Below are 72,089 nucleotides of genomic sequence, written 5' to 3'. Positions count from 1 at the left end.
CAAAAACTGAAAAAATGGGCGTGCAAAATTATGAAAGACAAAGGCCATAGCTGTAATAAAATAACAAATTAACTGGCAAAGCAGCAGAGCGAGGCCCGTATCCAGCAACGTCACGAGTCACGTTTTTGCAGCTGTTTCAGTACAACACTACAGGGAGAGAGAGGGAAAAAAATCCGGTGGACTAGTTTTAATGTATGGAATCACTTAGGAGTTTCTGGATTTTGGGTAAACTTCTCCTTTAAAGCATCAGACACCATAGTAATTCATCATTAGATGCTACAGTCCTCCTTTAATTGGGATAGGGGGCAGCATTTTCACTTTTGGATGAAAAGCGTGCCCAGAGTAAACTGCCTCCTAATCAGTCCCAGGTGCTAATTTGTGCATATTATTAGTAGTACTGGATAGAAAACACTCTAAAGTTGCTAAAACTGTTTGAATGATGTCCGTGAGTATAACAGAACTCATATGGCAGGCAAAAACCTGAGAAAAAATCCAAACTGGAAGTGGGATATCTGAGGTTTGTAGTTTTTCAACTCAGCCCCTATTGAAGATACAGTGGGATATTGGTTATGTTGCACTTCCTAATGCTTCCACTAGATGTCAACAGTCTTTAGAACGTTGTTTGACGCTTCTACTGTGAGGGGGGGCTGAATGAGAGGGGAATGAGTCAGAGGTCTGGCAAAGTGCCTTGGTCTCGTGAATATTTATAATGCTATTTCTGACTAATGTTGACTGCGCAACATGGTGGATATTTCTTTGACTGGTTTAGGCTCTGAGCTCCGTACTCAGATTATTGCATGGTATGCTTTTTCCGCAAAGTTTTTTTGAAATCTGACACAGCGGTTGCATTAAGGAGAAGTTTATCTAAAGTTCCATGCATAACACTTGTATTTTCATCAACATTTATAATGAGTATTTCTGTAAATTGATGTGGCTCTCTGCAAAATCACTGCATGTTTTGGAACTACTGAACATAACACGCCAATGTAAAATGCGATTTTTGGATATTAATATGCACTTTATCGAACAAAACACACATGTATTGTGTAACATGAAGTCCTGTGAGTGTCATCTGATGAAGATCATCAAAGGTTAGTGATACATTTTTATCTCTTTGTGGTTATTGTGACTCCTCTTTGGCTGGAAAATTGGCTGGGTTTTTCTGTGACTTGGTGGTGACCTAACATAATCATTTGTGGAGCTTTCGCTGCGAAGCATTTTTGAAATCAGACACTGTGGCTGGATTAACGAAACTTTATCTTTAAAATGGTGCTTAATGCTTGAATGTTTGAGAAATTTGATTTATGAGATTTCTGTTGATTTGTATTTGGCACCCTGCAATTTTATTGGCTGTTGGCGGCAGAACCCCGTTCCCATACAGGTTAAGACTCCATAATGTTTCATCATTGGATGCTACAGTCCTCCTTTAAGACTCCATAATGTTTCATCAATAGATGCTACAGTCCTCCTTTAAGACTCCATAATGTTTCATCAATAGATGCTACTGTCCTCCTTTAAGACTCCATAATGTTTCATCATCAGATGTTACAGTCCTCCTTTAAGACTCCATGTTTAGAATGTGTCTGGAAGCGCTACTCTATTCTACTCTCATCCTTTCAGTTTTAATAATATTTAATAATAATGTTATAACAGGTAATAACTAACTTTAATAACTAGGGTCAATACCTGCCTGGCGCCCCAACAAAATATTTCTTTACCCCCCTCTAACAATACCGCTACAGAATTAGCATAGTAGGCCATGTAATTTAAGGTAATCTGAAATATTTAGGACTAACTTATTCCTTGCCACCCATTCTGAAACTCACTGCAGCTCTTTGTTAAGTGTTGCTGTGATTTCAGTTTCCGTGGTAGCTGACGTGTACAGTGTTGAGTCATCCGCATACAGACACACTGGCTTTACTCAAAAGTCGTTGGGATGTCGTTGGTAAAGATTGAAAAAAGTCAGGTCATCATTTTTAAGGAAATGTTTTTGTAAAACAAGCAGCTTACATTGGATCATCTTGAAACTCTCTCTCTAAAGCTAACTTTATCAAGGTTTTATATGGTCTATTGGTTCCTCTCTAAAGCTAACTTTATCAAGGTTTTATATGGTCTATTGGTTTCTCTCTAAAGCCAACTTTATCAAGGTTTTATATGGTCTATTGGTTCCTCTCTAAAGCCAACTTTATCAAGGTTTTATATGGTCTATTGGTTCCTCTCTGAAGCCAACTTTATCAAGGTTTTATATGGTCTATTGGTTCCTCTCTAAAGCTAACTTTTATCAAGGTTTTATATGGTCTATTGGTTCCTCTCTTTTCATTGGTAGAATCCTTTTCAGTGTTATGATATTCATAACATCCATATCCACCAGTCTATCTTCTTGTCAACTAACAGAACTATGCTGGTTGTCCTGGTAACAGATACCAGTGGGCAGATTGTATTTTATTTGGTCAAACTGAACTACAGCACTTACTTTGATGTGTCAAATCTGATCCTTTCTTCTCTTGTCGTCCTCTCACAGTTCCACTCAGCCCCGTTGTTTTCCTGCAGTCCACCAGCAGCACAGACAACCTCTTCATACCCAGCAGTAAGGCGCTACTGGGAGAGGTACAACACGGGGACTCCGGGAGGGAGGAAGGGCTAGCGTTGTCCTGGTAACCATAAAGAGGGGACACAGACACATATCATTATGGATGCTGATGCCACTGTTGTCATGAAGTGCTTTACAGAAATCCAGCCTAGACCCCGATAGAGCAAGCTGTATGCTAGACCAGACCAAGCTGTACCATCTGGTGTTCTGATCTGGAGAGACTCTTCTCTGCCTCGTCAGCAGGATCAGGATGTTGTTGATGCTCCCCAGAGGATCCACGATAGTCACGTCTCTCTCCTGTGTGAACGAGAACAGCAAACAGACGGTAAACTTATGACCATCTATTGCAATCAAGAGGCATGAATATGTCTAAAATGGCCACTTCCATCATGATTTTGTCAAATATTGTTTGTGTTGCAAATGTAAAGGGTCATTTCCACAAAATGGGTGCCTTTACATCCCTTTGATATTTTAAGTAGATTTTAAAAGCCTGTTATATTAGATGAGGTGAACTTTAATGTAGACCACATGGAGAATGAGAATTCAATACATCGAAGTCCCAAAAACATATGTACCAATGGCAGATTATCCCTTAAACAATTCACACAGTACTGAACGACATATTCAAGTGTTGAACTGAAGTAGAATGCCCCTGTAAAACAATACATTATTTCAAGAACTACATAGTGTCCCTGTTTTTAAGACAGTACTCACTGGTGGTAGTCTGATCTTCAGCCTCCTCCGCTTTCACTCCCAAAACGTCTTCCTCCTTTTTGATTGAGATAGCCTCCTCTTCCTCTTTTACTCTAAAAGGTTCTTCCTCTTCCTCTTTTACTCTAAAAGGTTCTTTTTTACCCATCTAGTAGATGGGTAAACATAATTATATTCAAAACACTAAGAGTAATATACACACGATTGGTCTAAAGAGCTTCAAAGACTCAACTTTATGTTCGCTAGCAAAGCAACACGTTCGTTGAATCAGAAGCCTTTTGTCGCTGTTGAAGAAGCCTCCAGTTCCGTCCACTAGATTATACGTCACGCAAGCAGCATCACCTGAAAGACTCATATCGCCATCTGCTGACTGGAGTGGGTAACGCAGACTGGAAAAATATTAATAACAATGTTTATTCTGGCAAGCAATGTCATGCGAAGAAATTTAAAAAGAACCAGATGTTATGTTTTCTCTTACTTATTACAGCCAATACTTTACTCCAGGGCTGACCTGCCCGTTAGACAGGATTAGGTGACAGATTAAAGAGTTTTCCACTTTTGTCATCGTTATTCTGAACCGACTGCCTGCAAGTCATCGTTAAATTTGCCTAAGTGATATGTATTTTCCTTCAAGTTTCTGAAGAGGAAACAGTCAGGAAATGCCCCTGTCTGAGTGCATTTGTCTACCACTATGTGTAGCTGTTAGCGATGATGCTAATGACAACCATCTTCTGGTTGATGGAAAAGCTTTCCCAAAAAACCTTGTCAATTAAATGTTAACTACAAAGTAGTCTATGCCTCCCTGGCAGAATGATATCATGACTATTTGCATCAATCCAGTTGTGATTTGTTCAGCAGACTCTGCAATCACATGTGTGCTACAGAGACACCACTAACCAAGCAAGGCTCTTGTGTGCTACAGAGACACCACTAACCAAGCAAGGCTCTTGTGTGCTACAGAGACCCCACTAACCAAGCAAGGCTCTTGCTGGTGTCACTTCAATTAAAGGGTATCTACACACAAAAATGAACATGTCTTAGATTTTTCTCAGACTTCAAAAGTGGTCTCCTGATGTGGTTTAAGTGTTGTCGTGGACTTAGAACATCCAATGTTGTTGTTTTCTATTAACAGTGTGATTTAGAGAGAAAAACAGACAAACAGGGACAAATCAGAAACCTGGAAAAATGAAATGGAGAAAATGGAATTAGGTTCAATAAAACGGATTAGATAGAGATGTTATAGAGCCATAAATATTCTATACATTTTCTCCCATTACTGTATTATCTAGGGATAGTGTAGAGTAACAGCTGTTTCCTGAAGTGACCTTTAACCTCCCTGCTCCTCAATACTTCTTCCACTGGATCAAAGCTTCAGCCAAGTAGGAAACATGATAGTGGCAACACATGGAGTTGGGTTGGATATGGTCATGGTAGGATACATGATAGTGGCAACACATGGAGTTGGGTTGGATATAGTCATGGTAGGATACATGATAGTGACAACACATGGAGTTGGGTTGATATAGTCATGGTAGGATAGATGACAGTGGAAACACATGGAGGATATATTTGTTGGATATAGTCATGGTAGTAGGATACATGATAGTGGCAACACATGGAGTAGGGTTGGATATAGTCATGGTAGGATACATGATAGTGACAACACATGGAGTAGGGTTGATATAGTCATGGTAGGATACATTGAGTGGCAAGATGGATAGGACACCTCACTGCACTCTATACTCTGTAAACTGGTTATCTCTGTATACCAGTCGCAAGACCCACTGGTTTAATGCTTATTTATAAAACCCTCTTAGGCCTCACTCACCCCTATCTAAGATATCTTCTGCAGCCCTCATCCTCCACATACAACACCCGTTCTTGACAGTCATATTCTGTTAAAGGTCCCCAAAGCACACACATCCCTGGGTCGCTCCTCTTTTCAGTTCGCTGCAGATAGCGATGGGAACTGTCTGTCTATATAAGGTCCCACAGTTTACAGCGCAAGTCAGAGCAAAAACCAAGCCATGAAGTCGAAGGAATTGTCCGTAGAGTGCCGGCACAGATATGGGGAAGGGAGACAACAACAAAAAATGTGCCGCATTGAAGTTCCCAAAGAACACAGTGGCTACGATCGTTCTTAAAAGGAAAAGTTTGGAACCACCAAGGCTCTTCCTAGAGCTGGCCGCCTGGCCAAACTGCGCAATCAGGGGAGAAGAGCCTTGGTCTGGGAGGTTACCAAGAACCTGATGGTCACTCTGACAGAGATCTAGAGTTCCTCTGTGGAGATGGGAGACACCAACACTTGCCTAAATAGCCCATATGCCACCATAGGAAGTGTTATGTGTTTTTCGCGATGAGCCTTGGTCAATTTAGCTCAGTGTATGCCACCCTATCTGTCACCTTTTTTTAATTGATTTTATTCACCTTTATTTAACCAGGTAGGCTAGTTGAGAACAAGTTCTCATTTACAACTGCGACCTGGCCAAGATAAAGCATGTCTGTTCACACTGCTAACACAGAGTTACACATGGAGTAAACAATTAACAAGTCAATAACACAGTAGAAAAAAAAGAGAGTCTATATACATACCTAATCTGGGACCGAGAGACTGAAAAACAGCTTCTATCTCAAGGCCATCAGACTGTTAAACAGCCACCACTAACATTGAGTGGCTGCTGCCAACACACTGTCAATGACACTGACTCAACTCCAGCCACTTTAATAATGGGAATTGATGGGAAATGATGTAAATATATCACTAGCCACTTTAAACAATGCTACCTTATATAATGTTACTTACCCTACATTATTCATCTCATATGCATACGTATATACTGTACTCTATATCATCGACTGCATCCTTATGTAATACATGTATCACTAGCCACTTTAACTATGCCACTTTGTTTACATACACATCTCATATGTTATACTGTACTCGATATCATCTACTGTATCTTGCCTATGCTGCTCTGTACCATCACTCATTCATATATCCTTATGTAAATATTCTTTATCCCCTTACACTGTGTATAAGACAGTAGTTTTTTGGAATTGTTAGTTAGATTACTTGTTCGTTATTACTGCATTGTCGGAACTAGAAGCACAAGCATTTCGCTACACTCGCATTAACATCTGCTAACCATGTGTATGTGACAAATAAAATTTGATTTGATTTGATTTAATCCTGCCTAATAGGCAGGCCAATCCTGGAGGAAAGTATTGGCTGTAAGAAGTAAGAACATAACATCTGGTTATTTTTAAATGACTTCTTATGACATTGCTTGCCAGACTGAACATTGTAATTCATATTTTCCAATTTGCGTGACCCAAACCAGTCAGCAGATGGCGATATGAATTTTTCAGGTGATGCTTCTTACGTGACGTATAATCTAGTGGACGGGACAGGAAGCTTCTTCAACAGCGACAAAAAGCTTCTGATTTAACCACGCTATGCTTTGCTAGCAAACCTAAAACCGAAACATTGGAGCTCTTTAGACCAATCTTGTGTATATTACTCTTAGTGATTTCAACATAATTCTGTTTACATATCTACTGGTTCATTTAAACGTAATTTGCTTGTTAAATTAGCAAATGTGTTACATTGATACTGCGCTAGGCTAATCTCCCGGAGCATAAACTCACTAATCTAGACGGAGAAAGAAACTGGTGAAAGGAGGCAAAGAAGCTTGAAGAATGAATAAGGAGGCGATCACATTGAAACAAGAGGATGATATTACAGTGAAAGAGGAACATGGGAACGAGGTTGTCAAAGTGGAAAAAGAGGTAGAAGCTTTCAGAATCAAAAAGGAGGAAGATGCCGTAAAATTGAAAGAGGAGGAAGACCCTTTTGGAGTAAAAGAGGAGGATATCTCAATAAAAGAGGAAGACGTTTTGGGAGTGAAAAATGAGACTGAAGATCCGATTACCACCAGTGAGTACTGTCTTAAAAACGGGCACAAACTATGCAGTTGTTTTTAAAGGGGCATTATACTGAAGTTCTACACTTGAATATGTTGTTCAGTACTGTAGGAATTGTTTATTAAGTGGCAATCTGCCATTGGTACATATATTTTTGGAACTTCAAAGATGGATTTATTGAATTCTCTATGTGGTCTATATTAAAGTGCACTTATTCTAGTATAGCCGGGTTTTAAAATATAATATACAGTGCATTTCTACTTAAAATATCAAGTGGACGCAAAATGCACCCATTTTGTGGAACGGCCCTTTTACATTTGCATCACAGTGGTGGGAAAAGTACCCAGTAAAAGTGAGTCACCCAGTAAAATACTACTTGAGTAAAAGTTCAAATATACTGAAGTATCAAAAGTATATAAATAATTTCAAATACCTTATATTAAGCAAACCAGATGGTGCCATATTCTTGTTTGTTTTTATTTCATTGACGGATAGCCAGGGACACACTCCAACTCTCTGACAATCTACAATTGAAACGTGTGTTTAGTGAGTCCGCTAGATCAGAGCCAGTAATGATTACCAGGGATGTTCTCTTGATTAGTGAGTGAATTGGACCATTTTCCTGTCCTGCTAAGCCTTTGAAATGTAATGAGTACTTTTGGGTGTCAGGGAAATGTATGGAGTAAAAAGTACATTTTCTTTATGTATGTAGTGAAGTAAAAGTACAATTAGTCAAAAATAGTAAAGTACAGATTCCCCGGAAAGCTACTTAAATAGTACTTTTAAGTATTTTTTACTTAAGTACTTTACTGTAAGACTCTGTGATTGCAATAGAAGTTGATAAGTTTACCATATTTTTGATGTTCTCATTCACACAGGAGACAGACATGACTATCGTGGATCCTCTGGGGAGCCTCAACAACATCCTGATGCTGATGAAGTAGAGAAGAGTCTCTCCAGATCAGAACACCAGATGGTACAGCTTGGTTTGGTCTAGCATACAGCTTGCTCTCAGGGTCTGGTCTGGGCTTCTGTAAAGCACTTTTTCAACAGTGACATCAGCATCCATAATGATATGCGTCTGTGTCCCCTCTTTATGGTTACCAGGACAACGCTAGCCCCTCCTCCCTCCCGGAGTCCCCGTTTCGTACCTCTTCCGGTAGCACCTTACTGCTGGGTAGGAAGAGGTTGTCTGTGCTGCTGGTGGACTGCAGGAAAACAACGGGGCTGAGTGGAACTGTGAGAGGAGGAGAAGAGAAGAAAGGATCAGATTTGACTCATCAAAGTAAGTGCTGTAGTTTAGTTTGAACAAATATAATAGATCTTCCCACTGGTATCTGTTACCAGGACAACCAGCAGAGTTCTGTTAGTTGACATGAAGATGGACTAGTATCTTTTACCAGTGGGGCTGTCCCCGACTAATACAAATCTTGTTTGACTTAGACACCTGTTCTTTTCACCAATCAATTGGTGCAAATGTTAAACATGTATTTCTATATATACACTACTGTTGAAAAGTTTGGGGTCACTTAGAAATGTCCTTGTTTTTGAAAGAAAATCATTTTTTTGGTCCATTAAAATAACATTGACAATCAAAGCCACAAATGCTGATGCTCCAGATACTCAACTAGTCTACAGGAGGCCAGTTTTATTGCTTCTTTCATCAGAACAACAGTTTTCAGCTGTGCTAACATAATTGCAAAAGCGTTTTCTAATGTTCGATTCGCATTTTAAAATGATAAACTTGGATTAGCTGATAATGGGCCTCTGTAGATAATAATGGGCCTCTATGTAGATAATCTGCCATTTTCCGCCTCAACATTAGCAATGTCTACACTGTATTTATGATAAATGTAATGTTATTTTAACTGACAAAAGGACATGTATATCCTAACACGATCCGTGTTGTAAACAGCATTCTGCATGAATTACGACTCTTTCAACTTGCAACAAAACAATTTTATGAAATCAAATTTTAGCAATCAAACATAGCTTAACACGGTCAAGTTCGGTTTCTGTGCAATCCTCAGACACTCTAGAAGGCAACCAAACATGTTTCATAATTCTACATTACGTATTGGCTATACAAGACCTGAATTAGCCCATGAAGGTTCTTGGACCAATGACCACCGATCGTTTTGAAACCTAGCTAGATAGCCAATGAGCTGGGATTTCCAGCAGTATGTGAACGCCGTTTGTAGGACAAACAGCCATCATGCTAGAGCTGTGCACAACAGAGTTCATTCTCTGGTGAAAGGAAACCAGATGCACGGTAGTTTACGTTTCACAGCAGTTCGTTCTCTTCTACAGACTTCTCAAGTCTGAAAAAGTTAAACATGGTTACTAAGAGTGGAAAAGCTAAATCTCAGTCCAAGTATAATCATTTTGATGATATTATTGCAGAAATTGACCAGGAGAGTGACACAGAAGGAATGGATGAGGACTCTGTGAGCGACCAGAGTTTTGATTCCAGCGCGGAAGAAATGTTTTTGGAAGGAGAAGATCCACTTTTTGATCAGTAAGTAAAACAAGTTTTTACTTCTCATGCTAATGCAGTTGTTTAAATGGTTGCATATTTATATATATACACACACACACACACACACACACACACACACACACACACACACACACACACACAGTCAGAGTTTACATACACTTAGTTTGGAGTCCTTAAAACTCGTTTTTCAACCACTCCACAAATGTCTTGTTAACCTCTCTGGTACAAGTGCGTCCCACCTCGACAACAGCCAGTGAAATTGCAGGGCGCCAGATTAAAAACAACAGAAATCCCAGAATTAAAATTCCTCAAACATACAAGTATTATACACCATTTTAAAGATAAACTTGTTGTAAATCCATCCATATTGTCCTGTTTCAAATAGGCTTTACGGCGAAAGCACACCAAACAATTGTTAGGTCAGCCCCTAGCCACAGAACCATACAGTCATTTTCCAACCAAGGAGAGGTGTCACAAAAGTCAGAAATAGCGATTAAAATTAATCACTTACCTCTGATCATCTGGTGGCACTCCCAGGTCTCCATGTTAATCAATAAATGTTTGTTTTGTTCGATAATGTCCCTCTTTATGACCAAAAACCCCCTTTTTGTTCGCACGTTTAGTCCAGTAATCCGAAGGTGCGGGCACAAAGTCCAGACAAAGTTTTTAAAAAGTACAATAAAAGTTTGTAGAAACATGTCAAACTGTAGTATGATCTAAAATAAGGACGCGCAACAATGAGGTTCTAGCTCCAGCCTGTTTATTAACCTAACCCTTGCATGTCCTACATAGGTACGGATAACCCCAAGGGACATTTTCAATCCTCAGGTTGTTTTTGTCATAAATAATAAAATAATATTTCAACCGGAGAAAAGCTTCGTCAATAGAAAAGGAGAAACAAGTAAGACGCGCTTGGCTCATGTCTGGAAATGTCCACTGTCCTCTCATTGAAAGTGCTGTATCACCCTCATTTTTCAGAGTAAAAGCCTGAAACAATGCCTAAACACTGGTCACATGTAGAGGAAGCCATAGAGCTCGTGAACTGGGTCTTAAGTCTTTGTTTGGTGGAAAGGCTTTCAATGGAAAAACAGCCTTTCAAAATAATAGTACTTCCTGGTTGTATTTTCCTCGTTTTCACCTGCCATATCCGTTCTGTTATACTCGCAGACATTATTTTAACAGTTTTGGAAACTTTAGTTTTCTACCCAAATCTACTAATTATATGCATACCCTAGCTTATGGACCTGAGTAGCAGACAGTTTAAAAACCTGTCTAGGACAGGCGTTCCTCTAGGGAAACGTTTCAACAAAAATTGCCCGAAATGTCATTATTATAAATTATATAAATTAAATCAGAAGTGCAATACACCAAATGAAAGCTAAACCTCTGGTTAATCTAGCCACCATGTCAGAATTCAAAAAGCTTTACTGCAAATGCGATTATCGATCAGAAATTTGCAATAAAATTCATCAATTACCTTTTTGAAGATCTTCTTTTGGCAACACTAAAGGTCACGACAAAACAATAGTGTCGTTTTGTTCAATATAATCCATTTTTATAGCCTAACAGGAAACATTTTGTAAACGGCTTGGCGTAAATTCCGTGTCCTTCAACTTTGGACGTAACGTTCAATGTAATTACTCAATCTAAACGGACGTTTATCGAGTCATGTTTGGTTTCATTGCAATCCTCTGTTTGTTAGTAAAACAACCACACTTCATGGTTCTTTTCTGGGACATATTGACCGAAAGGAACTGATTTGAACACGGCAAACAATGACTGTATTTCGGACCAATGACCACTGATCGTCTTGAAATCTAGCTGGGTAGATAGCCAATGAGCTCAGGTAAACGACAACATGTGATGGTTCTATCCAGGAAGACTATCGTTTGTGGGAAACTCAAGCGTATAGACAACCATTCGCCATTGAAAACTCTACGAGGCAGCCACGCTGGTTACGTGCAGCATTTCTGTTTTGAGAGCATTTTCAGAGAATAATTATGGCAAGTAAATCTTTAAAATCGAAGGCAAAGACAAAGTATACAGATCTACACGATATCATTGACGATATTGATAGAGATAGTGAGAGTGAATTACTACAAGATGAGTCAGACCAGACAGTGACTATTCTTTTGACTCTAAATGGAGAAGATTCTGTTGGATTGGTGAGTAACGTTGTTTGAAATGAATAATATCAAATATTATTCATTTGAGTTGTTTGAGATATATATATATATTTTTTGCCATATGTAAAAATATGACGAGGACATGAAATATAAAGTACACATGTGTATAAAGTAAACATTGCTCTACATTGTGGGTGTATCTGTGTGTCTGTATATATTACATATATTTTTACATGTCCATTCCATGTTTAGATAAAATACAGCACCTCACCTTAGTGGATGTTTACTTACTCTATATATAATCTGTGTCTGTTTTGTCTTTATTTCACAGTCCCAGCGATTCTGATTGGGAGCCCATACTGCCAAGGTGCAAATCCCCCACTGAAGCTGGTCCATCCAGCCGGACCCCTGCTGTCTCCGGCACCACACCTACCCCCGCCCGGCCATCAAGAGGTGTGAAGCCGGTGACAAAGAAGCGGAGGAAGGGAAGTGTGGAACCTGCTGGCAGTGCGGAGGAGGGTCGTTGGCACTCTGTACTGGAGGAGGATGTGGCCCCACCACCTCCAATTTTCAGACCAAAGAGGCCACCAGGTCCTCAGCTGGACATGAACTCCAAGTACAGCCCCATGCAACTTTTTCAGTTGTTTTTCACCTCGGCAGTTGTTGATTCCCTGGTGTTGAACACTAATAAGTACGGAGCTAAGAAGCAGGAAGGCAAGAAAGAGACATGGAAGCCCATTTCCAGGTCAGACCTTTTCTGCTACATTTCACTGGTAATTTACATGGGGCTGGTGAAGTTAAAAACCCTAAAGGATTACTGGAAAACAGCCACACTCTATCAGCTGCCTTTCCCCCCCACTGTCATGTCCTCTACAAGGTTTTTAAATATCTCACGGGCGCTTCACATCAGTGACCCAGATGTTGATGAGGAGAATGACAGGAGGAAAGGCACAGCAAGGTTTGACAGGCTCTGCCAAGTCAAACCTCTCTACCCCAGCATGGTTGAAGCCTGCAAGGCACATTTTCAGCCCGCCCAGAACTTGTCCATAGATGAGAGGATGGTAGCCTCAAAGGCCAGAATTGGCCTAAAACAATACATGCGTAACAAACCAACTAAATGGGGTTACAAGCTGTTTGTTTTGGCTGATTCTGTGTGTGCATACACATGCAATTTTTTTGTCTATGAGGGGAAGAACACGTGTGCGACTGGTAATGGACTGAGTTATGACTCTGTAATGGAGTTATTGGATTTTCAACTGCTGGGGAAGGGCTACAAACTCTTTGTGGACAACTTCTACACAAGCCCTACCCTGTTTGCAGACCTGAGGAAGCTGGGGGTGTGGGCTTGTGGCACCATTCGGACCAACAGAGTGGACTTTCCAAAGACCAAGGTAAATGACATGGCTGAGCGGAGGACCATGCAATGGATCCGTGAAGATGGCCTGCTGTTTGTGAAGTGGATGGACACCAGAGAGGTGGTGATGTGCTCCACTATCCACAAGTCCTTCAGTGGCGATCACGTCATCAAGCGTGTGAAGGACGCTACTGGGGCATGGGCCACCAAAAATGTCCCCATTCCTGCAGCCATCAAGGACTACAACCAGAGCATGGGGGGTGTAGACTTGTCAGACGCGCTTATAGGGTACTGCAATGTTCTACATAAGACAAAGAAATGGTACAAGACATTGTTTTACCATTTCATTGACATTGCTGTGGTGAATGCCTTCATCCTCCAGAAGGAAATGGCCAAGAGCTGTGGACAGCCCCCCATCTCACAGCTAGTCTTCAGGGAGCAGCTCATCCAGGAGCTTGCTGGCTACAGCAAGTCCACTGCATCACATTCTGCCACCTCTGCCGCCTCTACCTCTGCCGCCTCTACTCCTGCCTCTAGTGGTGTTCATATACCACAGTTCATTACTGCAGGCGTGACTGTACCTCAGAGCCAAAGGAGCGGAGCATGGAGGCGTCGTTGTGTTCTTTGTGACATGAAGTCCCCCATCATCTGCACCAGTTGTTCAGTTTGCCTCTGCTTTATAGCAGAAAGAGACTGCTATGGGACATGGCACAGGCAGAAAAATATTATGTTCTAATATTTAAAAGAATATGTATAATTTTTTTTGTGTGTTAGAATAGATTTTGGATAAGTTGTATATAGTTATTTGCACTGTTGTATATAGTTATAGGTCATTTCACCAATTCGGCCACTTGGGTACATTTGGGCAACTTGTGTGGGACACCTGGGTGACTTCATGCTAAATGTCATGTAGCTCACCCATTCCTGAAGTTTTCAGTCTGAAACTTTGCACACCCACAGTTGCCCTCTTGTGTTCTCCATCTAAATGATCTCCAGCATCCTATCTGACTGTGTGGCTATTCCAGTACATATGAAAGATGATGATGATACAACAATAAAAACAGAAAACGTATGCTCTTTCTTTCTCTTTTCTTCCACCAGATCTACTGTGTTATATTCTCCTACATTCAATTAACATTTCCACAAACTTCAGAATGTTTCCATTCAAATGATACCAAGAATATGCATATCCTTGCCTCTGGGGCTGAGCTACAGGCAGTTAGATTAGGTTATGTCTTCAGGCGGAAATTGAGAACAAAGGGATGCAGCCATAAGCGGTGACCAAAAGCACAATTCTATTTTTGTAAACATGAGACAAGTGTAAGAGCATATGCGTGTTCTCTCATGAACTTTAAGTAGCCTTTATTTGATGTGATATAATCCTTTCGAGACATTGTGTCACTGATCTGGGGAAGTGCACCAAAGCATTTCTGCAGCATTGAAGGTCCTAAAGAACACAGTGGCCGCCATCTTTCTTAAATGGAAAGTTTGGAACCACCAAGACCACTGCCCGGCCAAACTGCACAATTTGGGGAGAAGGGCCTTGGTCAGGGAGGTTACCGAGAACCTGATGGTCACTCTGACAGAGCTCAAGAGTTCCTCTGTGGAGATGGGAGAACCTTCCAGAATGACAACCATCTCTGCCACTTCTCAGTAAAAGGCACATGAAAGCCTGCTTGGAGTTTGCCAAAAGGCACCTAAAGGACTCTCAGACCATGAGAAACAAGATTCTCTGATCTGATGAAACCAAGATTGACTCTTTGGCCTGAATGCCAAGCATCAGGTCTGGAGGAAACCTGGCAACATCCCTACAGTGAAGTGTGGTGGTGGCAGCATCATGGCGTGGGGATATTTTTCAGCGGCAGGGACTGGGAGACTAGTAAGGATCGAGGGAAAGATGAACAGAGCAAATTACAGAGAGAAAATTGATGAAAACCTGCTCAAGGGCACTCAGGACCTCAGACTGGGGCAAAGGTTCACCTTCCAATAGGACAACGATCCTAAGTACACAGCCAAGACAACGCAGAAGTGGCTTTGGGAGATTTGGGAGCCCGGATTTGAACCCGATCTAACATCTCTGGAGAGACCTGAAAATAGCTTTGTAGCGACGCTCCCCATCCAACCTGACAGAGCTATAGAGGATCTGCAGAGAAGAATGGGAAAAACATGAGGCTCCTGCTGCCCTCAAGGGCACATTGACAGATTTTTCACCTAGTCCTCTCTGGGATTCAAACCAGGGATCTTTCAGTTACTGGCCCAACACCATTAACCGCTAGGCTACCTGCAGCAGGAGTCCCATGTTGACAGGAGAGCCCACCTTTATTTCTCCCTCATTATGAACATTCATATTGGTCAACAGTCCTACTGTGTGTATTGAACATTCATATTGGTCAACAGTCAACCTATAGTGTGTATTGAACATTGATATTGGACTGTAGCATCTAGCTAACTGGCTACTGATCAACCTGTTGTGTGTATTGAACATTCATATTGGTCAACAGTCAACCTATAGTGTGTATTGAACATTGATATTGGACTGTAGCAGCTAGCTAACTGGCTACTGATCAACCTATTGTGTGTATTGAACATTGATATTGGACTGTAGCAGCTAGCTAACTGGCTACTGAACAACCTATTGTGTGTATTGAACATTCATATTGGACTGTAGCAGCTAGCTAACTGGCTACTGAACAACCTATTGTGTGTATTGAACATTCCTATTGAACAGCCTTACCTATAGAGTAGCACCACCACCCATCAGCCTGTTCTCTTCTTGATGTCAAAGCTGCAGTGTATTGTTGCTATAGGAGTTTATGATTAATAATAATTCAAATTGTGAAAATAGAAGTGTACAATTTATATATATATTTTTAATCAACTTTAAAATACTGTTTGAGTCTATGCAGATGTATAATCTGAATAGGAAAATACATTATCAATAAATAGTTTACATCAACATACCGAGCCACAATCTGTCAAATGAGACCATGCTATTTATTTCAAGCCCCCCTGTCAGATATAAATCATCAGAGTGGGAAACCAACTGACATGGAAACAATGGAGCAAATGTATCATTATCAGAGGGGAGTATTATGCCATCAGATAGAACTACTCAGACATTCCAAATCAGGCTTCATCCATATCATGAAGGTGGATATTGATCCAACCATTTCCAAAGTAATGACCGGGCTGATGGAAACAGGATATGCTTTTACAATTTTATAAATGAAGACAGACAATTTGTTGGTTTGTTTTACATGGTGGGGTCTTTTTGTGTCAGTAAAAATGAATAAGTGATAAATGGCAGTGGAAACTCCTTTATGCGCAAGTATTTATATAATAACCATCATATCAAAGTTAAACGTGGAGTCATGTGATGATATGTTGATTGGTCCTCCCACTATGACTTGGGAACCCATGCAGTTTATTAGGCTACAGATGAAATAAGTTATGAACTTCACAGGGTGGTGAAAGTGCACGTGATGAGCTTGATGCTCCTTTCCAATACATTTTGATGGTCTTATTCTGGTGACATGATGATCGATGTCATCATTACTTTGCACAAAAAGGGCTTCACAGGCAAGGATATTGCAACTAAATCAACAGTTGTGTGTTTGGCTATGCCGGATTAAGTGACATGCTATTCTATAACATCATTTCTCTGTAATAGCATTACCTGATTGAGCTAATCATGTAATTAACTAGAGAGTCGGGGAACCACAAAATAATATTTATAGAGCAGGTAGCTTTCGAATAAACTCTTAAAGACCTAGTAACATTTTACATCAATAGCAGTCAATATTAACCGTCACCTTATTTCAGTCTCATCTGAAAGTTGTAAATTCTTGGTTATCTTCACGAACCCTGGTGAACAAGTTGAATCAACAATACAAAATTGGGTTTATTTATTTATTTACTAAATACCTAACTAATCACACAGAATTACATATACACATAATTAATCATACCTTGATTACAAATTATGTCATAAAGGAAAACGTCCCTAGCGGACAAAGCAGATATGACAGCTGGTTACACAAAAGAAAATGGGTGAAAATGAATGGAAGAGCGGGAAGTCTGAGGAACAAAGGGAGAAGCTGTGCTATTGTAAATACAATATCTTATGCATTCTAAATTATCACCCATTCAGAAAAAAGGAAAATGCAATAAATATTTACTCTGAGCTGCGCTTCAGTAGGTTGCTGGTAGATGGAAAGCCGTGTTGCCCAACAGAGTCCTTTGAAGAGTGTCTCTGGTGGTGAACAGGAAACGTTGTAGTAACGTCGTTGTGTGGTAGACGGGATACTCTGTCTGTTCTTTCCTAGCCCACATTTGCAGCTGCTGTTGCTAACTCAACGGCTAGGAGGTATCACTTCTGTAGTGAATGAGAGTTCAAAGTTCATACCATTCGCAACCAAAGCTCACGCTGAGGTTGGCTTTGTTCTGTAGTTATTATCTGAACCATTCTGACATCGGATCGTCATCCTAATGTCTCCGGAACAGGAGGTTACATTTTCGTCAAGGCTTTATATAGTAGAGGGAGAAGGGTGTGTTTGCATAGTTTTATAACCCATGTCTCTTCATAGGGGCGGGCCACTGATTGAGCAGATCCCTAACCTTATGAAAACCCAAATCTCTCATTTGGAAGCTAAAATTACATTTAATCTTTTCACCAATAATTTTATATTCAAACATTTAAGTTGAACAACAATTCCATGTGAATCCGATAACTACAATGTGCAGACTTTCCACTGTAGAGTTTATGTCATCCTATCATTGATGAGAATGTCTCAGATAACAACCGAACTGACATCATATTCATTAAGTACCACCGCATATGTTCAACTGGTCGGATTACCAAAATATGGTTCATTTCGCCCCACCTTCTGATGTTCCCAGAATCTCTATGTTAACCAAGGGATTTTCAAATGTCACATCAGTAGGGTAGAGAGAGGAAAAGGGGGGAGGTTATTTATGACTGTCATAAACCTACCCCCAGGCCAGCGTCGTGACACAACCATTTATCGGATCATCAAGAACTTCAAGGAGAGTTCAATTGTTGTGAAGAAGGCTTCAGGGCACCCAAGAAAGTCCAGCAAGCGCCAGGACCGTCTCCTAAAGTTGATTCAGCTGCGGGATCGGGGCACCACCAGTACAGACCTTGCTCAGGAATGGCAGCAGGCAGGTGTGAGTGCATCTGCACGTACAGTGAAAAACAGTAAACAGTAAAAAACAGAAATACCTTATTTAAATAACAGTAATTATTCAGACCCCTTGCTATGAGACTGTCAGAGCAAAAACCAAGCCATGAGGTAGAAGGAATTGTCCGTAGAGCTTCAAGACAGGATTACGTTGAGGCACAAATCTTGGGAAGGGTACCAAAACACTTCTGCAGCATTAAAGGACCCCAAGAACACACTGTGGTGAAGAAGGTGCAACAGAGCCTCTTCAACATCAGGAGGCACCTAAAACCCTCACACAGTTTTACAGATGCACAATGAAATGACCCCAAGAACACACTGTGGTGAAGAAGGTGCAACAGAGCCTCTTCAACATCAGGCTTGTCACCTAAAACCCTCACACAGTTTTACAGATGCACAATGAAAGCCATAGGAAGTTGGTTGCAATTTCAGTTTAATCCACCAGAAAAGACAGAACATTCTGGTTACTAATTGATAAAAATAATAATAATAATAAAACCCCCATTATTTCTATTTATACTTTGCACATTATTCCACTGCAAATCTACCATTCCAATGGTTTACTTGCTATATTGTATTTACTTCGCCACCATGGCCTTTTTTTTGCCTTTACCTCCCTTATCTCACCTCATTTGCTCACATTGTATATAGACTTATTCTTCTCCTGTATTATTGACTGTATGTTTGTTTTACTCCATGTGTAACTCTGTGTTGTTGTATGTGTGGAACTGCTTTGCTTTATCTTGGACAGGTCGCAATTGTAAATGAGAACTTGTTCTCAACTTCCATACCTTGGTAAATAAAGGTGAAAAAAATGAATAATAATTAAAGACCAAAATTGGTTAAAGAAAATTATGAACCTCTGCAGATTTAGCTACAAAGAGACAGAATCATTTGATCATTTTAGATAATTTGTTTTGGTACTGTCCATATGTAGCTTGTTTTTGGTCGCAGGTGAAGGAATGGCAACATTTACCTGGAGCTAACTCTGCAGACAGCACTACTGGGGGATTTGAAAAGTCATAGTCAATTGATCAATAATATAATAATACTTTTAGCAAACATGTTTATTTTTTAATTTACTATCTGCAGCAACTATGAGAATATAAAGGTCAAGAACTTTTGTGAAACAGCACAGTTAAAAATATATGGCAAATAGAAATCAAACGGGGTGGTCTTCAGAGATAGATGGGAGAGGTTTAGGGTAACTGAAGGATAGGACTGGATGGTCTTCAGAGATAGATGGGAGAGGTTTAGGGTAACTGAAGGATAGGACTGGATGGTCTTCAGAGATAGATGGGAGAGGTTTAGGGTAACTGAAGGATAGGACTGGATGGTCTTCAGAGATAGATGGGAGAGGTTTAGGGTAACTGAAGGATAGGACTGGATGGTCTTCAGAGATAGATGGGAGAGGTTTAGGGTAACTGAAGGATAGGACTGGATGGTCTTCAGAGATAGATGGGAGAGGTTTAGGGTAACTGAAGGATAGGACTGGATGGTCTTCAGAGCTAGATGGGAGAGGTTTAGGGTAACTGAAGGATAGGACTGGATGGTCTTCAGAGATAGATGGGAGAGGTTTAGGGTAACTGAAGGATAGGACTGGATGGTCTTCAGAGCTAGATGGGAGAGGTTTAGGGTAACTGAAGGATAGGACTGGATGGTCTTCAGAGATAGATGGGAGAGGTTTAGGGTAACTGAAGGATAGGACTGGATGGTCTTCAGAGATAGATGGGAGAGGTTTAGGGTAACTGAAGGATAGGACTGGATGGTCTTCAGAGATAGATGGGAGAGGTTTAGGGTAACTGAAGGATAGGACTGGATGGTCTTCAGAGATAGATGGGAGAGGTTTAGGGTAACTGAAGGATAGGACTGGATGGTCTTCAGAGATAGATGGGAGAGGTTTAGGGTAACTGAAGGATAGGACTGGATGGTCTTCAGAGAGAGACGGGAGAGGTTTAGGGTAACTGAAGGATAGGACTGGATGGTCTTCAGAGATAGACGGGAGAGGTTTAGGGTAACTGAAGGATAGGACTGGATGGTCTTCAGAGATAGACGGGAGAGGTTTAGGGTAACTGAAGGATAGGACAGGGTGGTCTTCAGAGATAGACGGGAGAGGTTTAGGGTAACTGAAGGATAGGACAGGGTGGTCTTCAGAGATAGATGGGAGAGGTTTAGGGTAACTGAAGGATAGGACTGGATGGTCTTCAGAGATAGATGGGAGAGGTTTAGGGTAACTGAAGGATAGGACTGGATGGTCTTCAGAGATAGATGGGAGAGGTTTAGGGTAACTGAAGGATAGGACTGGATGGTCTTCAGAGATAGATGGGAGAGGTTTAGGGTAACTGAAGGATAGGACTGGATGGTCTTCAGAGCTAGATGGGAGAGGTTTAGGGTAACTGAAGGATAGGACTGGATGGTCTTCAGAGATAGATGGGAGAGGTTTAGGGTAACTGAAGGATAGGACTGGATGGTCTTCAGAGCTAGATGGGAGAGGTTTAGGGTAACTGAAGGATAGGACTGGATGGTCTTCAGAGCTAGATGGGAGAGGTTTAGGGTAACTGAAGGATAGGACTGGATGGTCTTCAGAGCTAGATGGGAGAGGTTTAGGGTAACTGAAGGATAGGACTGGATGGTCTTCAGAGATAGATGGGAGAGGTTTAGGGTAACTGAAGGATAGGACTGGATGGTCTTCAGAGATAGATGGGAGAGGTTTAGGGTAACTGAAGGATAGGACTGGATGGTCTTCAGAGATAGATGGGAGAGGTTTAGGGTAACTGAAGGATAGGACTGGATGGTCTTCAGAGATAGATGGGAGAGGTTTAGGGTAACTGAAGGATAGGACTGGATGGTCTTCAGAGATAGATGGGAGAGGTTTAGGGTAACTGAAGGATAGGACTGGATGGTCTTCAGAGATAGATGGGAGAGGTTTAGGTTAACTGAAGGATAGGACTGGATGGTCTTCAGAGATAGATGGGAGAGGTTTAGGGTAACTGAAGGATAGGACTGGATGGTCTTCAGAGCTAGATGGGAGAGGTTTAGGGTAACTGAAGGATAGGACTGGATGGTCTTCAGAGCTAGATGGGAGAGGTTTAGGGTAACTGAAGGATAGGACTGGATGGTCTTCAGAGATAGATGGGAGAGGTTTAGGGTAACTGAAGGATAGGACTGGATGGTCTTCAGAGCTAGATGGGAGAGGTTTAGGGTAACTGAAGGATAGGACTGGCTGGTCTTCAGAGAGAGATGGGAGAGGTTTAGGGTAACTGAAGGATAGGACTGGCTGGTCTTCAGAGAGAGATGGGAGAGGTTTAGGGTAACTGAAGGATAGGACTGGATGGTCTTCAGAGCTAGATGGGAGAGGTTTAGGGTAACTGAAGGATAGGACTGGATGGTCTTCAGAGAGAGATGGGAGAGGTTTAGGGTAACTGAAGGATAGGACTGGATGGTCTTCAGAGATAGATGGGAGAGGTTTAGGGTAACTGAAGGATAGGACTGGATGGTCTTCAGAGATAGACGGGAGAGGTTTAGGGTAACTGAAGGATAGGACTGGATGGTCTTCAGAGATAGATGGGAGAGGTTTAGGGTAACTGAAGGATAGGACTGGAAGGTCTTCAGAGATAGATGGGAGAGGTTTAGGGTAACTGAAGAATAGGACTGGATGGTCTTCAGAGATAGATGGGAGAGGTTTAGTGTAACTGAAGAATAGGACTGGATGGTCTTCAGAGATAGATGGGAGAGGTTTAGGGTAACTGAAGGATAGGACTGGATGGTCTTCAGAGATAGATGGGAGAGGTTTAGGGTAACTGAAGGATAGGACTGGATGGTCTTCAGAGATAGATGGGAGAGGTTTAGGGTAACTGAAGGATAGGACTGGATGGTCTTCAGAGATAGACGGGAGAGGTTTAGGGTAACTGAAGGATAGGACTGGATGGTCTTCAGAGATAGACGGGAGAGGTTTAGGGTAACTGAAGGATAGGACTGGATGGTCTTCAGAGATAGATGGGAGAGGTTTAGGGTAACTGAAGGATAGGACTGGATGGTCTTCAGAGATAGATGGGAGAGGTTTAGGGTAACTGAAGGATAGGACTGGATGGTCTTCAGAGATAGATGGGAGAGGTTTAGGGTAACTGAAGGATAGGACTGGATGGTCTTCAGAGATAGATGGGAGAGGTTTAGGGTAACTGAAGGATAGGACTGGATGGTCTTCAGAGATAGATGGGAGAGGTTTAGGGTAACTGAAGGATAGGACTGGATGGTCTTCAGAGATAGATGGGAGAGGTTTAGGGTAACTGAAGGATAGGACTGGATGGTCTTCAGAGATAGATGGGAGAGGTTTAGGGTAACTGAAGGATAGGACTGGATGGTCTTCAGAGATAGATGGGAGAGGTTTAGGGTAACTGAATGATAGGACTGGATGGTCTTCAGAGATAGACGGGAGAGGTTTAGGGTAACTGAAGGATAGGACTGGATGGTCTTCAGAGATAGATGGGAGAGGTTTAGGGTAACTGAAGGATAGGACTGGATGGTCTTCAGAGATAGATGGGAGAGGTTTAGGGTAACTGAAGGATAGGACTGGATGGTCTTCAGAGATAGATGGGAGAGGTTTAGGGTAACTGAAGGATAGGACTGGATGGTCTTCAGAGATAGATGGGAGAGGTTTAGGGTAACTGAAGGATAGGACTGGATGGTCTTCAGAGATAGATGGGAGAGGTTTAAGTAAAACAAGTTTTTACTTCTCATGCTAATGCAGTTGTTTAAATGGTTGCATATTTGTTTATATATATATATATACATACACACACACACACACACACACACACACACACACACACACACACACACACACACACAGTCAGAGTTTACATACACTTAGTTTGGAGTCCTTAAAACTTGTTTTTCAACCACTCCACAAATGTCTTGTTAACCTCTCTGGTACAAGTGCGTCCCACCTCGACAACAGCCAGTGAAATTGCAGGGCGCCAGATTAAAAACAACAGAAATCCCAGAATTAAAATTCCTCAAACATACAAGTATTATACACCATTTTAAAGATAAACTTGTTGTAAATCCAGCCATATTGTCCTGTTTCAAATAGGCTTTATCGCGAAAGCACACCAAACACTTGTAAGGCAGCCCCTAGCCACAGAACCATACGGCCATTTTCCAACCAAGGAGAGGTGTCACAAAAGTCAGAAATAGTAAACCCGAATGCACAAAGTCCAGACAAAGTTTTAGAAAAGTACAATAAAAGTTTGTAGAAACAGAATAAACAGTATTATTCTCTAACATGCTAATTCCCATCCTGAACCCGTATGAAAGCATTCAATCACACAGTATGAACATTAACTTAGGTACAGTCTCTTTTTGCTGGGTATGTTCCCCAGCAGTATGTTTTCTCCACGTAAAATAGTCTTTCAGCCACTGGTGGCTTCACATCCCTTTCTGGGTGCGCTTTTGGCTCGGTGAGTATTCTCTCTCCTTCACCCTCTATGTGCATTTTCTGTGGCCTCAGTCTGTGTGGCTGGTAGATCTGGAAGAGCTCTGAGGTGTGTTTTGTTCCTTCGTACCTCTTCTGAGCCTGTGTCCACCACATAGGAGCGTGGGGCATCCGCTTTCCTCAGCACTATTGCTGGTGTCTTTGAGTTTGTAATCCACACACGTTGACCTTCGGTCAGCTCTGGCCTCAGCACGGTGTCACCTATTTAAAGTCTCCAGTTTGAGTTTGTTTCAGCCGTTTGTCCCTCTCAGCGAAGGCCTTCCTGTTAGGCCATCAGGGTTTAAGCTGAGCCTGCGAGACAGGCAATGGGGAACGCAGCCTCCTGCCCATCAGGAGCTCGGCAGGCGACGGCCCATGATGCAGTGGTGTAACTCTGTAAGCTAACAGAGCCCTGTATGGATCCTTGTTCTTTTTTCAGCAGTCCCTTGACTGCTTTCACAGCTCTCTCTGCCTCACCATTACTCTGTGCATGGTAGGGGCTACTGGTCATATTCTGCCTCACCATTACTCTGTGCATGGTAGGGGCTACTGGTCATATTCTGCCTCACCATTACTCTGTGCATGGTAGGGGCTACTGGTCATATTCTGCCTCACCATTACTCTGTGCATGGTAGGGGCTACTGGTCATATTCTGCGGCAAAAGCAGAAAAGGAGCTCGCAGAGAACTGGGGAGCGTTATCTGTAACCAGGACCTCAGCGACCCCTTGCCTGGAAAAAATTGACTTTAATAACACCAGCTGATGTGGTTATGGGTGTCTCTGCTATGTCTTAAGTCTTTGTTTGGTGGAAAGGCTTTCAATGGAAAAACAGCCTTTCAAAATAATAGTACTTCCTGGTTGTATTTTCCTCGTTTTCACCTGCCATATCCGTTCTGTTATACTCACAGACATTATTTTAACAGTTTTGGAAACTTTAGTTTTCTACCCAAATCTACTAATTATATGCATACCCTAGCTTATGGACCTGAGTAGCAGACAGTTTAAAAACCTGTCTAGGACAGGCGTTCCTCTAGGGAAACGTTTAATCAAAAATTGCCCGAAATGTCATTATTATAAATTAAATCAGAAGTGCAATACACCAAATGAAAGCTAAACCTCTGGTTAATCTAGCCACCATGTCAGAATTCAAAAAGCTTTACTGCAAATGCGATTATCGATCAGAAATAGCAATAAAATTCAACAATTACCTTTTGAAGATCTTCTTTTGGCAACACTAAAGGTCACGACAAAACAATAGTGTCGTTTTGTTCAATATAATCAATTTTTATAGCCTAACAGGAAACATTTTGTAAACGGCTTGTCGTAAATTCCGTGTCCTTCAACTTTGGAAGGACACGGACAATTCCAACTTTGGAAGGACAATTACATTTGAATTACTCAATCTAAACGGACGTTTATTGAGTCATGTTTGGTTTCACTGCATTCCTCTGTTTGTTAGTAAAACAACCACACTTCATGGTTCTTTTCCGGGACATATTGACCGAAAGGAACTGATTTGAACACGGCAAACAATGACTGTATTTCGGACCAATGACCACTGATCGTCTTGAAATCTAGCTGGGTAGATAGCCAAGGAGCTCAGGTAAACGACAACATGTGATGGTTCTATCCAGGAAGACTATCGTTTGTGGGAAACTCAAGCGTATAGACAACCATTCGCCATTGAAAACTCTACGAGGCAGCCACGCTGGTTACGTGCAGCATTTCTGTTTTGAGAGCATTTTCAGAGAATACTTATGGCAAGTAAATCTTTAAAATCGAAGGCAAAGACAAAGTATACAGATCTACACGATATCATTGACGATATTGATAGAGATAGTGAGAGTGAATTACTACAAGATGAGTCAGACCAGACAGTGACTATTCTTTTCACTCTAAATGGAGAAGATTCTGTGTTGGATTGGTGAGTAACGTTGTTTGAAATGAATAATATAAAATATTATTCATTTGAGTTGTTTGAGATATATATATATATTTTTTGCCATATATAAAAATATGACGAGGACATGAAATATAAAGTACACATGTGTATAAAGTAAACATTGCTCTACATTGTGGGTGTATCTGTGTGTCTGTATATATTACATATATTTTTACATGTCCATTCCATGTTTAGATAAAATACAGCACCTCACCTTAGTGGATGTTTACTTACTCTATATATAATCTGTGTCTGTTTTGTCTTTATTTCACAGTCCCAGCGATTCTGATTGGGAGCCCATACTGCCAAGGTGCAAATCCCCCACTGAAGCTGGTCCATCCAGCCGGACCCCTGCTGTCTCCGGCACCACACCTACCCCCGCCCGGCCATCAAGAGGTGTGAAGCCGGTGACAAAGAAGCGGAGGAAGGGAAGTGTGGAACCTGCTGGCAGTGCGGAGGAGGGTCGTTGGCATGTGGCCCCACCACCTCCAATTTTCAGACCAAAGAGGCCACCGGGTCCTCAGCTGGACATGAACTCCAAGTACAGCCCCATGCAACTTTTTCAGTTGTTTTTCACCTCGGCAGTTGTTGATTCCCTGGTGTTGAACACTAATAAGTACGGAGCTAAGAAGCAGGAAGGCAAGAAAGAGACATGGATGTCCATTTCCAGGTCAGATCTTTTTTGCTACATTTCACTGGTAATTTACATGGGGCTGGTGAAGTTAAAAACCCTAAAGGATTACTGGAAAACAGCCACACTCTATCAGCTGCCTTTCCCCCCCACTGTCATGTCCTCTACAAGGTTTTTAAATATCTCACGGGCGCTTCACATCAGTGACCCAGATGTTGATGAGGAGAATGACAGGAGGAAAGGCACCGCAAGGTTTGACAGGCTCTGCCAAGTCAAACCTCTCTACCCCAGCATGGTTGAAGCCTGCAAGGCACATTTTCAGCCCGCCCAGAACTTGTCCATAGATGAGAGGATGGTAGCCTCAAAGGCCAGAATTGGCCTAAAACAATACATGCGTAACAAACCAACTAAATGGGGTTACAAGCTGTTTGTTTTGGCTGATTCTGTGTGTGCATACACATGCAATTTTTTGGTCTATGAGGGGAAGAACACGTGTGCGACTGGTAAAGGACTGAGTTATGACTCTGTAATGGAGTTATTGGATTTTCAACTGCTGGGGAAGGGCTACAAACTCTTTGTGGACAACTTCTACACAAGCCCTACCCTGTTTGCAGACCTGAGGAAGCTGGGGGTGTGGGCTTGTGGCACCATTCGGACCAACAGAGTGGACTTTCCAAAGATCAAGGTAAATGACATGCCTAAGCGGGCTGAGCGGAGGACCATGCGATGGATTCGTGAAGATGGCCTGCTGTTTGTGAAGTGGATGGACACCAGAGAGGTGGTGATGTGCTCCACTATCCACAAGTCCTTCAGTGGCGATCACGTCATCAAGCGTGTGAAGGACGCTACTGGGGCATGGGCCACCAAAAATGTCCCCATTCCTGCAGCCATCAAGGACTACAACCAGAGCATGGGGGGTGTAGACTTGTCAGACGCGCTTATAGGGTACTACAATGTTCTACATAAGACAAAGAAATGGTACAAGACATTGTTTTACCATTTCATTGACATTGCTGTGGTGAATTCCTTCATCCTCCAGAAGGAAATGGCCAAGAGCTGTGGACAGCCCCCCATCTCACAGCTGGTATTCAGGGAGCTGCTCATCCAGGAGCTTGCTAGCTACAGCAAGTCCACTGCATCACATTCTGCCACCTCTGCCGCCTCTACCTCTGCCGCCTCTACTCCTGCCTCTAGTGGTGTTCATATACCACAGTTCATTACTGCAGGCGTGACTGTACCTCAGAGCCAAAGGAGCGGAGCATGGAGGCGTCGTTGTGTTCTTTGTGACATGAAGTCCCCCATCATCTGCACCAGTTGTTCAGTTTGCCTCTGCTTTATAGCAGAAAGAGACTGCTATGGGACATGGCACAGGCAGAAAAATATTATGTTCTAATATTTAAAAGAATATATATATATATAAATTTTTTTGTGTGTTAGAATAGATTTTGGATAAGTTGTATATAGTTATTTGCACTGTTGTATATAGTTATAGGTCATTTCACCAATTCGGCCACTTGGGTACATTTGGGCAACTTGTGTGGGACACCTGGGTGACTTCATGCTAAATGTCATGTAGCTCACCCATTCCTGAAGTTTTCAGTCTGAAACTTTGCACAACCACAGTTGCCCTCTTGTGTTCTCCATCTAAATGATCTCCAGCATCCTATCTGACTGTGTGGCTATTCCAGTACATATGAAAGATGATGATGATACAACAATAAAAACAGAAAACGTATGCTCTTTCTTTCTCTTTTCTTCCACCAGATCTACTGTGTTATATTCTCCTACATTCAATTAACATTTCCACAAACTTCAGAATGTTTCCATTCAAATGATACCAAGAATATGCATATCCTTGCCTCTGGGGCTGAGCTACAGGCAGTTAGATTAGGGTATGTCTTCAGGTGGAAATTGAGAACAAAGGGATGCAGCCATAAGAGGTGACCAAAAGCACAATTCTATTTTTGTAAACATGAGACAAGTGTACGAGCATATGCGTGTTCTCTCATGAACTTTAAGTAGCCTTTATTTGATGTGATATAATCCTTTCGAGGCATTGTGTCACTGATCTGGGGAAGTGCACCAAAGCATTTCTGCAGCATTGAAGGTCCTAAAGAACACAGTGGCCGCCATCTTTCTTAAATGGAAAGTTTGGAAGTTTGGAACCACCAAGACCACTGCCCGGCCAAACTGCACAATTTGGGGAGAAGGGCCTTGGTCAGGGAGGTTACCGAGAACCTGATGGTCACTCTGACAGAGCTCAAGAGTTCCTCTGTGGAGATGGGTGAACCTTCCAGAATGACAACCATCTCTGCAGCACTCCACCAATTTGGCTTTTTTGGTAGAGTGGCCAGACAGAAGCCACTTCTCAGTAAAAGGCACATGAAAGCCTGCTTGGAGTTTGCCAAAAGGCACCTAAAGGACTCTCAGACCATGAGAAACAAGATTCTCTGATCTGATGAAACCAAGATTGACTCTTTGGCCTGAATGCCAAGCATCAGGTCTGGAGGAAACCTGGCAACATCCCTACAGTGAAGTGTGGTGGTGGCAGCATCATGGCGTGGGGATATTTTTCAGCGGCAGGGACTGGGAGACTAGTAAGGATCGAGGGAAAGATGAATGGAGCAAATTACAGAGAGACCATTTTGAAAACTTGCTCCAGAGCACTCAGGACCTCAGACTGGGGCAAAGGTTCACCTTCCAATAGGACAACGATCCTAAGTACACAGCCAAGACAACGCAGAAGTGGCTTTGGGAGATTTGGGAGCCCGGATTTGAACCCGATCTAACATCTCTGGAGAGACCTGAAAATAGCTTTGTAGCGACGCTCCCCATCCAACCTGACAGAGCTATAGAGGATCTGCAGAGAAGAATGGGAGAAACATGAGGCTCCTGCTGCCCTCAAGGGCACATTGACAGATTTTTCACCTAGTCGTCTCTGGGATTCAAACCAGGGATCTTTCAGTTACTGGCCCACCACCATTAACCGCTAGGCTACCTGCAGCAGGAGTCCCATGTTGACAGGAGAGCCCACCTTTATTTCTCCCTCATTATGAACATTCATATTGGTCAACAGTCCTACTATGTGTATTGAACATTCGTATTGGACTGTAGCAGCTAGCTAACTGGCTACTGATCAACCTATTGTGTGTATTGAACATTCTTATTGGACTGTAGCAGCTAGCTAACTGGCTACTGATCAACCTATTGTGTGTATTGAACATTGATATTGGACAGCCTTACCTATAGAGTAGCACCACCACCCATCAGCCCGTTCTCTTCTTGATGTCAAAGCTGCAGTGTATTGTTGCTATAGGAGTTTTTGATTAATAATAATTCAAATTGTGAAAATAGAAGTGTACAATTTATATATATATATTTTTAATCAACTTTAAAATACTGTTTGAGTCTATGCAGATGTATAATCTGAATAGGAAAATACATTATCAATAAATAGTTTACATCAACATACCGAGCCACAATCTGTCAAATGTGACCAAACTATTTATTTCAAGCCCCTCTGTCAGATATAAATGATCAGAGTGGGAAACCAACTGACATGGAAACAATGGACCAAATGTATCATTATCAGACGGGAGTATTATGACATCAGATAGAACTACCCAGACATTCCAAATATCACTTGATTATCAGAGGAGTTTATTATGACATCATATAGAACTACCCAGACATTCCAAATATCACTTGATTATCAGAGGAGTGTATTATGACATCATATAGAACTACCCAGACATTCCAAATATCACTTGATTATCAGAGGAGTTTATTATGACATCAGATAGAACTACTCAGACATTACAAATCAGGCTTCATCCATATCATGAAGGTGGATATTGATCCAACCATTTCCAAAGTAATGACCGGGCTGATGGAAACAGGATATGCTTTTACAATTTTATAAATGAAGACAGACAATTTGTTGGTTTGTTTTACATGGTGGGGTCTTTTTGTGTCAGTAAAAATGAATAAGTGATAAATGGCAGTGGAAACTCCTTTATGCGCAAGTATTTATATAATAACCATCATATCAAAGTTAACGTGGAGTCATGTGATGAAATGTTGATTGGTCCTCCCACTATGACTTGGGAAACCATGCAGTTTATTAGGCTACAGATGAAATAAGTTATGAACTTCACAGGGTGGTGAAACTGCATGTGATGAGCTTGATGCTCCTTTCCAATACATTTTGATGGTCTTATTCTGGTGACATGATGATCGATGCTTGGTTGTCATTTGACAAATAAAATAATATCTCTCTTATCCATAATAATCTCATCATGTAGGTAGCCTACCAACACTGTACAGTTGTGGCCAAAAGTTTGGAGAATGACACAAATATACATTTTCACAAAGTCTGCTGCCTCAGTTTGTATGATGGCTATTTGCATATACTCCAGAATGTTATGAAGAGTGATCAGATGAATTGCAAATAATTGCAAAGTCCCTCTTTGCCATGCAAATGAACTGAATCCCCAAAAAACATTTCCACTGCATTTCAGCCCTGCCACAAAAGGACCAGCTGACATCATGTCAGTGATTCTCTCGTTAACACAGGTGTGAGTGTTGACGAGGACAAGGCTGGAGATCACTCTGTAATGCTGATTGAGTTCGAATAACAGACTGGAAGCTTCAAAAGGAGGGTGGTGCTTGGAATCATTGTTCTTCCTCTGTCAAACATGGTTACCTGCAAGGAAACACGTGCCGTCATCATTACTTTGCACAAAAAGGGCTTCACAGGCAAGGATATTGCAACTAAATCAACTGTTGTGTCTTTGGCTATGCCGGATTAAGTGCTATTCTATAACATCATTTCTCTGTAATAGCATTACCTGATTGAGCTAATCATGTAAATGTAATTAACTAGAGAGTCGGGGCACCACAAAATAACATTTATAGAGCAGTTAGCTTTCGAATAAACTCTTAAAGACCTAGTAACATTTAACATCAATAGCAGTCAATATTAACCGTCACCTTATTTCAGTCTCATCTGAAAGTTGTAAATTCTTGGTTATCTTCACGAACCCTGGTGAACAAGTTGAATCAACAATACAAAATTGGGTTTATTTATTTATTTACTAAATACCTAACTAATCACACAGAATTACATATACACATAATTAATCATACCTTGATTACAAATGATGTCATAAAGGAAAACGTCCCTAGCGGACAAAGCAGATATGACAGCTGGTTACACAAAAGAAAATGGGTGAAAATGAATGGAAGAGCGGGAAGACTGAGGAACAAAGGGAGAAGCTGTGCTATTGTAAATACAATATCCTGTTAAGGCTACCCCCCTACTTTTAATAATGACATATCAGGCAATTTCCGGCCAACCGTTCCCCTAGCGGGATGTATGTCCTAGACAGGATATCTTATGCATTCTAAATTATCACCCATTTGGAAAAGGAAATAAATATTTACTCTGAGCTGCGCTTCAGTAGGTTGCTGGTAGATGGAAAGCCGTGTTGCCCAACAGAGTCCTTTGTCCTTTGAAGAGTGTCTCTGGTGGTGAACAGGAAACGTTGTAGTAACGTCGTTGTGTGGTAGACGGGATACTCTGTCTGTTCTTTCCTAGCCCACATTTGCAGCTGCTGTTGCTAACTCAACGGCTAGGAGGTATCACTTCTGTAGTGAATGAGAGTTCAAAGTTCATACCATTCGCAACCAAAGCTCACGCTGAGGTTGGCTTCGTTCTGTAGTTATTATCTGAACCATTCTGACATCGGATCGTCATCCTAATGTCTCTGGAACAGGAGGTTACATTTTCGTCAAGGCTTTATATAGTGGAGGGAGAAGGGTGTGTTTGCATAGTTTTATAACCCATGTCTCTTCATAGGGGCGGGCCACTGATTGAGCAGATCCCTAACCTTATGAAAACCCAAATCTCTCATTTGGAAGCTAAAATTACATTTAATCTTTTCACCAATAATTTTATATTCACTTTTTTATATATTTTATGTCATCCTATCATTGATGAGAATGTCTCAGATAACAACCGAACTGACATCATATTCATTAAGTACCACCGCATATGTTCAACTGGTCGGATTACCAAAATATGGTTCATTTCGCCCCACCTTCTGATGTTCCCAGAATCTCTATGTTAACCAAGGGATTTTCAAATGTCACATCAGTAGGGTAGAGAGAGGAAAAGGGGGGAGGTTATTTATGACTGTCATAAACCTACCCCCAGGCCAGCGTCGTGACACAACCATTTATCGGATCATCAAGAACTTCAAGGAGAGTTCAATTGTTGTGAAGAAGGCTTCAGGGCACCCAAGAAAGTCCAGCAAGCGCCAGGACCGTCTCCTAAAGTTGATTCAGCTGCGGGATCGGGGCACCACCAGTACAGACCTTGCTCAGGAATGGCAGCAGGCAGGTGTGAGTGCATCTGCACGTACAGTGAAAAACAGTAAACAGTAAAAAACAGAAATACCTTATTTAAATAACAGTAATTATTCAGACCCCTTGCTATGAGACTGTCAGAGCAAAAACCAAGCCATGAGGTAGAAGGAATTGTCCGTAGAGCTTCAAGACAGGATTACGTTGAGGCACAAATCTTGGGAAGGGTACCAAAACACTTCTGCAGCATTAAAGGACCCCAAGAACACACTGTGGTGAAGAAGGTGCAACAGAGCCTCTTCAACATCAGGAGGCACCTAAAACCCTCACACAGTTTTACAGATGCACAATGAAATGACCCCAAGAACACACTGTGGTGAAGAAGGTGCAACAGAGCCTCTTCAACATCAGGCTTGTCACCTAAAACCCTCACACAGTTTTACAGATGCACAATGAAAGCCATAGGAAGTTGGTTGCAATTTCAGTTTAATCCACCAGAAAAGACAGAACATTCTGGTTACTAATTGATAAAAATAATAATAATAATAAAACCCCCATTATTTCTATTTATACTTTGCACATTCTTCCATTGCAAATCTACCATTCCAATGGTTTACTTGCTATATTGTATTTACTTCGCCACCATGGCCTTTTTTTTGCCTTTACCTCCCTTATCTCACCTCATTTGCTCACATTGTATATAGACTTATTCTTCTCCTGTATTATTGACTGTATGTTTGTTTTACTCCATGTGTAACTCTGTGTTGTTGTATGTGTGGAACTGCTTTGCTTTATCTTGGACAGGTCGCAATTGTAAATGAGAACTTGTTCTCAACTTCCATACCTTGGTAAATAAAGGTGAAAAAAATGAATAATAATTAAAGACCAAAATTGGTTAAAGAAAATTATGAACCTGCAGATTTAGCTACAAAGAGACAGAATCATTTGATCATTTTAGATAATTTGTTTTGGTACTGTCCATATGTAGCTTGTTTTTGGTCGCAGGTGAAGGAATGGCAACATTTACCTGGAGCTAACTCTGCAGACAGCACTACTGGGTGATTTGAAAAATCATAGTCAATTGATCAATAATATAATAATACTTTTAGCAAACATGTTTATTTTTTAATTTACTATCTGCAGCAACTATGAGAATATAAAGGTCAAGAACTTTTGTGAAACAGCACAGTTAAAAATATATGGCAAATAGAAATCAAACGGGGTGGTCTTCAGAGATAGATGGGAGAGGTTTAGGGTAACTGAAGGATAGGACTGGATGGTCTTCAGAGATAGATGGGAGAGGTTTAGGGTAACTGAAGGATAGGACTGGATGGTCTTCAGAGATAGATGGGAGAGGTTTAGGGTAACTGAAGGATAGGACTGGATGGTCTTCAGAGATAGATGGGAGAGGTTTAGGGTAACTGAAGGATAGGACTGGATGGTCTTCAGAGATAGATGGGAGAGGTTTAGGGTAACTGAAGGATAGGACTGGATGGTCTTCAGAGATAGATGGGAGAGGTTTAGGGTAACTGAAGGATAGGACTGGATGGTCTTCAGAGATAGATGGGAGAGGTTTAGGGTAACTGAAGGATAGGACTGGATGGTCTTCAGAGATAGACGGGAGAGGTTTAGGGTAACTGAAGGATAGGACTGGATGGTCTTCAGAGATAGATGGGAGAGGTTTAGGGTAACTGAAGGATAGGACTGGATGGTCTTCAGAGATAGATGGGAGAGGTTTAGGGTAACTGAAGGATAGGACTGGATGGTCTTCAGAGATAGATGGGAGAGGTTTAGGGTAACTGAAGGATAGGACTGGATGGTCTTCAGAGATAGATGGGAGAGGTTTAGGGTAACTGAAGGATAGGACTGGATGGTCTTCAGAGATAGATGGGAGAGGTTTAGGGTAACTGAAGGATAGGACTGGATGGTCTTCAGAGATAGATGGGAGAGGTTTAGGGTAACTGAAGGATAGGACTGGATGGTCTTCAGAGATAGACGGGAGAGGTTTAGGGTAACTGAAGGATAGGACTGGATGGTCTTCAGAGATAGATGGGAGAGGTTTAGGGTAACTGAAGGATAGGACTGGATGGTCTTCAGAGATAGATGGGAGAGGTTTAGGGTAACTGAAGGATAGGACTGGATGGTCTTCAGAGATAGATGGGAGAGGTTTAGGGTAACTGAAGGATAGGACTGGATGGTCTTCAGAGATAGATGGGAGAGGTTTAGGGTAACTGAAGGATAGGACTGGATGGTCTTCAGAGATAGATGGGAGAGGTTTAGGGTAACTGAAGGATAGGACTGGATGGTCTTCAGAGATAGATGGGAGAGGTTTAGGGTAACTGAAGGATAGGACTGGATGGTCTTCAGAGAGAGATGGGAGAGGTTTAGGGTAACTGAAGGATAGGACTGGATGCTCTTCAGAGAGAGATGGGAGAGGTTTAGGGTAACTGAAGGATAGGACTGGATGGTCTTCAGAGAGAGATGGGAGAGGTTTAGGGTAACTGAAGGATAGGACTGGATGGTCTTCAGAGATAGATGGGAGAGGTTTAGGGTAACTGAAGGATAGGACTGGATGGTCTTCAGAGATAGATGGGAGAGGTTTAGGGTAACTGAAGGATAGGACTGGATGGTCTACAGAGATAGATGGGAGAGGTTTAGGGTAACTGAAGGATAGGACTGGATGGTCTTCAGAGATAGATGGGAGAGGTTTAGGGTAACTGAAGGATAGGACTGGATGGTCTTCAGAGATAGATGGGAGAGGTTTAGGGTAACTGAAGGATAGGACTGGATGGTCTTCAGAGAGAGATGGGAGAGGTTTAGGGTAACTGAAGGATAGGACTGGATGGTCTTCAGAGATAGATGGGAGAGGTTTAGGGTAACTGAAGGATAGGACTGGATGGTCTTCAGAGATAGATGGGAGAGGTTTAGGGTAACTGAAGGATAGGACTGGATGGTCTTCAGAGATAGATGGGAGAGGTTTAGGGTAACTGAAGGATAGGACTGGATGGTCTTCAGAGATAGATGGGAGAGGTTTAGGGTAACTGAAGGATAGGACTGGCTGGTCTTCAGAGATAGATGGGAGAGGTTTAGGGTAACTGAAGGATAGGACTGGATGGTCTTCAGAGATAGATGGGAGAGGTTTAGGGTAACTGAAGGATAGGACTGGATGGTCTTCAGAGATAGATGGGAGAGGTTTAGGGTAACTGAAGGATAGGATTAAAAACAAACTAAATATAACTATTGTATAACACATTGTCTGTAAAATGTACATAGTATGTATAAGCTGGACATAGAAGCCTGAAAGTTGTTGTTCATTAGTTTCCTCCAATTGGGGAAGGGGTGATAGGGTTAGTGGAACACAAAGGAAAATATATGTTTATACATACAGTGCCTTTAGAAAGTATTACAAATGTATATGTATTTTTAAACAGAAATAACTGATTTACATAAGTATTCAGACCCTTTGCTATGAGAATTGAAATTGAGCTCAGGTGCATCTTGTTTCCATTGATCATCCTTGAGATGTTTCTAGAACTTCATTGCAGTCCACCTGTGGTAAATTCAATTGATTGGACATGATTTGGAAAGGCACACATCTGTCTATATAAGGTCCCACAGTTTACAGCGCAAGTCAGAGCAAAAACCAAGCCATAAAGTGGAAGGAATTGTCCGTAGAGTGCCGGCACAGATATGGGGAAGGGAGACAACAAAAAATATGCCGCATTGAAGTTCCCAAAGAACACAGTGGCTACCATCGTTCTTAAAAGGAAACGTTTGTAACCACCAAGGCTCTTCCTAGAGCTGGCCGCCTGGCCAAACTGCGCAATCAGGGGAGAAGGGCCTTGGTCTGGGAGGTTACCAAGAACCTGATGGTCACTCTGACAGAGATCTAGAGTTCCTCTGTGGAGATAGGAGACACCAACACTTGCCTAAATAGCCCATATGCCACCATAGGAAGTGTTATGTGTTGTTTGCGATGAGCCTTGGTCAATTTAGCTCAGAGTATGCCACCCTATTCTATCTGTCACCTTTTTTAAATTAATTTTTTTCACCTTTATTTAACCAGGTAGGCTAGTTGAGAACAAGTTCTCATTTACAACTGCGACCTGGCCAAGATGAAGCATAGCAGTGTGAACAGACAACACAGAGTTACACATGGAGTAAACAATTAACAAGTCAATAACACAGTAGAAAAAATAGTCTATATACATACCTAATCCTGCCTAATAGGCAGGCCAATCCTGGAGGAAAATATTGGCTGTAAGAAGTAAGAACATAACATCTGGTTATTTTTAAATTACGTCTTATGACATTGCTTGCCAGACTGAACATTGTAATTCATATTTTCCAATTTGCGTTACCCACTCCAGTCAGCAGATGGCGATATGAATTTTTAGGGTTTTGCTTCTTACGTGACGTATAATCTAGTGGACGGGACAGGAGGCTTCTTCAATCGCGACAAAAGGCTTCTGTTTTAACCACGCTGTGCTTTGCTAGCAAACCTAAAACCGAAACATTGGAGCTCTTTAGACCAATCTTGTGTATATTACTTTTAGTGTTTTCAACATAATTCTGTTTACATATCTACTGGTTCATTTAAACGTAATTTGCTTGTTAAATTAGCAAATGTGTTACATTGATACTGCACTAGGCTAATCTCCCGGAGCATAAACTCACTAATCTAGACGGAGAAAGAAACTGGTGAAAGGAGGCAAAGAAGCTTGAAGAATGAATAAGGAGGCGATCACATTGAAACAAGAGGATGATATTACAGTGAAAGAGGAATATGGGAACGAGGTTGTCAAAGTGGAAAAAGAGGTAGAAGCTTTCAGAATCAAAAAGGAGGAAGATGCCGTAAAATTGAAAGAGGAGGAAGACCCTTTTGGAGTAAAAGAGGAGGATATCTCAATAAAAGAGGAAGACGTTTTGGGAGTGAAAAATGAGACTGAAGATCCGATTACCACCAGTGAGTACTGTCTTAAAAACGGGCACAAACTATGCAGTTGTTTTTAAAGGGGCATTATACTGAAGTTCTACACTTGAATATGTTGTTCAGTACTGTAGGAATTGTTTATTAAGGGGCAATCTGCCATTGGTACATATATTTTTGGAACTTCAAAGATGGATTTATTGAATTCTCTATGTGGTCTATATTAAAGTGCACTTATTCTAGTATAGCCGGGTTTTAAAATATAATATACACTGCATTTTTACTTAAAATATCAAGTGGACGCAAAATGCACCCATTTTGTGGAACGGCCCTTTTACATTTGCATCACAGTGGTGGGAAAAGTACGCAAGTAAAAGTGAGTCACCCAGTAAAATACTACTTGAGTAAAAGTTAAAATATACTGAAGTATCAAAAGTATATAAATAATTTCAAATTCCTTATATTAAGCAAACCAGATGGTGCCATATTCTTGTTTATTTTATTGACGGATAGCCAGGGACACACTCCAACTCTCTGACAATCTACAATTGAAACGTGTGTTTAGTGAGTCCACCAGATCAGAGGCAGTAATGATTACCAGGGATGTTCTCTTGATTAGTGAGTGAATTGGACCATTTTCCTGTCCTGCTAAGCCTTTGAAATGTAATGAGTACTTTTGGGTGTCAGGGAAATGTATGGAGTAAAAAGTACATTTTCTTTATGTATGTAGTGAAGTAAAATTACAATTAGTCAAAAATAGTAAAGTACAGATTCCCCGGAAAGCTACTTAAATAGTACTTATAAGTATTTTTTACTTAAGTACTTTACACCACTGATCACAAACAATATAAAAAAACCACAATTAAAGTGTCTAATTTAGTCCCCTTTTAGATATGTATTCATTCCTCCTGTAAGACTCTGTGATTGCAATAGATGTTGATAAGTTTACCATATTTTTGATGTTCTCATTCACACAGGAGACAGACATGACTATCGTGGATCCTCTGGGGAGCCTCAACAACATCCTGATGCTGATGAAGCAGAGAAGAGTCTCTCCAGATCAGAACACCAGATGGTACAGCCTGGTTTGGTCTAACATACAGCTTGCTCTCAGGGTCTGGTCTGGGCTTCTGTAAAGCACTTTTTCAACAGTGACATTAGCATCCATAATGATATGCGTCTGTGTCCCCTCTTTATGGTTACCAGGACAACGCTAGCCCCTCCTCCCTCCCGGAGTCCCCGTTTCGTACCTCTTCCGGTAGCACCTTACTGCTGGGTAGGAAGAGGTTGTCTGTGCTGCTGGTGGACTGCAGGAAAACAATGGGGCTGAGTGGAACTGTGAGAGGAGGAGAAGAGAAGAAAGGATCAGATTTGACTCATCAAAGTAAGTGCTGTAGTTTAGTTTGAACAAATATAATAGATCTTCCCACTGGTATCTGTTACCAGGACAACCAGCAGAGTTCTGTTAGTTGACATGAAGATGGACTAGTATCTTTTACCAGTGGGGCTGTCCCCGACTAATACAAATCTTGTTTGACTTAGCCACCTGTTCTTTTCACCAATCAATTGGTGCAAATGTTAAACATGTATTTCTATATATACACTACCGTTGAAAAGTTTGGGGTCACTTAGAAATGTCCTTGTTTTTGAAAGTTTTTTTTTTTTTTGGTCCATTTTAAAATAACATCGACAATCAAAGCCACAAATGCTGATGCTCCAGATACTCAACTAGTCTAAAGGAGGCCAGTTTTATTGCTTCTTTAATCAGAACAACAGTTTTCAGCTGTGCAAATATAATTGCAAAAGCGTTTTCTAATGTTCGATTCGCATTTTAAAATGATAAACTTGGATTAGCTAACACAACGTGCCATTGGAACACAGGACTGATGGTTGCTGATAATGGGCCTCTGTAGATAATAATGGGCCTCTGTGTAGATAATAATGGGCCTCTCTGTAGATAATAATGGGCCTCTAGATAATAATGGGCCTCTCTGTAGATAATAATGGGCCTCTGTAGATAATAATGGGCCTCTGTAGATAATAATGGGCCTCTGTAGATAATAATGGGCCTCTGTAGATAATAATGGCCCTCTATGTAGATAATCAGCCATTTTCCGCTACACCATTAGCAATGTCTACACCGTATGATAAATGTAATGTTGTTTTAACTGACAAAAGGACATATCCTAACACGATCCGTGTTGTAAACAGCATTCTGCATGAATTACGACTCTTTCAACTTGCAACAAAACAATTTTATGAAATCAAATTTTGTTAGCAATCAAACGTAGCTTAACACGGTCAAGTTCGGTTTCTGTGCAATCCTCAGACACTCTAGAAGGCAACCAAACATGTTTCATAATTCTACATTACGTATTGGCTATACAAGACCTGAATTAGCCCATGAAGGTTCTTGGACCAATGACCACCTATCGTTTTGAAACCTAGCTAGATAGCCAATGATCTGGGATTTCCAGCAGTATGTGAACGCCGTTTGTAGGACAAACAGCCATCATGCTAGAGCTGTGCACAACAGAGTTCATTCTCTGGTGAAAGGAAACCAGATGCACGGTAGTTTACGTTTCACAGCAGTTCGTTCTCTTCTACAGACTTCTCAAGTCTGAAAAAGTTAAACATGGTTACTAAGAGTGGGAAAGCTAAATCTCAGTCCAAGTATAATTATTTTGATGATATTATTGCAGAAATTGACCAGGAGAGTGACACAGAAGGAATGGATGAGGACTCTGTGAGCGACCAGAGTTTTGATTCCAGCGCGGAAGAAATGTTTTTGGAAGGAGAAGATCCACTTTTTGATCAGTAAGTAAAACAAGTTTTTACTTCTCATGCTAATGCAGTTGTTTAAATGGTTGCATATTTGTTTATATATATATATATATACACACACACACACACACACACACACACACACACACACACACACACACACACACACACACACACACACACACACACACACACACACACACACACACACACAGTCAAAGTTTACATACACTTAGTTTGGAGTCCTTAAAACTTGTTTTTCAACCACTCCACAAATGTCTTGTTAACCTCTCTGGTACAAGTGCGTCCCACCTCGACAACAGCCAGTGAAATTGCAGGGCGCCAGATTAAAAACAACAGAAATCCCATAATTAAAATTCCTCAAACATACAAGTATTATACACCATTTTAAAGATAAACTTGTTGTAAATCCAGCCATATTGTCCTGTTTCAAATAGGCTTTATGGCGAAAGCACACCAAACAATTGTTAGGTCAGCCCCTAGCCACAGAACTATATAGCCATTTTCCAACCAAGGAGAGGTGTCACAAAAGTCAAAAAATAGCGATTAAAATTAATCACTTACCTCTGATCATCTGGTGGCACTCCCAGGTCTCCATGTTAAACAATAAATGTTTGTTTTGTTCGATAATGTCCCTCTTTATCACCAAAAACCCCCTTTTCGTTCGCGCGTTTAGTCCAGTTATCTGAATGCACAAGGTACAAATTCCAGACAAAAAGTTTTTTTTAAAGTACAATAAAAGTTTGTAGAAACAGGTCAAACTGTAGTATGATCTCAAATAAGGACGCGCGACAACGAGGTTCTAGCTCCAGCCTGTTTATTAACCTGACCCTCGCATGTCCTACATAGGTACGGATACCCCCAAGGGACATCCTACTACATCTTCCCCTCTGCCATGAACAAGAACTCAACATGCATAACCACTGAAGCATAACTGAAATGCAATTTGGAAACCAGTATTATTCTCTAACATGCTAATTCCCATCCTGAACCCGTATGAAAGCATTCAATCACACAGTATGAACATTAACTTAGGTACAGTCTCTTTTTGCTGGGTATGTTCCCCAGCAGTATGTTTTCTCCACGTAAAATAGTCTTTCAGCCACTGGTGGCTTCACATCCCTTTCTGGGTGCGCTTTTGGCTCTGTGAGCATTCTCTCTCCTTCACCCTCTATGTGCATTTTCTGTGGCCTCAGTCTGTGTGGCTGGTAGATCTGGAAGAGTTCTGAGGTGTGTTTTGTTCCTTCTTAGCCCTTCTGAGCCTGTGTCCACCACATAGGAGCGTGGGGCATCCGCTTTCCTCAGCACTATTGCTGGTGTCTTTGAGTTTGGCTAAGAAAAAAAAACAAAAATTCATTCACTACAACGCCAAACTTTTTTCCAAATTAACTCCATAATATCGACAGAAACATGGCAAACGTTGTTTAGAATCATCCTCAAGGTGTTTTTCACATCTATTCGATGATAAATCCTTCGTGGCAGTTGGGTTTCTCCTCAATAGCAAACGGAAAAGTACTGCAGCTGGAGATTACGCAATAATTGCAACGGAGGACACCAAGCGACCACCTGGGAAATGTTGTCTCTTAGGGTCAATCTTCCAATGATATGCCTACAAATACGTCACAATGCTGCAGACACCTTGGGGAAAACGTGGAAAAGGTAAGCTGACTCCTAGCTCCTCCACAGCCATATAAGGAGTCATTGCCATGAGGCGGTTTCAAAAAATGCGGCACTTCCTGATTGTATTTTTATCTGGTTTTTTTCTGTAACATCAGTTCTGTGGTACTCACAGACAATATCTTTGCAGTTTTGGAAACGTCAGAGTGTTTTCTTTCCAAAGCTGTCAATTATATGCATAGTCAAGCATCTTTTCGTGACAAAATATCTTGTTTAAAACGGGAACGTTTTTCATCCAAAAATTAAAAGAGCGCCCCCTATATCGAAGATGTTAAGAGGTTAATAACCTCTTTAGGCTATGTGGGGTTAGCGTCCCGCATAGGCTAACATCTGGTGAAATAGCATAGCGCAAAGATACTAAATGCATAATTCGTAATATTAAACGTTCTTGTAAATACATGTATCTAACATCTCAAATCTTCCTCTTAATCCAACCACAGTGTCAGATTTTTTAAATGCTTTCGGCGAAAGCAATCTTACGATAATCTGACGACAGCGCGCCACACACAAGTATTACTAGCATTTTCCAACCAAGCATTAGCGCCAGAAATGGCACTCAAATAATCATTTACCTTTGAAGATCTTCTTCTTTTGGCAATACAAAAGGTCCAATCTTCACAATAAATGGTTTTGTTCGATTAAATCCATTTTTATAGCCTAAAACGACACATTTTGTAAAAGGCTTGTGTCATGAATTCTGTATCCTTCAACTTTCAACGATACATTCGATGCAATTTGTCACACAGCATTGACGTTTATCTAGTCATGGTTGGTTTCATTGAAATCCTCTGTTTGTTAGTAACACAACCATACTTGATGATTCTTTTTATGGGCGTACTGATTTGAACACAGCAAACAATGACCTCATTGCGCGCCAATGATATCACCAGTGCTTCTTTGAATGACTGTGGGCAGAAATAATCACCACTGATCCTCTTGAAATCTCGCTTGGTAGACAGCCAATGGGCTGAGGTAAATGGAATTATCTATTGTTTATATCCGGGAAGACCAGCTCTTGAATGAAATTCGAGCGTAACGCAGCCATTCGCCATTGGAATTTCCACCAGAAGGAGCCATTTTCTTTGCGCGAAGCAGTAATGAGTCAAGATTATTTTATTGAAGGAATTATGACGAGTAAATCTGGGAAAGCAAAGGCAAAGTCCAGGTATACAGATCTACATGATATTATTGACGAGATTTAAAGAGAAAGTGACACAGAAGTTCAAGAAGATCTATCGGATTGTGTGTCAAGTTTGGACAGTCAATCTGAGGACATGTTTCTGTATGGTGAGGATGCCATTCTTGATTGGATTGTAATTCTCATGCCGTTGTTTGAAATATTTGACGTGTGTATATATATTCAGGAATGGAATGTTTGTTGAGGTGCCACATGGCTTTCCCTTTGGGTGTGTGTCTGTAAATATTATGTATTTTATCTAAACATGGAATGTTTGTTGAGGTGCCACATGGCTTTCCCTTTGGGTGTGTGTCTGTAAATATTATGTATTTTATCTAAACATGGAATGTTTGTTGAGGTGCCACATGGCTTTCCCTTTGGGTGTGTGTCTGTAAATATTATGTATTTTATCTAAACATGGAATGTTTGTTGAGGTGCCACATGGCTTTCCCTTTGGGTGTGTGTCTGTAAATATTATGTATTTTATCTAAACATGGAATGTTTGTTGAGGTGCCACATGGCTTTCCCTTTGGGTGTGTGTCTGTAAATATTATGTATTTTAAACTAAATCTAAACATGGAACGGAACAGAACCTCACCTGAGTGATTTACGTTCCCTACTCTAATATAATCTGTGTTTCTGTGTCTTTATTTCACAGTCCCTCCGATTCTGATTGGGAGCCCCCACTGCCAAGGTGCCCATCCCCGACAGGAGCTGGATCATCTAGCCGGACCCCTGCTGTCTCCGGCTCCACACCTACCCCCGCCCTGCCAGGTGGGAAGTCTGTGACAAAGAAGTGGAGGTGGGGAAGAGCTAAACCTGCAATCAGAGAGGAGGAGGGTCGTTGGCACTCTGTGCTGGAGGAGGATGTGTTGCCTACACCTCCAGTATTCAGACCGAAGAGGCCACCAGGTCCTCAGCTGGACATGACCTCCAAGTACAGCCCCATGCAACTTTTTCAGCTGTTTTTCACCTCGGCAGTTGTTAATTCCCTGGTGTCGAACACTAATAAGTACGGAGCTAAGAAGCAGGCAGGGAAGAAAGAGGGATGGAAGCCCATTTCCATGTCAGATCTTTTTTGTTTCATGTCAATGGTCATGTACATGGGTCTTGTGAAGCTAAAAACCCTGAAAGACTACTGGAAAACTGCTCCCCTCTATCAACTGCCTTTCCCATCCACTGTCATATCATGCAAAAGGTTTCTGACAATCTCACAGGCACTTCATATCAGTGACCCAGAAGTTGATGAGGACAATGAGAAGATGAGAGGCACAGCAAGGTTTGATAGGCTGTGCAAAATAAAACCTCTCTACACCAGCATTGTTGAGGCTTGCAAAACCTATTTTCAGCCTGCCCAGAACATTTCCATCGATGAGAGGATGGTAGCTTCAAAAGCCAGAATTGGCCTAAAACACTACATGCGTAACAAACCAACTAAATGGGGTTACAAACTGTTTGTTTTGGCTGATTCTACGTGTGCATACACGTGCAATTTTTTTGTTTATGAGGGGAAGAGCAGTTTTGCGACTGGTAAGGGATTTAGCTATGACTCCGTTATGCAGTTATTAGATTTTCAGCTGCTAGGGAAGGGCTACAAACTGTTTGTGGATAACTTCTACACAAGCCCTACCCTGTTCACAGACCTGAGGAAGCGGGATGTGTGGGCCTGTGGCACCATTCGGACCAACAGAGTGGGCTTCCCGAAAACAAAGGTGAATGACATGCCTAAGCGGGCTGAGCGGGGTACCATGAGATGGATCCGTGAAGATGGCCTGCTCTTTGTGAAGTGGATGGACACCAGAGAGGTGGCGATGTGCTCCACTATCCACAAGTCCTTCAGTGGAGATCACGGCGTCAGGCGTGTGAAGGATGCTACTGGGGCATGGACCACCAAAAATGTCCCCATTCCTGCAGCCATCAAGGACTACAACAAGAGCATGGGAGGTGTGCGCCTATCATATGCGCTGATAGGATACTACAATGTTCTCCACAAGACAATGAAATGGTACAAGACATTTTTCTATCATTTCATTGACATTGCTGTGGTGAATGCCTTCATCCTCCAGAAGGAAATGGCTAAGAGCTGTGGACAGCCCCCCATCTCACAGCTAGCCTTCAGAGAGCTGCTCATCCAGGAGCTTGCTAGCTACAGCAGGACCATTGTAGCACCTTCTGTCCCCTCTACGTCTGTCCCCTCTGCTCCAACTAGTAGTGTTCACCTGCCCAGATTCATCTCTGCAGACATGAATGTGCCTCAGGGCAAAAAGGGCACAGTAGGGAGACGTCATTGTGTTCTGTGTCACAGGAAATGCCCCATCACCTGCACCAGCTGTTCAGTAACCCTCTGCTTTACAGCAGAAAGAGACTGCTATTGGACATGGCATCAGAAGAACAATATTGTGTAGAGGACTGAGGGTCTTCACAATATTATACATTGAATGTGCGTAAATAGTTACCCTTGTTATTTAAAACATTTTCAAATGTTCCTTTTTTTTGGGGGGGGGGGGGGGGGGGGGTGGTATGTTAGAATGGCATTTGAGTGTTTTGTATATAGTAATTTACTTCAAAATGTATCACTGTACCAATTCGGCCACATTTGGGCAACTTGTGTGGGACACCTGGGTGACTATATGCTCAATGTCAAGTAGCTCACTCATTCCTGAAGATATCTTTCTGAAACTTTTTTCAAATACTGTTGCCATCTTATGTTCTCCATTCAAACCACCCCCAGCATCCTATCTGTATGTTTGGATGTTCTTGTTTCAGTTGAAAGATGATGCAGCAACAATAAAAACAGAAAACGTATGTTTATTTCCTTGTATTTTCTTCTACCAGATCTATGGTGTTATATTCTCCTACATTCAATTCACATTTACACAACCTTCAGAGTGTTTTCTTTCAAATGGTACATATCCTTGCTTCTGGGCCTGAGCTACAGGCTGTTAGATTAGGGTATGTCTTCAGGCGGAAATTGCACAAAGTAACCCGAAGAGGTTTTTAATAAGGTACGGTAGGTTGAAAGGTTGGTCAGTTGGTTGGACAGACAGAGAAGATACATAATAAAGGTGTGGTAAAGGAGAGACTATGAGTAAGAAAGTGATCATAGCAACAGAGGACATGGTGTCAGCAGCAGCACTCTACAAAACCTCAAATGTTGCATCACTTCCGGTGGGCCTCAGAGAGACACATCTGGATGGCCTCAAATCTTCCCTTGGACAGATGTAAATAAGCTGTTGGCTAAATCTGGTGCTACGCATCACTTCTGAGACTTCTGACACCATTGAAATCAGTAGACATGAAAATTACCAGCACTCTGACTCTGTCCTGCACCAGGAGAGTCTAATGGAGGAGAATCTAGAGAGAGAAAGATTTGTCCATTGCATGAACAGTTACAATTGATTTCCTCCAGCATTACAGCATTTAATCTCACAGTACATTAGTTGTAATGTCTGAGATGAGAGATTCATCATACCTGCTCTTGATGAAGAGTGACCACTGATATCTCCAGATGTCAGGATGTTGTAGAGACGTTTGTGAGGGTTGTGGAGGTGTTTGGGGATGTTGAGGTTTGGGAGGGTTGTGAAGGTGTTTGGGGATGTTGGGAGGGTTGTGAAGGTGTTTGTTGGATGTTGTAGAGAGGTTTGGGAGGGTTGTGAAGGTGTTTGTTGGGGATGTTGTAGAGAGGTATGGGAGGGTTGTGAATGTGTTTGTTGGGGATGTTGTAGAGAGGTTTGGGAGGGTTGTGAGGGTGTTTGTTGGGGATGTTGTAGAGAGGTTTGGGAGGGTTGTGAAGGTGTTTGTTGGGGATGTTGTAGAGAGGTTTGGGAGGGTTGTGAAGGTGTTTGTTGGGGATGTTGTAGAGAGGTTTGGGAGGGTTGTGAAGGTGTTTGTTGGGGATGTTGTAGAGAGGTTTGGGAGGGTTGTGAGGGTGTTTGTTGGGGATGTTGTAGAGAGGTTTGGGAGGGTTGTGAAGGTGTTTGTTGGGGATGTTGTAGAGAGGTTTGGGAGGGTTGTGAAGGTGTTTGTTGGGGATGTTGTAGAGAGGTTTGAGAGGGTTGTGAAGGTGTTTGGGGATGTTGTAGAGAGGTTTGGGAGGGTTGTGAAAGTGTGTTCTCTATGTTGATCATCGGAACTCATTTGAAGGTAACCTATACACACAAATGGAAGTACGGAGGTAGTTTTGTGCCCCCAAAAATAAGGGGTTAAATATATGTAAAACAATATAAAACATTACCTGAGCTTTCTTATATCGCCTAGATAAAGGACAGACACTTCAAAACCTTATTACTTAAAACAAATATATATGTATTTTTTTCCAGTTATTAAATGTGTTTTTCAATGCATTTCTATGGGCAATATTAGTAAAGTTACTACATGATTCTATATATGTTATTTCATAGTTTTGATGTCTTCACTATTATTCTACAAAGCAGAAAAAAGTTAAAATAATGAAAATCTCTGGAATGAGTAGGTGTGTCCAAACTTTTGACTGGTACTGTATATATAAATAAATTAAATATTGAATTTGGGCTTTACTAATATTACCCATAGAAATGCAATGAAAACACGTGTATAACTGGATTAAAATACCTATATATTTGACTAAGGTTTTGAAGTGTCCAAACTTTTGACTGGTATTACACATATATATATATATATTTATACCTAAAGGGGTCCTAGAATAAAAAATCAAACATCTAAATAATCCACAGTATGGCCATCTTAAAACAATTCCAACCAATAAAATACAGCTACATTTGGAGAGGACAGCATTCGGAAAATATTCAGACACCTTGACTTTTTCCAGATGTTGTTACGTTACAGCCTTATTCTAAAATGTATTAAATTAAGTTTTTCCGTCATCACAATAACCCATAATGACAAAGCAAAAACATGTTTTTAGGAATTTGAACTGAAATACTACATTTACATAAGTATTCAGACCCTTTACTCAGTACTTTGTTGAAGCACCTTTGGCAGCGATTACAGCCTCAAGCCTTCTTGGGTATGACAACACAAGCTTGGCACACCTGTATTTGGGTAGCTTCTCCCATTCTTCTCTGCAGATCCTCTCAAACTCTGTCAGGTTGGATTGGGAATGTTGCTGCACAGCTATTTTCAGGTCTTTCCAGAGATGTTTGTCGTGCCCTCTTTATATAGCCAAATTATTTTTCACTCAGGATGCTCCGGTAAACAGTGGTTGTTGTGCACTGCTGCCACCACCAGGCCTGGAGTCCATTTTGACTTTGTTGATAGCGAGCCGTGTTAGCTAGCCGTGTTAGCTAGTTGTCCGGCTAAAGACGTAGCAGCTAGCTGGCTACTGATCAACCTATTGTGTGTATTGAACATTCTTATTGGACAGCCTTACCTATAGAGTAGCACCACCACCCATCAGCCCATTCTCTTCTTGAAGTCAAAGCCCCAGTGTATTGTTGCTATAGGAGTTTATGATTAATAATCCTATTCATTTCAAGCCACACTAAGATGTCACCATACTTTTCATTTAAAGCCCCACTATGTAAGACATACATCATCAGAGTGGGCCTCCAATTTAAATGTAAACAATGGAGCAAATGCATCACATGTGAACATCACTTGATTATCAGAGGAGTGTATTATGACATCAGATAGAACTACTCAGACATTCCAAATCAGGCTTCATCCATATCATGAAGGTGGATATTGATACAACCATTTCCAAAGTCATGACCGGGCTGATGGAAACAGGATATGCCTGTATACGTTTCTAAATGCCGACAGACGATTTGTTACTTCGTTTGACATGGTGGGGTCTTTTTGTGTCAGTAAAAATGTATAAACGAGAAATGGCGGCATTAATCCTTTATGCGCAAATATCGATTTAATAACGATCATATCTTAGTTAATTTGGAGTCACGCGATGATATATTGTGTGGTCCTCCCACTACGATTTGGGAAACCATGCAGTTTATTAGGCTACAGATTAAATAAATGATGAACTTCACAGGGTGGTGAAAGTGCATGTGTTGAGCTTGATGCTCCTTTCCAATACATGTTGATGGTCTTCTTCTGGTGACATGATGATGATTGATGCTTGGTTGCCATTTGACAAATAAAATAATGTCGCACTCATCCATAATAATCTCATCATGTCGGTAGCCATGTCGATGCTTGGTTGCCATTTGACAAATAAAATAATGTCGCACTCATCCATAATAATCTCATCATGTCGGTAGCCTACCAGCACTGTATATGTGAGCTGTTGGCTACAGAGCGCGTGAGCACGACAAGAGCACGTTTGCTATATAACTCAACGGTTTTTCAAAACCCTCAGTAGAGTTGAAAATGCAATGGAAACCCATTTAACTTGCATTTTTCATTCAGTACATGGGAATTCAACAGGAAAACATTTTTTCCGTGCACTACGTCATCACGCAAATACTTTTATCCGCAATAAATATGTTTGATGCAAACGTTTCCGGTGGGAAAATGCGTATATTGTTTTATGCAGATTTGAGAATATTCACATGAAAATCTGTCGCAAATTGCATGGAAATGTAGCTACTAATGTGGATATTGATCCAACACCTGCCGCTTATTCAAACCGTCCCACTGGGCACAGACGTCAGTTCAACATCTAGTTTCTATTTACATTTCTTTGATTCGTCAACTAAAGTGAATTCAACATGAAATCAACACAAAATGTCCACCGTCATTGGATTTAGGTTACCAGTAGGGTGAAAAACAAAATGTCACCAGTCAGCGGTTACCAGTTGTGTGAAAATTAATAAAAATACCTTCATCATCACTTGGATTTGTTTTGTTCAAATCAAATGTTATTGGTCACATACATATGGTTAGCAGATGTTATTGGTCACATACACATGGTTAGCAGATGTTATTGGTCACATATACATAGTTAGCAGATGTTATTGGTCACATACATATGGTTAGCAGATGGTGTTGGTCACATACACATGGTTAGCAGATGTTATTGGTCACATATACATAGTTAGCAGATGTTATTGGTCACATACACATGGTTAGCAGATGGTGTTGGTCACATACACATGGTTAGCAGATGCTATTGGTCACATACACATGGTTAGCAGATGTTATGGTCACATATACATGGTTAGCAGATGTTATTGGTCACATACACATGGTTAGCAGATGTTATGGTCACATACACATGGTTAGCAGATGTTATGGTCACATACACATGGTTAGCAGATGTTATTGGTCACATATACATGGTTAGCAGATGTTATTGGTGACATACACATGGTTAGCAGATGTTATGGTCACATACACATGGTTAGCAGATGTTATTGGTCACATACACATGGTTGTCAGATGTTATTGGTCACATACACATGGTTAGCAAATGTTATTGGTCACATGCACAGGGTTAGCAGGTGTTATTGTGAGTGTAGTGAAATGCTTATGCTTCTAGATCCGACAGTACAGCAGTATCAAACAGATGATATCTAACAAATTCCACAACTAAACCTAATACACATAATCCAGTAAAGGAATGGGAAATATAGAAGTAGAAAACATGGATGAGCAGAAACACAGCAGCTAAGATGCAATATATAGTGAAGAATAGATAGTGAAGGATACAGTATTTACAGTTGAAGCTAAAGATTACATACACTTAGGTTGGAGTCATTATAACTAATTTTTCAACCACTCCACACATTTCTTGTTAACAAACTATAGTTTTGGCAAGTCGGTTAGGACATCTGTGTTAATGACACAAGTCATTTTTCCAACAATTGTTTACAGACAGATTATTACACAACCCCAGTGGGTCAGAAGTTTACATACACTAAGTTGACTGTGCCTTTAAACAGCCTTGGAAAATGCCAGAAAATTATGTCTATAGCTTCTGATAGGCTAATTGACATCATTTGAGTCAATTGGAACAGCACCTGTGTATGTATTTCATTATGGCTTCGTAATAAATTTGATTACATACTGCAAATCACATAATAGGTCACATCATTTCTCAATTTGCAGTATGTAAGCCAGCCAGATGTGCAGCCAGACTTATTAGCCACTCCTTTGGCCCCAAGTTTTTCAAACATACAGTTTTTAAATTCCTCATCAATTTCATATGGTAAAAACAGGTCAACACATTATAGGCAACAATATAAGACAACGGGAGCACTGGGTATGTTCTCTGATGAATTGTAAGAAAAATTAGATGTGAAATATCAATATACATGCTAAGAGAAGCAATTTCTCTCTCCTGTGTGGATTCTCTAATGACGTTTAAGTGATTGTTATGAGTAATATGTTTTCCCAAAGTCTAAGCTTTTGTAAGCATTCTCTGTGTCATGCTCTTTCAGGCTTCCTAAATGGGCAAAAGCTTTGCACCCTGGGTGGAGTGGTAATGCATCTCCCATCTGTGTATTTTCTCATGTTGGTTCAGGCTGTTTTTATGGTAAAAACTCCTTCCACACTGGGAGCAGCAGTAAGGCTTCTCTCCTGCGTGTATTCTCTCGTGCTGTTTCAGATTCCCTGAATGGTTGAAACACTTGCCACACTGGGAGCAGTGGTAAGGCTTCTCCCCTGTGTACTAGCCCGTGTCGTTTCAGGTTCCCTAACCGCTTAAAACACTTGCCACACTGGGAGCAGTGGTAAGGCTTCTCCCCTGTGTGTATTCTTTCGTGGTCTTTCAGATTCCCTAACTGCTTAAAACACTTGCCACACTGGGAGCAGTGGTAAGGCTTCTCCCCTGTGTGTATTCTTTCATGGTCTTTCAGATTCCTTAACCGCTTAAAACACTTCTCGCAGTGGGAGCAGTGGTAAGGCTTCTCCCCTGTATGTACTAGCTCGTGGGCTTTCAGGAATTCTGACCGGCCAAAACACTTCCCACACTGGGAGCAGTGGTAAGGCTTCTCCCTTGTGTGTATACTCTCGTGCTGTTTCAGGGCCCATAACCGGTTAAAACACTTGCCACACTGGGAGCAGTGGTAAGGCTTCTCCCCTGTATGTACTATCCCATGGGCTTTCAGGGTTTCTGACCGGCTGAAACACTTGCCACACTGGGAGCAGTGGAAAGGCTTCTCCCCTGTGTGTATTCTCTCGTGCTGTTTCAGGGCCCCTAACCTGTTACAACCCTTTCCACAGTAAGAGCACTGGTGTCTTCTTGCTGGTTTGGACATCCCTGGTTCTGGTTCCTCTGAGTCTGGTCTTTCTCCTGCCAAAGACAGTGTTTAAATGAAAAATAGAGACCGAAAGAAACCTCCACATTATAAAACGGGTAAATCCTAATCAGATCCCTCAATAACCTAAGACCAGTTTTAACAATCTTAGTGTGGGATTGGGATTGTGGCTTAGTGGGGTTTTCTAGGTAAGTCTATGGTTGCCTGAAGTGGTTCTCAATCAGAGGCAGGTGTTTATCGTTGTCTCTGATTGGGAACCATATTTAGGCAGCCATATTCTTTGAGTGTGTCGTGGGTGATTGTTCCTGTCTCTGTGTTTGTTGTCACCAGATAGGCTGTATAGGTTTTCACGTTACGTTTGTTGTTTTTGTATTGTTCGTATTTTCATCGTCATTAAACATGTATCAGGAATACCACGCTGCATTTTGGTCCGACTCTCTTTCACCTAAAGAAAACCGTAACAGGGTGCCCTGAAGCCTTCTTCACAACAATTGAACCGCTCTCCTTGAAGTTCTTGATGAACCGATAAATGGTTGATTTAGGTGCAATCTTACTGGCAGCTATATCCTTGCCTGTGAAGCCCTTTTTGTGCAAAGTAATGATGACGGCACGTGTTTCCTTGCAGGTAACCATGGGTGACAGAGGAAGAACAATGATTCCAAGCACCACCCTCCTTTTGAAGCTTCTAGTTTTTTTTGGGGGGGGGGGGTCAGTTCATTTGCATGGCAAAGAGGGACTTTGTAATTCATCTGATCACTCTTCATAACATTCTGGAGTGTATGCAAATATTCATCATAAACTTTGCCGAAAGACACATGTTTTACATATAATTAAAGATACACTGGTTCTTAATGCAACCGCTGTGTCAGATTTTTTTTTAAATGTTACGAAAAAAGCATACCATTCAATAATCTGAGACAATGCTCAGAAGTAAATATATTTCTCCGCTATGTTGGAGTCAACAGAAATACGAAATTACATCATAAATATTCCCTTACCTTTGATGATCTTTCATCAGAATGCAGTGCAAGGAATCCTAGTTCCGCAACAAATCATTGTTTTGTTCCATAATGTCCATTACTAGTGTCCAATTAGCTACTTTTGCTAGCACGTTTAGTTCACACGTCCAAAAACTGCCGCTGGTCCAGGCGAACTCGGACAAAAACTTCAAAAAGTGATATTCCAGGTCGAATAAACTGGTCAAACTAAGTAGAGAATCAATCTTCAGGATGTTATTATCATATATATCCAATAACGTTCCAACCGGAGCATTCATTTTGTCTACAGAGTAATGGAACGCAAGGCGATATAATGACTGGCATTCTGCCAGACCAGTGACTTAAATAGCTGCCATCCGGTCCCACATTACACTAGAGGCTTCATTCCACGTTCTACTGACTTGTTTTTAAGTCGAAGACACAAAGCACATCAGTAAAATCTCTCCGTTGTCGAAAGGGTTCGACACCTGCTGTTTAAATGGCCCAATTTCTTATTTAGACATTCACAGATTTTCAACATTTTGATTATCACTGATGTCATATTTTGGGTAAAGTAAAAAATAAGGTGAAATATTTGGAAAGATGTTCCTAAAACTGATAGTAACTACAATAAACAAATTATAAACGCAACATGTAAAGTGTTGGATGTTTAATGAGCTGAAAAAAAAGATTGCAGAATGTTTTACATCCCTGTTAGTTAACACATATTTTCTGCCAAGATAATCCATCCACCTGACAGGTGTGGAATATCAAGAAGCTGATTGAACAGCTTGATTATTTCACAGGTGCACCTTGTGCTGGGGAAAATAAAAGGCCACTCTAAAATGTGCAGTTTTGTCACAACAATGCCACAGATGTCTCAGAGTGGGCGTAAAATTGGCATGCTGACTGCAGGAATGTCCATTTTTATATTATATTTTTTTACATTGGAGACAGACACAAAGCACCCCAGTAATATTTCCCTGTTGTCGATAGGGTGGACACTGAGAAAAATTACAAGATTGTATTAATACTGTTTAGCCATCGAATAGCTTTGATGGGTACTCTCTCATCTGTGTCTATGGGACTGAGTTGGGCCTCTGGAGCTTGAGCTGACAATTGATTCATTACTTACTGATAAAAACCTAAAGCCGGGTTGGGGGGTTAAAACAACACCAGGTGCAGATGACCATAGGATGAACCCAGGATGGCTTGTGATGCCCCCCAATCAGCATGGGAGGGGTGGAACCAGCCCTGACTAAGCATTTATAAGAGCTCTGTTTTTCATTCAAAGTTAAGCTCTCGACAACACACTCAAGAGTGTGGGGTCAACAGCTTCATTATTGCAATCATTAATCTGAAACTGGAAACACATCTCCCTCACTAGCTTTAAGCACCAACTGTCAGAGCAGCTCACAGATTACTGCACCTGTACATAGCCCACCTATAATTTAGCCCAAACAACTACCTCTTGGACGATGATTTCAAGACTTGCTGCTATCGAATACAGATCGCCCCGTGATCAATTTAATAGATTATTAACGTGTATTAATACCTAAAGTTGGTTTGTTGACTGCAGGAATATCCACTAGAGCGGTTACCAGATAATTTAATACCTAAAGTAATTTGAAGTGTAAAAGTATATAGGCAACTTTTGTCATTTTAAAAAGTGACGTTGCGTCTTGTAAAGGGGCATTTTTCTGGATCAGACCGGTCTTCAGCAAATCACATTTTGGGTATACAATGACGGATTTAATCGGGAAAAAGACCCAATTGTGATGTTTATGTGACATATAGGGGTGCCAAGAAAGAAGCTCGTCAAAGGTAATGAATGTTTCATATTTTATTTCTGCGTTTTGGGTAGCGCCGGCTACCGCAAAATCTGTTGTTTTGTTGACGGTCTGGTATTCTTGGGGGTGCATGCTATCAGATAATAGCTTCTCATGCTTTCGCCGAAAAGCATTTTACAAATCTGACTTGGTGGCTAGATTCACAACGAGTGTAGCTTTAATTCAGTACCTTGTATGTGTGTTTTAATGAAAGTTTGAGTTTTATCGAAAACTTTCGGTGGCGCTCTAAAATATCCGCTGATTTGATCCCGCCACAGGGACCTCCTCCCTAACAAGTTTTAAGACTACATAATGTTTCATCATTAGATGCTACAGTCCTCCTTTAAGACTCCATAATGTTTCATCATTAGATGCTACAGTCCTCCTTTAAGACTCCATAATGTTTCATCATTAGATGCTACAGTCCTCCTTTAAGCCTCCATAATGTTTCATCATTAGATGTTACAGTCCTCCTTTAAGACTCCATGTTTAGAATGTGTCTGGAAGCGCTACTCTATTCTACTCTCATCCTTTCAGTTTTAATAATATTTAATAATAATGTTATAACAGGTAATAACTAACTTTAATAACTAGGGTTAATACCTGCCTGGCGCTCCAACAAAATATTTATTTACCCCCTTCTAACAATACGCTACAGAATTAGCATAGTAGGCCATGTAATTTAAGGTAATCTGAAATATTTAGGACTAACTTATTCCTTGCCACCCATTCTGAAACTCACTGCAGCTCTTTGTTAAGTGTTGCTGTCATTTCAGTTTCCGTGGTAGCTGACGTGTACAGTGTTGAGTCATCTGCATACAGATACACTGGCTTTACTCAAATGTCGTTGGTAAAGATTGAAAAAGGTAGGTGCCAAACAGCTGCCCTGGGGAATTCCTGATTCTACCTTGATTGTGTTGTACAGGCTTCCATTAAAGAACACTGTCTGTGTTCTGTTAGACAGGTAGCTCTGGGGTGGCAGGTAGCCTAGTGGTTAGAGCGGTAGGTCAGTAACCAAAAGGTTGCTGGATCTTATCCCCGAGATTACAAGGTAAAACTCTGTCGTTCTGCCCCTGAACAAGGTAGTCCTAGGCCGTCATTGAAAATAAGAATTTGTTCTTAACCGACTTGCATAGTTAAATAAAGGGTCGCTTTTTTTTGGAACTATTTATCCACAATATAGCAGGGGGTGTAAAGCCATACGTTTTTTCAGCAGCAGACTATGATCGATAATGTCAAAAGCCGCACTGAAGTCTAACAAAACAGCCCAAACAATATTTTTATCATCATCAATTTCTCTCAGCCAATCAGTCATTTTTAGGTGCTGTGTTTATTGAATGTCCTTCCCTATAAGCCGGATCACAGCTTTCCTCAGTATTCATTAATTAACAGCGTCTAGAGTTTAGTTTGCCTGTTCAACAGTCTTGTAAAGACAGGGGGGTTGACTGGGACAGGCAATGTAATATCCATAATGTTTTAAGGATACGTTTTTGTAAAACAAGCACCTTACATTGGATCATCTTGAAATTTTCTCTCTAAAGCTAACTTTCATCAAGGTTTTATATGGTCTATTGGTTTCTCTCTTTTCATTGGCAGAATCCTTTTTCAGTGTTATGATATTCATAACATCCATATCCACCAGTCTATCTTCCTGTCAACTAACAGAACTCTGCTGGTTGTCCTGGTAACAGATACCAGTGGGCAGATCTATTGTATTTGTTCAAACTAAACTACAGCACTTACTTTGATGAGTCAAATCTGATCCTTTCATCTCTTCTCCTCCTCTCACAGTTCCACTCAGCCCCGTTGTTTTCCTGCAGTCCACCAGCAGCACAGGCAACCTCTTCATACCCAGCAGTAAGGTGCTACCGGGAGAGGCACGACACATGGACTCCGGGAGGCTGGAAGGGCTAGCGTTGTCCTAGTAACCATAAAGAGGGGACACAGATGCACATCATTATAGATACTGTTGTCATAAAGTGCTCTACAGAAACGCAGCCCAAGCTGATAAAGTAAGCTGTATGCTAGACCAGACCAAGCTGTACCATCTGGTGTTCTGATCTAGAGAGACTCTTCTCTGCCTCGTCAGCATCAGGATGTTGTTGAGGCTCCGCAGAGGATCCACCATAGTCATGTCTCTCTCCTGTGTTCATGAGAACATCAAACAGATGGTAAACTTATGATCTTCTATTGCAATCACAGAGTCTTACAAGAGGCATGAATATGTCTAAAAAGGGCCTAAAATGGCCACTTTCATCTTGATTTTATTAAATATTGTTTGTGGTGCAAATGTAAAGGGTCGTTCCACGAATTGGGTGACTTTTGCATTCCTTTTAAGTATCAATTATGCAGCAATATTGTATTTTAAAAGCCTGTTATATTAGATGAGGTGCACTTTAACGTAGACCACATTGAGAATTTAATAAATCACATTTAAAAGTCTCAAAAATATATGTTCCAATGGCAGATTCCTACAGTACTGAACAACATATTCAAGTGTAGAACTTCGTTACAATGCCCTTTAAAACCACACGTGTTTTTAAGACAGGACTCACTGGTGTTAATCGGATCTTCTGTCTCCTCCTCTTTCACTCCCAAAACGACTTCCTCCTTCACCTTTATTGAGATAGCATCCTCTTCCTCTCTTTCCCCTTTAACATCCTCCTCTTTCATTCTGAAAGCTTCTACCTCCTCTTCCACTCTGGCTGCCTCTATCCCCTCTCCCACTCCTAAAGGTTCTTTATATTTTTTCACAGCAACATCCTCTTCTTCTTTCACTTTAACAGGCTCCTCTTCCTCATTTTTCATTCTGAAAGTGTCTACCTCCTCCTCTTCCACTGGGACAGCCTCTATCCCCACTTCCACTCCAAACGGAGATTTCTCTTCTTTCACTGTAACACCCTCTTCTTCTTCTTCTTTCACGACAATGTTCAGCGCCAGAGCTTCTATCTCCGTCGAGTAGACCTCCTCTTCTTTAGCAGGGGAGGAGTAGTTTAGTGAGCTCATGGTCAGGGATGTTAGCTAGTTATTTAGCATTAGCGACTAGCCTAGTGCTAACCTCAGTATCAATCTTTAACAAGTTTGCTAATTGAACAAGCACATTAGGTTAAAGTTCACCAGTAGATACGTCAACCGAAATGTGTTTAAAACACTGAGATTAGCTAATGTACATTAACATGGTCTAAAGAATCAATTATTCAGTTTTATGTTGGCTAGCAAGCTACCGAGGTGGTTGAAAGAGTAGCCGTGTTGTTGTTCCTGAAGAAGCGTCCCGTCCAGTCCTTCATGCAAGAAGCATCACCTGAAAGATGCACATCGCCATCTGCTGACTGGAGTGGGTAATGCAGTTTGGAAACAATAGTTACTACACTTATTGTATTGGAAAGAACGTCATAATAATTTAACAATAAACTTATATATTTTTTCTTACGTCTTTCAAATGATACTTTCCTGTACACAGACGTAGAAGCTTAATATGAATATGTGGATGATGAATAAATACTTCTACGAATAGGTAATGTGTTAAAACACATTTGTGTTATTACTCTGTTCATTTTTCACATTAGTTTTTATTAGATGTGACCATACTTTCCCCTTAAAGCAACGCTCTATACAATACAAATCATCCTGTAAACAACAGAGCAAATGCATCACATGCAAATAGCACTTGATTATCTGTAGTGCTATACACGGAGTATACAAAACATTAAGAACACCTGCTCCTTCCATGACTTAGAAAGACTAGATGAATCCAGGCTAAAGCTATGATCCCTTATTGATGTCACTAGTTAAATCCACTTCAATCCGTGTAGATGAAGGCGGGAGACAGGTTAAATAAGGAATTTTAAGCCTTGAGACATGAGACATGGACTGTGCATGTGTGCCATTTAGAGGGTAAATGGGGAAGACAAAATATTTAAGTTACTTTGAACGGGGTATGGTAGTAGGTGCCAGGCGCCCCGGTTTGTGTCAAGAACTGCAACGCTGCTGGGTTTTTCAGCCCAACAGTTTCCCATGTGTACCAAGAGTGGTCCAACACCCAAACAGTGGTGGTCAGTGCCGTTTAAGATGAGGCAGGACGATTTGTTTATTCATGGCCTTATTTCTATTAAAGCATATTAGATGACTGTCATTCATATTCCGTTCATGTAACAGCGATAGGTTTAAACTACTACATGATACTAACATTTCCCCTATACCCATCATGTAACAGCGATAGGTTTAGACTGCTACATGATATTAACATTTCCCCTATACCCATCATGTAACAGCGGTAGGTTTAGGCTACTACATGATACTAACATTTCCCCTATACCCATCATGTAACAGCGATAGGTTTAGACTGTTACATGATACTAACATTTCCCCTATACCCATCATGTAACAGTGGTAGGTTTAGGCTACTACATGATACTAACATTTCCCCTATACTCATCATGTAACAGCGATAGGTTTAGGCTACTACATGATACTAACATTTCCCCTATACCCATCATGTAACAGCGATAGGTTTAGGCTACTACATGATACTAACATTTCCCCTATACTCATCATGTAACAGCGATAGGTTTAGGCTACTACATGATACTAACATTTCCCCTATACCCATCATGTAACAGCGATAGGTTTAGGCTACTACATGATACTAACATTTCCCCTATACCCATCATGTAACAGCGATAGGTTTAGGCTACTACATGATACTAACATTTCCCCTATACCCATCATGTAACAGCGATAGGTTTAGACTACTACATGATACTAACATTTCCCCTATACCCATCATGTAACAGCGATAGGTTTAGGCTACTACATGATACTAACATTTCCCCTATACCCATCATGAGGTAGCAACGTAGCCTATGAATGAAAGTTTAGAATGTAGTGGTCAAGTTCCTCAGTGCTTCTTTCCTCTCCTTGCTTCTTTTGTATGCTGTTCTCCACTGTTTACGCTTCTCATTTTAATATTAATTAGTAAAAATGAATTGTAATAACAAGGTTTAAATGAATACTGGACATTTCAATTTATATAGAGAATCAGTCAGTGGGACTGAAATATTACCAGAGCTCAAGAATGACCCAAATACTGTTAGAATAGAAATGGTTTTCTCTGTCTGTTATTTTTTCACATCTAAATGTGGCCATACAACTCCCTTAAAGTGAAGGTAGCTAAATGTAACCACATGTAACATATGGATCTGCATTAGTATAGCATCACAAGTCCCAATGCAAAGTTACACCTCTCTTTTCTATTTTTACAGTACATAAAACCGATCAGAATTCCAAAGAATGCCGAAGTCATGTCAGAATTGTTTTTTTTACAGGCTGTGAAGTAATATGGAGGACCCGGCTAGCCAGCCTATCCCCTACAATGTCAACTCTGACAGAAATATCTTCAAATAGTTCACTGCAAATGAAACCAAATCGTGTGCACTCATGACTAGTGGTTGTCTGTCATAGTTGAAGTGTACCTATGATGAAAATGGCAGGCCTCTCTCATCTTTTTAAGTGGGAGAACTTGCACAATTGGTGGCTGACTAAATACTTTTTTTGCCGCACTGTATATATATTTATACACAGTGGGGATGGGGAGAACAAGTATATGATACACTGCCGATTTGCAGGTTTTACTACTTACAAAGCATGTAGAATAGCATGTAGGGATCTGTAATTTTTATCATAGGTACACTTCAACTGTGAGAGATGGAATCTAAAACAAAAATCCAGAAAATCACATTGTATGATTTTTTGAGTACACCCTTCACATTTTTGTAAATATTTGAGTATATCTTTTCATGTGACAACACTGAAGAAATTACACTTTGCTACAATGTAAAGTAGTGAGTGTACAGCTTGAAAACAGTGTACATTTGCTGTCCCCTCAAAATAACTCCACACACAGCCATTCATGTCTAAACCACTGGCAACAAAAGTGAGTACACCCCTAAGTGAAAATGTCCAAATTGGGCCCAAAGTTTCAATATTTTGTGTGGCCACCATCATTTTCCAGCATGGAGTACACGTCCTGGTAATCCGTCTGGCCCTGCGTTGTGATCTGAGGACCCATGCCAAACCTTTTCAGTCTCCTGAGGGGGAATAGGTTTTGTCGTGCCCTCTTTATATAGACAAAATATTTTTCACCCAGGAAGCTTGGGTAAACAGTGGTTGTTGTGCACTGCTGCCACTACCAGGCCTGGAGTCCATTTTGACTTTGTTGATAGCAAGGTGTGTTAGCGAGTTGTGTTAGCGAGCTGCGTTAGTGAGCTGTGTTAGCGAGCTGTGTTAGCGAGCTGTGTTAGCTAGCTGTGCGGCTAAGCAGCTAACTGGCTACTGATCAACCTATTGTGTGTATTGAACATTCATACTGGACAGTTTTACCTATAGAGTAGCACCACCACCCATTCTCTTGAAGTCAAAGCCACAGTGTATTGTTGCTATAGGAGTTTTTGATTAATAATCCTATTTATTTCAAGCCACACTAAGATGTCACCATACTATTCTTTTAAAGCCCCACTATGTAAGACATACATCATCAGAGTGGGCCTCCAACTTAAATGTAAACAATGGAGCAAATGCATCACATGTGAACATCACTTGATTATCGGAGGTGTGTATTATGACATCAGATAGAACTACTCAGACATTCCAAATATCACTTGATTATCAGAGGAGTGTATTATGACATCAGATAGAACTACTCAGACATTCCAAATATCACTTGATTATCGGAGGTGTGTACTATGACATCATATAGAACTACACAGACATTCCAAATCAGGCTTCATCCATATCGTGAAGGTGGATATTGATCCAACCATTTCCAAAGTAATGACCGGGCTGATGGAAACAGGATATGCCTGTACACTTTTCTAAATGCCGACAGACAATTTGTTACTTCGTTTGACATGGTGGGGTCATTTTGTGTCAGTAAAAATGTATAAACGAGAAGTGGCGGTATTAATCCTTTATGCGCAAATATTGATTTAATAACGATAATATCTTATTAAATCAAGAGTCACCCGATGATATATTGTGTGGTCCTCCCACTACGATTTGGGAAACCATGCAGTTTATTAGGCTACAGATTAAATAAATGATGAACTTCACAGGGTGGTGAAAGTGCATGTGTTGAGCTTGATGCTCCTTTCCAATACATTTTGAGGGTCTTCTTCTGGTGACATGATGATGATTAATGCTTGGTTGCCATTTGACAAATAAAATAAGGTCGCTCTCATCCACAATAATCTCATCATGTAGGTAGCCTACCAGCACTGTATATGTGAGCTGTTGGCTACAGTGCACGGGACAAGAGGACTTTTGCTATATAACTCAACGGTTTTTCAAAACCATCAGTAGAGTTGAAAATGCAATGGAAACCCATTTAACTTGCGTTTTTCATTCAGTACATGGGAATTCAACAGGAAAACATTTTTCCGTGCATTACGTCATCACGCAAAGACTTTTATCCGCAATAAACCTGTTTGATGCAAACATTTCCGGTGGGAAAATGCGTATATTGTTTTATGCAGATTTGAGAATATTCACATGAAAATCTGTCGCAAATTACATGGCAATGTAGCTACTAATGTGGATATTGATCCAACACCTGCCGCTTATTCAAACCAGCCCACTTGGCAAAGACCTCAGTTCAACATTCAGTTTCTCGTTACATTTCTTTGAAACGGATTTTGGTTGCAAATTGGGTGAAACACTAAATGTCACCAGTCACTGGTTACCAGTTGTGTGAAAATTAATAACAATACCTTTTGTAGATGGATTTTTACAAATCCAATCCGTTTTCCACATTGATCAAACATCACATGGATTTGTTTTGTTCAAATCACATGGTTTGGCAGATGTTATTGTGGTGGGAACATTGTATTTAGCTAGGATTTCATAAGGCCAGGAATGTCATTGAGAATAACTATAGACAATAGTTAATGTTGCTAGTTTAGGGATGAAGATAGTGAAGGTTCATCAATGTTAAGGATGTTTTTAATTTGACGTGGAAACAAAGTTTATTCAACCAGTGGGAGGCTTGTAAATACCCACAGGAAAGTGGAATGAGGAACTCTTTATTGAGACAATCATGAAATAGCAATCTGTGGGTGAGTTGTAGTGGATATTATAATATAAGGATCTGCTGGAGTCCAAGTCAAACCAAGATTCTTTATTTCTGAGCTCAGAGAGAATAACAGAGTTTGTTATTTGGTATTTTACTAGGATCCCCATTAGCTGTTGCAAAAGCAGCAGCTACCCCTCCTGCGGTCAACACAAAACATGACACATAATTGTCATGTCTCTCGTCGGAAGGCATGGACCAAAGCGCAGCGTGGTAAGTGTTCATGATTTTTATTTAATCAAAAAACACTCAAACAAAATAACAAAGAGAACAATGAACAGTTCTGTAAGGCAAATCAACTATACAGAAAACAACTACCCAAAAAACACAGGTGGAAAAAGGCTGCCTAAGTATGATTCACAATTAGAGACAACGATAGACAGCTGCCTCCGATTGGGAACCACACTCGGCCAAAAACAAAGAAATAGAAAACATAGAAATAAAGAAACTGGAATTCCCACCCGAGTCACCCCCTGGCCTAACCAAAATAGAGAATAAAAAGCCTCTCTATGGCGTGACAATAATACAGAACATCAATAGACAAGAACAGCTCAAGTGCAGAACTACATACATTTTGTATAAGGCAAACGTAGCCTCCATATCAATGCATACACACAAACTACCTGGGTCAAATAGGGGAGAGGTGTTGCTTTATCTGTTTTTTGAAACCAGGTTTGCTGTTTATTTGAGCAATATGAGATGGAAGGAAGTTCCATGCAATAAGGGCCCTATATAATACTGTACGCTTTCTTGAATTTGTTCTGGAATCTTGTGAACTGTGAAAAGACCCCCAGTGGCATGTCTGGTGGGATAAGTGTGTGTGTCAGAGATGTGTGTAATTTGACTTGTAAGAACTTTGATGATATCTGTACATTACAGGAACACCTGTGATGACAAAAGTACAATGATTCATGTTTTGCTTTAGCTTGAGATAAAGAATCAGTGGTAGACACCTGGCAAGTGCATGAAAAGGTCAACTGTACATAGTCAGATGTCTGTGTGTTGAAACTATATTTTAGGTAACAGATGGATAAAGGGAACTAAGAGTTCCTGTTGATACTATGTTCCAGTCTTACATGACTAGGTAGTGGATTAATTGGGCTTCCCTCCAGGCCTGAGAACAAAGACCTTCCTCTAGGCTCATGTTAAAAATATGTCAGATAGGAGTGGCTATAGAGTCAGCTACTGTCCTCAGTAGCTTTCCAAGTTGTCAATGCCAGGAGGTTTGTCATTATTGATCGATAACAATTGTTCCACCTCTCCCACACCAACTTTACAAAATTCAAAACTTGCACTGCTTTTCTTTCATGATGTTTTTTTCCATCATTCTTTATATCATTGATCTTGGCTTCTTAATAAGTTTATTATTTTTGTTGAGTTTGGTCACATAATTTCTCAATTTGCAGTATGTAAGCCAGCCAGATGTGCAGCCAGACTTATTAGCCACTCCTTTGGCCCCAACTCTTTCAAACATACAGTTTTTAAATTCCTCATCAATCCATGGAGCCTTAACAGTTAACAGTCAGTTTCTAAACAGGTACATGTTTATCAATAATTGGAAGAAGCAATTTCATCTGGTAAAAACAGGTAAACACATTATAAGGCAACAATATAAGACAATGGGAGCACTGTGTATGTTCTCTGATGAGTTGTCAGTCAATGAGATGTGAAATATCAATATACACGCTAAGAGAAGTAATTTCTCTCTCCTGTGTGGATTCTCTAATGTCGTTTAAGTGACTGTTATGAGTAATATGTTTTCCCAAAATCGAACCTTCTGTAAGCCTTCTCCTCTGTGTCTCATGTTCTTTCAGGCTTCCAAAATGGGCAAAAGCTTTGCATCCTGGGAGGAGTGGTAATGCATCTCCCCTGTGTGTATTATCTGGTGCTGTTTCAGGGACCCTAACTGGTTAAAACACTTGCCACACTGGGAGCAGGCTTCTCCCCTGTGTGTATTCTCTCGTGCTGTTTCAAGGCCCCTAACTGGTTAAAACACTTGCCACAGTGGGAGCAGTGGTAAGGCTTCTCTCCTGTATGTATTCTTTCGTGTTTTTTCAGATCCCCTGCCCCGACGAAACACTTGCCACACTGGGAGCAGTGGTAAGGCTTCTCCCCTGTGTGTATTCTCTCATGCTGTTTCAGATACCTTGCCGAGACTAAAAACTTTCCACACTGGGAGCATTGGTAAGGCTTCTCCCCTGTGTGTATTCTCTCGTGCTGTTTCAGATTCCATGACCAGGCGAAACACTTTCCACACTGGGAGCAGTGGTAAGGCTTCTCCTCTGTGTGCATTCTCTCGTGTCGTTTCAGACTCCCCAAATCATTAAAACCTTTTCCACACTGGGAGCAGTGGTAAGGCTTCTCCCCTGTGTGTATGCTCTCGTGTCGTTTCAGCTTCCCCAAATCTTTACAACCCTTTCCACACTGGGAGCAGTGGTAAGGCTTCTGCCTTTTGTGTATTCTCTCATGTCGTTTCAGATTCCCCAAATCATTAAAACCCCTTCCACACTGGGAGCAGTGGTAAGGCTTCTCCCCTGTGTGTATTCTCTCATGTCGTTTCAGCTTCCCCAAATCGTTAACACCCTTGCCACACTGGGAGCAGTGGTAAGGCTTCTCCCCTCTGTGTATTCTCTCGTGTCGTTTAAGCTGACTTAACTGGTTCCAACCCTTTCCACACTGGGAACAATGGTGTCTTCTTGCTGGTTTGGACGTCCCTGGCTCTGGTTCCTCTGAGTCTGGTTTTTCTCCTGCCAAAGACAGTGTTTTTTAAAATAGAGACCCGAATGAAACCTCCACATGATAAAACGGCCTTGCTACGAGGGTAAATCCTAATCAGATCCCTCAATAACCTTAGGCCAGTTTTAACAATCTTAAGTGTGATCTTAAAACAAATGTTGTAGAGTTTCCTGGTAATTACTGACAATGTTTACACTACTTATTTATTCATTCTGTTTTCGTCAGAACACAAAAAACGAAACAGTTCTAGGACACTCAAGACACAGACGTCACTGGATTCCAATCGAGCAGGTAGTTCTAAATATATAACTTTCATAGCTGTATGATACAGAATGCGACCTACAGTAGTGGCCAAAAGTTTTGAGAATGAAAAATATTAATTTCCACAAAGTTTGCTGCTTCAGTGTCTTAAGATATTTTTGTCAGATGTTACTATGGAATGCTGAAGTATAATTACAAGCATTTCATAAGTGTCAAAGGTTTTTATTTACAATGACATGAAGTTGATGCAGTTTTTACGTTGAAGACACAAAGCACATCAGTAAAATCTCCCCGTTGTTGAAAGGGTTCGACACCTGCTGTTTTAGTTGCCCAATTTCTTATTTAGACGTTCACAGATTTAACATTTTGACTATCGCTGATGTTATATTTTGGGTAATGTAAAAAATAATGTGAAATATTTGGAAAGATGTTCCTAAAACTGATAGTAACTACAATAAACAAATTATAAAACGCAACATGTGAAGTGTTAGATGTTTAATGAGCTGAGAAAAAAAAAGATTGCAGAATTTTTTATATCCCTGTTAGTTAACATTTATTCTCTGCCAAGATAATCCATCAACCTGACAGGTGTGGCATATCAAGCTGATTAAACAGCATGATCATTACACAGGTGCACCTTGTGCTGGGGAGAATAAAAGGCCACACTAAAATGTGCAGTTTTGTCACACAACACAATGCCACAGGTGTCTCAAGTTGAGGGAGCATGCAATCGGCATGCTGACTGCAGGAATATCCACTAGAGCGGTTACCAGATAATTGAATGTTCAATTCTCTACCAAAAGCCACCTCACAACTTCATTTTAGAGAATTTGGCAGTACATCCAACTGGCCTCACAACCACAGACCACATATAACGACGCCAGCCCAGGATCTCCACAGCATCTGAGACCAGCCACCCGAGTAGTATTTCTATTTGTAATGAAGCCCTTTTGTGGGGAAAAACGAATTCTGATTGGCTGGGCCTGGCTCCGCAATGGGTGGGCTTATGCCCTCAAGGGCCCACCAATGGCTGCACCCCTCAGTCATGTAAAGTCCATAGATTAGGGCCTAATTTATTTATTTACAATGACTGACTTATATGAACTGTAAATCGTTGAAATGGTTGTTTATATTTTGGTTCAGTATACACACAGACACAGTGCATTCGTTAAGTATTCAGACCCCTTCACCTTTTCCAAATGTTGTTACATTTCAGCATTATTCTAAAATTGATTAAATTGTTTTTCCCCCTCGCCAATCTAAACTCAGCAAACAAAAGAAATGTCCCCTCACTGTCAACTACGTTTATTTTCAGCAAACTTAAGATGTGTAAATATTTGTTGGAACATAAGATTCAACAACTTACATAAACTGAACAAGTTCCACAGACATGTGACTAACTGAAATGGAATAATGTGTCCCTGAACAAAGGGGGGGGGGTTGTCAAAATCAAAAGTAACAGTCAGTATCTGGGGTGCCAGGGTAGCCTCGTGGTTAGAGAGTTGGACTAGTAACCGAAAGGTTGCAAGTTCATATCCCCGAGCTGACAAGGTACAAATCTGTCGTTCTGCCCCTGAACAGGCAGTTAACCCACTGGCCGTCATTGAAAATAAGAATTTGTTCTTAACTTTAATTAAAGGTAAAATAAAAATAAATAAAATATCTGGTGTGGCCACCAGCTGCATTAAGTACTGCAGTGCCTACAAGCAGCTGTTTCAGTACAGCACTACAGGGAGAGAGAGGGAGAGCAGCTGTTTCAGTACAGCACTACAGGGAGAGAGAGGGAGAGCAGCTGTTTCAGTACAGCACTACAGGGAGAGAGAGGGAGAGCAGCTGTTTCAGTACAGCACTACAGGGAGAGAGAGGGAGAGCAGCTGTTTCAGTACAGCACTACAGGGAGAGAGAGGGGGAGAGGGAAAAAATCCACTGGACTAGTTTCAATGTATGGAATCACCTAGGAGTTTCTGGATGTTGGGTAAATAGTCATATAAATAGTAATTCATCATTAGATGCTACAGGCCTCCTTTAAGACTCCATAATGTTTCATCATTAGATGCTCCAGTCCTCCTTTAAGACTCCATCATGTTTCATCATTAGATGCTACAGTCCTCCTTTAAGACTCCATAATGTTTCATCATTAGATGCTACAGTCCTCCTTTAAGACTCCATAATGTTTCATCATTAGATGCTCCAGTCCTCCTTTAAGACTCCATCATGTTTCATCATTAGATGCTACAGTCCTCCTTTAAGACTCCATCATGTTTCATCATTAGATGCTACAGTCCTCCTTTAAGACTCCATAATGTTTCATCATTAGATGCTACAGTCCTCCTCTAAGACTCCATAATGTTTCATCATTAGATGCTACAGTCCTCCTTTAAGACTCCATAATGTTTCATCATTAGATGCTACAGTCCTCCTTTAAGACTCCATCATGTTTCATCATTAGATGCTACAGTCCTCCTCTAAGACTCCATAATGTTTCATCATTAGATGCTACAGTCCTCCTTTAAGACTCCATAATGTTTCATCATTAGATGCTACAGTCCTCCTTTAAGACTCCATCATGTTTCATCATTAGATGCTACAGTCCTCCTTTAAGACTCCATCATGTTTCATCATTAGATGCTACAGTCCTCCTTTAAGACTCCATAATGTTTCATCATTAGATGCTACAGTCCTCCTTTAAGACTCCATCATGTTTCATCATTAGATGCTACAGTCCTCCTTTAAGACTCCATCATGTTTCATCATTAGATGCTACAGTCCTCCTTTAAGACTCCATAATGTTTCATCATTAGATGCTACAGTCCTCCTTTAAGACTCCATAATGTTTCATCATTAGATGCTACAGTCCTCCTTTAAGACTCCATCATGTTTCATCATTAGATGCTACAGTCCTCCTTTAAGACTCCATAATGTTTCATCATTAGATGCTACAGTCCTCCTTTAAGACTCCATCATGTTTCATCATTAGATGCTACAGGCCTCCTTTAAGACCCCATCATGCTTCATCATTAGATGCTACAGTCCTCCTTTAAGACCCCATCATGTTTCATCATTAGATGCTACAGTCCTCCTTTAAGACTCCATCATGCTTCATCATTAGATGCTACAGTCCTCCTTTAAGACTCCATCATGTTTCATCATTAGATGCTACAGTCCTCCTTTAAGACTCCATCATGTTTCATCATTAGATGCTACAGTCCTCCTTTAAGACTCCATCATGTTTCATCATTAGATGCTACAGTCCTCCTTTAAGACTCCATCATGTTTCATCATTAGATGCTACAGTCCTCCTTTAAGACTCCATCATGTTTCATCATTAGATGCTACAGTCCTCCTTTAAGACTCCATCATGTTTCATCATTAGATGCTACAGTCCTCCTTTAAGACTCCATCATGTTTCATCATTAGATGCTACAGTCCTCCTTTAAGACTCCATAATGTTTCATCATTAGATGCTACAGTCCTCCTTTAAGACTCCATCATGTTTCATCATTAGATGCTACAGGCCTCCTTTAAGACTCCATCATGTTTCATCATTAGATGCTACAGGCCTCCTTTAAGACTCCATCATGTTTCATCATTAGATGCTACAGGCCTCCTTTAAGACTCCATAATGTTTCATCATTAGATGCTACAGGCCTCCTTTAAGACTCCATCATGTTTCATCATTAGATGCTACAGTCCTCCTTTAAGACTCCATCATGTTTCATCATTAGATGCTACAGTCCTCCTTTAAGACTCCATCATGTTTCATCATTAGATGCTACAGTCCTCCTTTAAGACTCCATCATGTTTCATCATTAGATGCTACAGTCCTCCTTTAAGACTCCATCATGTTTCATCATTAGATGCTACAGTCCTCCTTTAAGACTCCATCATGTTTCATCATTAGATGCTACAGTCCTCCTTTAAGACTCCATCATGTTTCATCATTAGATGCTACAGTCCTCCTTTAAGACTCCATCATGTTTCATCATTAGATGCTACAGTCCTCCTTTAAGACTCCATCATGTTTCATCATTAGATGCTACAGTCCTCCTTTAAGACTCCATCATGTTTCATCATTAGATGCTACAGTCCTCCTTTAAGACTCCATCATGTTTCATCATTAGATGCTACAGTCCTCCTTTAAGACTCCATCATGTTTCATCATTAGATGCTACAGTCCTCCTTTAAGACTCCATCATGTTTAGAATGTGTCTGGAAGCACTACTCTATCTATTCAACTAACTTGAATAACTAGGGTTAATACCTACCTGGCGCCCCAACAAAACTTTATCTTAACCCACCCTCTAACAATACCGCTATAGAATTAGCATAGTAGGCCATGTAATTTAAGGTCATCTGAAATATTTAGGACTAACTTATTCCTTGTCACCCATTCTGAAACTCACTGCAGCTCTTTGTAAGTGTTGCTGTCATTTCAGTTTCCGTGGTAGCTGACGTGTACAGTGTTGAGTCATCCGCATACAGACACACTGGCTTTACTCAAATGTCGTTGGTAAAGATTGAAAAAGGTAGGTGCCAAACAGCTGCCCTGGGGAATTCCTGATTCTACCTTGTTTGTGTTGTACAGGCTTCCATTAAAGAACACTCTCTGTGTTCTGTTAGACCGGTAGCTCTGGGGCGGCAGGTAACCTAGTGGTTAGAGCGGTAGGCCAGTAAACGAAATGTTGCTGGATTGAATCCCCGAGCTGACAAGGTAAAACTCTGTCCTTCTGCCCCTGAACAAGGCAGTTGGGTTGTCATTGAAAATAAGAATTTGTTCTTAACTGACTTGCCTTGTTAAATAAAGAATCCTATTTTTAAAAAAAGAAGCTCTTTATCCACAATATAGCAGGGGGTGTAAAGCCATACATTTTTTTTCAGCAGCAGACTATGATCGATAATGTCAAAAGCCGCACTGAAGTCTAACACAACAGCCTAAACAATATTTTTATCATCATCAATTTCTCTCAGCCAATCAGTCATTTTTAAGTGCTGTGTTTATTGAATGTCCTTCCCTATAAGCCGGATCACAGCTTTCCTCAGTATTAGTTAATTAATTAACAGTGTCTAGAGTTTAGTTTCCCTGTTCAACAGTCTTGTAAAGATATGGGGGTTTACTGGGACAGGCAATGTAATATCCATAATGTTTCAAGGATAAGTTTTTGTAAAACACGCACCTTACATTGGATCATCTTGACATTTTCTCTCTAAAGCTAACTTTCATCAAGGTTTTATATGGACTATTGGTTTCTCTCTTTTCATTGGCAGAATCCTTTTTCAGTGTTACATCCATATACACCAGTCTATCTTCCTGTCAACTAACATAACTCCACTGGTTGTCCTGGTAACAGATACCAGTGGGCAGATCTATTGTATTTGTTCAAACTAAACTACAGCACTTACTTTGATGAGTGAAATCTGATCCTTTCTTCTCTTCTCCTCCTCTCACAGTTCCACTCAGCCCCGTTGTTTTCCTGAAGTCCACCAGCAGCACAGACAACCTCTTCATACCCAGCAGTAAGGTGCGACCGGGAGAGGCACGACACATGGACTCCGGGAGGGAGGAAGGGCTAGCGTTGTCCTGGTAACCATAAAGAGGGGACACA

The 72,089-nt window shown here is 40.9% G+C and overlaps 4 protein-coding genes across 4 annotated transcripts in view; 2 read left to right on the top strand and 2 right to left on the bottom strand.

The window, feature by feature from the left end:
• LOC109887208 (zinc finger protein 271-like) overlaps positions 1-3,587 on the bottom strand; it is an 8,531-nt gene extending 4,944 nt beyond the window's left edge. Inside the window, exons 1-3 of the mRNA XM_031817113.1 lie at positions 3,305-3,587; positions 2,787-2,887; positions 2,474-2,651 (exon numbers count right to left, since the gene is read on the bottom strand). Of these exons, the coding sequence (XP_031672973.1) occupies positions 2,474-2,651; positions 2,787-2,887; positions 3,305-3,449 (424 nt within the window). The 5' untranslated portion in view covers positions 3,450-3,587. The remainder of the gene's footprint in view (positions 1-2,473; positions 2,652-2,786; positions 2,888-3,304) is intronic.
• Positions 3,588-8,466: 4,879 nt separating this feature from the next.
• LOC116363544 (piggyBac transposable element-derived protein 4-like) lies at positions 8,467-13,941 on the top strand. Its single transcript, XM_031817110.1, has 3 exons — positions 8,467-8,510; positions 9,629-9,743; positions 12,183-13,941. The coding sequence occupies exons 2-3, from the start codon at positions 9,658-9,660 to the stop codon at positions 13,939-13,941; spliced, it is 1,845 nt and encodes a 614-aa protein (XP_031672970.1). The 5' UTR covers positions 8,467-8,510; positions 9,629-9,657.
• A 25,146-nt stretch (positions 13,942-39,087) lies between these two features.
• Positions 39,088-46,211, top strand: LOC116363545 (piggyBac transposable element-derived protein 4-like). The gene is made up of 3 exons (XM_031817111.1): positions 39,088-39,131; positions 40,450-40,564; positions 44,065-46,211. The coding sequence occupies exons 2-3, from the start codon at positions 40,479-40,481 to the stop codon at positions 45,809-45,811; spliced, it is 1,833 nt and encodes a 610-aa protein (XP_031672971.1). The 5' UTR covers positions 39,088-39,131; positions 40,450-40,478; the 3' UTR covers positions 45,812-46,211.
• Positions 46,212-49,570: 3,359 nt separating this feature from the next.
• Positions 49,571-57,504, bottom strand: LOC116363546 (gastrula zinc finger protein XlCGF7.1-like). Its single transcript, XM_031817114.1, has 3 exons — positions 57,413-57,504; positions 57,111-57,288; positions 49,571-52,596 (listed from the first exon to the last, which is right to left on the bottom strand). Exons 1-3 carry the CDS (start codon positions 57,413-57,415, stop codon positions 51,833-51,835), a joined length of 945 nt encoding a protein of 314 aa, XP_031672974.1. The 5' UTR covers positions 57,416-57,504; the 3' UTR covers positions 49,571-51,832.
• Positions 57,505-72,089: the final 14,585 nt, after the last annotated feature.

This window comes from Oncorhynchus kisutch, unplaced genomic scaffold, assembly GCF_002021735.2.
Source record: "Oncorhynchus kisutch isolate 150728-3 unplaced genomic scaffold, Okis_V2 scaffold934, whole genome shotgun sequence".
NCBI classification, from domain to species: Eukaryota; Metazoa; Chordata; class Actinopteri; order Salmoniformes; family Salmonidae; genus Oncorhynchus; species Oncorhynchus kisutch.
The sequence above is the reverse complement of the archived record's forward strand: the minus strand, read 5'-3'. Positions and strand labels throughout refer to the sequence as shown.

Bases quoted from the DNA above. Each gene is read 5' to 3' on its own strand.
- LOC116363544 (XM_031817110.1), top strand. From the start codon at position 9,658: ATGGATGAGGACTCTGTGAGCGACCAGAGTTTTGATTCCAGCGCGGAA. The intron at 9,744-12,182 runs GTAAGTAAAACA...TTTATTTCACAG, and splicing joins GAAGATCCACTTTTTGATCA to TCCCAGCGATTCTGATTGGG.
- LOC116363545 (XM_031817111.1), top strand. From the start codon at position 40,479: ATGGATGAGGACTCTGTGAGCGACCAGAGTTTTGATTCCAGCGCGGAA. The intron at 40,565-44,064 runs GTAAGTAAAACA...TTTATTTCACAG, and splicing joins GAAGATCCACTTTTTGATCA to TCCCTCCGATTCTGATTGGG.
- LOC116363546 (XM_031817114.1), bottom strand. The intron at 52,597-57,110 runs GTAAGTGCTGTA...TGTCTTTGGCAG, and splicing joins ATCAGATTTGACTCATCAAA to GAGAAAGACCAGACTCAGAG.